At 40.8% G+C, this 52,035-nt stretch overlaps 2 protein-coding genes across 2 annotated transcripts; one reads left to right on the plus strand and one right to left on the minus strand.

Moving 5' to 3' along the window:
- The first annotated feature begins 2,480 nt into the window (after positions 1–2,480).
- Positions 2,481–32,172, plus strand: LOC121858770. The gene is made up of 21 exons (XM_042355397.1): positions 2,481–2,523; positions 3,236–3,310; positions 3,978–4,202; positions 7,056–7,742; positions 7,997–8,086; positions 9,380–9,551; positions 10,032–10,159; positions 10,424–10,618; positions 13,758–13,876; positions 14,475–14,664; positions 15,906–16,004; positions 17,339–17,527; positions 20,808–20,964; positions 22,073–22,245; positions 23,322–23,562; positions 23,954–24,107; positions 25,039–25,597; positions 26,173–26,304; positions 26,851–26,967; positions 29,821–29,917; positions 30,741–32,172. Exons 2-21 carry the CDS (start codon positions 3,236–3,238, stop codon positions 31,529–31,531), a joined length of 4,590 nt encoding a protein of 1,529 aa, XP_042211331.1. The 5' UTR covers positions 2,481–2,523; the 3' UTR covers positions 31,532–32,172.
- Positions 32,173–32,230: 58 nt separating this feature from the next.
- Positions 32,231–42,694, minus strand: LOC121858767 (prolyl 4-hydroxylase subunit alpha-2-like). The gene is made up of 13 exons (XM_042355394.1): positions 42,690–42,694; positions 42,285–42,457; positions 41,879–42,031; positions 41,592–41,702; positions 38,073–38,167; positions 37,515–37,583; positions 37,147–37,281; positions 36,456–36,629; positions 35,500–35,632; positions 34,956–35,068; positions 34,382–34,459; positions 33,733–33,898; positions 32,231–32,578 (listed from the first exon to the last, which is right to left on the minus strand). The coding sequence occupies exons 1-13, from the start codon at positions 42,692–42,694 to the stop codon at positions 32,511–32,513; spliced, it is 1,473 nt and encodes a 490-aa protein (XP_042211328.1). The 3' UTR covers positions 32,231–32,510.
- Positions 42,695–52,035: the final 9,341 nt, after the last annotated feature.

Genomic DNA, 52,035 nt, shown 5'->3' on the forward strand with positions numbered 1-52,035 from the left:
AAGATTAGCTCTCCCATTACCTTACTTCACCAGACAATGCTTCTACAGGAATTAGCTTAGGGTTAGCTTAGAATTTAAACCTAAGCTAATCTTCAGGTGATTCAAACCCCTAATGTTTACAGTACAGTATATATCGTACACTCAGATAAGGATGAAAGTGTATGGCTGTAACACAAGTAATGTACAATAATGACTTAAAATGAAGAGACATAATTCCTACTGCATAACCTTCACCTGAATCACATGCTTTAAGAAATTATTCAAAGGTTAGTTAAGTTGGGTTAGGTTAGTTAGATTAGGTTAAGATGGTTTAGGTTAGGTTAAGATGGTTTAGGTTAGTATATGGATGGTTAAGGATGAAAAAAAGAGCTAGGGGGGCTTATCTTCAGGTGATCCAAATATATTTCACATTAAATACTTTAAGTAATAAACATTGTTAACGAACTTGTATTCATCACTAACTCACTCAACTTAACAGATTTCTAAAGATGCCACAAGTTATAACAAAACATTAGTTAGTTGTTTATACATTTTGGTCATTATTTCCCTCATTAACTTGATTTAATTATTTCTCTGTGGAGGCCATTTAACGCCTTCACTATGGAGACATTAAATATTTTATTTGGCTAATTCTAGATAATTTTATTCAATTCAGAGGGACTCCATACACAAGGGATTAAACACTATATTATTGTATTATTATTATTGTTACTGCTAAACCTTATCTCTCTATCACATAATTTATTCAATATTAATGATAGACAAACTTGAGGTATAGAGTTAATAAATAAGTCATTATAACACTTACCCTTAGGTCAGGTGTTGGTCAGTGACAGTGAACTTGACCTCACGTAGTCTTAGAGGTAACTTCAGATGACCTAGGCTGACAGTCGGCTTAGAATTAACTTTGTTTGATTTCCCAAGTCTATAATACACTTTGATTTGACTCCATAGGCCTACGATGGCTTTACAATTGGCCTTACTCGATTCCTGGTGCTTAGAATTTGGCTCACCTGACCTTTTAGGCCTACAACAACTCAAGTATTTGCCTCACCTGACCTTTTAGGCCTACAAAAACTCAAGTATTTGCCTCACCTGACCTAATAGGCCTACAACAACTCAAGTATTTGCCTCACCTGACCTAATAGGCCTACAACAACGCAGGTAATTGCTCCACTAATTACTCTGCCCCAGGTGTTGCCTCTCGACTGTGCAGCTTTAAAGGGGCCGCCTGAGATACTCGCTCTTATTTCCACCACAAACACTCACTCCTTCACTGACAGCACCACACGAGGCGGAGGTTCATTTATACAAGACACCTAGGGAATGGAAAGGCGACGGGAGGTGATAAAACAGGTTGATAAGTGAGAATACACAGGAGAAATGTCTGCCACACTCCTCCTCACAACACAGCCATGACGCACTGACGGCCAAGGTGACTCATGCTAGAAACTTACCACGAACAAAACAACAGACCTATTCAACATCTATATTTCTCCTTAAAACAATTATAGAATCTTTTTTATAAACTTGAATTAATATATATTGTTATTTTGTGTAAAGTTAAATGTTTAAAATGGTTTAAATTGGCTAATATTGTCTAAAAGTTAAATTTGGTTCATCAACATTACTTGTGATTTTTAACATTAGTATTTTCCCGCTAAATCACCAAACTGACAATTACTATAATAATTATCTAGACACCAATTATTATATAGATAATCACAATGCAAATATAAGATTATACAAAATGGAACATATCAATTCTTGTGGAGATTATTTCAAGAACTTTATATTTAATTCTATAATAATTACTTTTAACAAACTATATTACTTTATGGCTTAATACAGTAATGGGACAGGGCACACGGCGTCTTAATTCGATTAATTGATTTATAATGTTACAATAAGCCATATAATAGATAGTAAGTATATATTATTCTCTTCTATTATTTAAATTTAATTATTTTAATGTGAATAAATATTTACTTCTAGAAAACCTCTCAAATAAAACCACTATTCAGGAGAGAGAACTTCAACAAGTGTGACAATGTTTTAGGAAGTTAAACTAAAATAAAAGAATAAAATTAAATGATTTACACATAACCTTGCTAAAAATTATTTGCGTATTAATTGTACATGTGAATAAAGTTGTACAATAAGGAAATTTAGTAGAATTATATTTTGTTTTTATAGATGGCGCTGCTATAGCTACAGTTTCTGGATATCAACAGGGTAGGGCGCCAAGGCATGTAATGTTAAAATATTTACCACAAACAAGACCAAGATAAAAAAAAATAAAGTTACAATTAATAAGCAAAATTAATCATCAAAATTAAATATGAACTTTTCTTATAATAGATATATTTTATTTGAAATAATAGACTGGATATATATTTAATTTATATTCATTTAAAATATAATGTAGTAAAAAGACGTTCATAGTACTTCGGTTAACATCGGCCATGCTCCCTCAACAGCTGTTCATTGGGGAAAAGTTTAAATGATTCCGAGTATTTCCTGGTGAGTTTTGTCTCTTACATCATATTAATCCACTTAATACTTTTATTGTCACTACTAACTTTAATAACAAACAATTTTCATTAATTTCAAACTAATTTTATTCTCGTAGGACTGAAGGTTTTGTATATATTGTGATTTTTATGTTAGGTGTTGGGAGTCTCATTATAAAACACTAATATATCACACAAGAACAGTTAATAATTATACAGGAACTACAACACAAGTCTTAACCATTAAATGAGAATAAAAGGAAGTTAATTAAAGATATCTGGCAGGTGTTATGGCCTCTCTTATATGGTCTGGTTATTGGTTCATATCTTCTTCTATTGATCTAATTTATGGGTTTTTTATGGTTAGGTTAGGTTCAGGTGACTGGTTTGTTGGTTTATTATTATTATTGTCTTTATTATTCCAGATTATTTCACCCATATTACTAATCTAACTCCCCAGGTAGTAGGGTATTATGGGGGTCCTACTAATCAAATGAAGAAAAAGAATAAATCACTAGTATTCGAGAAGTGATTAGCAGTTCGATTTATTCATCTAGGACCATTATTTGACTTCATTCCGGCTACATTTGGGTAATTAGTCGGACCGTATTATGGTAGTTAATTATAAGGTAATGTTAAGGTAAACCAAGGTATGACACTGTTTTATTACCGTGTGTTTTATTACCGTGTGTTTTATTAACGTGTGTTTGTTGTTTCAGAAGATGATGGCCAACTTGTCCAGAACATTAGAAAAGATCAAGAATGGGAAGTTGGTGGATATACAGGGTGATGTTGAGGTGAGTCAGTCTGGTGATGTTGAGGTGAGTCAGTCTGGTGATGTTGAGGTGAGTCAGTCTGGTGATGTTGAGGTGAGTCAGTCTGGTGATGTTGAGGTGAGTCAGTCTGGTGATGTTGAGGTGAGTCAGTCTGGTGATGTTGAGGTGAGTCAGTCTGGTGATGTTGAGGTGAGTCAGTCTGGTGATGTTGAGGTGAGTCAGTCTGGTGATGTTGAGGTGAGTCAGTCTGGTGCCACCCCCACAGTGAGACCTTATAGCCAACTCCTCTCTCTCCATGTAATCCGTTAGATGGGGGGGGTTTACACCTAACAGACACTCAATATTACGGACTCATCTTTATACGGTAGTTAGTTAGACGGAGGATCACGGTACATTGTTTGAGACACTGTATTACACTGGCTGTTATATTACTGTACTGCCAGGGAACACTCAGTTAAGAGGGGTTTTATTTTTAGGCAGAGCACCACAGTTGATAGGTTAGGTTAAGTTATTTGTGAGGATAACGTCATAGAAGAAAAGTGTTTCAAAAATATCTAAATTTTTTATTGCAAAGAAAAAAATTGTGTTGTCTGAGAGTAAAAATTTACCATATACTGTAGTGTACTGTTGACATGAACTAATACTGTGTGGAGGTTATGGTGTACAGTAGCTGTCTTGATATTGACAGAGGATTGTGGAGTTGGGCGGCAAGGACGGTACCGAGGGTCAACAGATGGTCCGTCGCTGCTCCAGGTACGCGTTCGAGAACCAGAACCTGGAGCGGCCGGTGTTCTCCGCCATGATGGATATTATCGACCTGGTCATTAAACACCAACACGTCCGCCTTGCCACTGAACCCTTGTTCCATCTTAACTCTATCTTTTACATCATTACTCTTGCTGCTCGGAGGAAGGTGAGTTACATGTATTGTGCTTCTTGTTATTATTTCCTTCCAGTTTAGGATAATGAACAAGTGTCTGGATAGTTTGTTGATGTAATCCTCTCCTTCCTCTTGTGTTGTTTTCCTTCAATGGACGAGTTGACGGTTCTGGGCAAACATAAGAAATACGCTCTGCCACTTGTAGAGTGATATGGGGTCTGCCCATATCGTCACCACTATTTTTAACCCATTTCGTCACCACGTTCATTCCCATCATTATATACACGAAAATAACTGTTGCTTGGGATAGAAAATCATAAAAAACACAGATATAAGGGTGGGTTTTTTTTTTTTTTTTTATACAGGGATTATCCCACCCAGGCACAGTTCACTGACCCACATCGGGGCCTGGGGGGCGAAAATGTAATAATAATAATAATAATTCAGATCAGTAAAATTTATAATAAAAATACAAAATTAAAATTTAAATAATAAAATAACAATAATGATGATAATAACAATAAAGAAATACAAAATGAAAAAAAATCGAGAGTTAAAAACAATATACTGTATGTATGTTGTGTTGTCAGAGAAACAATTGAGACCCTACAATTGTGTGTAAATGAGGCAGAAAGTCAGATCATCAACCTGGGACTTGGTCACATATGGCAGCAGGGTCTACCATTAGACTACACATTATGCTTCCAATATCTTCCCAGGTGGTAGTACCTCCCTGTTTGGTAGCTGCCTACTACCTCAAATGGAGGAAACTGCAGCGGGCCTATTGGCCTCAGTTTTCATTAGACACGGGCTTTCCTTGTCTCGTGTCTTCTTCCTTCATCCTCGTTATCACTTCCTTTAATTTCAAGTTTTCTTCTTTGACCTTCACTAACTCGGCCAGTAGTTCGGCCCTCAGAAGGGCACAGCCCTGTTCACAAATAGCACTAGCCATTACCGACAATAATTAATATTCATGTATTATAATAACAATACTTTTTGAGTCGTCTGTGTACATGTGTAATTTCTCTTCGTGTAAAATAATAACTTACAATTTGTCACCAATACCAGCGACTGTTAGTGGTGACGAAACGGATTTGATACTGGTAACGGAATGGGGTTTTGGTGACGAACCGGGTCGGTGACGAAATGGGGTGTATTTGGTATATATAATTTGTAATAAAAATTTAAAGTCCTGCTATAATAGTCGAGATAAGTTTATTTCTCTAGAAACAGGACCGCCATTTGCAATGACGTCACTGGTTTCAAACTCATCGCTGCAGTCGGAGGTCGTAGAAAGGATGGCCTCTTCAGACACCAAATGCCACGTTCAGGTAAGTTTTAAGGGTCATTTTTTATGGTTTAAGTCATGGACATTTCGTAAGTGAAGAAATGTGCCGTGAAGAGCGGCTTCAAACGTAGGGTGGATGGATATATGAGCGATAGGGGTTGAGTGTAAATGCGACTGCCCAGTATGGGCCAATAGGCCCGCTGCAGTTTCCTCCATTCTTATTTTCTTTTAGACATAAAAACTCCCATGTTCACATCAGCTCAGCTGTCATGTACTCTTACCTGGTAGACTTTCTCTTTTTTCAGTGTATTTACAGAGTACATCAGTATTTTCAGTGTATTTACAGAGTACATCAGTACTAGATGGAGATACGAGTCAATTTAGAAGTAATGACATTGTCTGGACTTTGTTTTGATAATGCCTGGTGGTAGTTAACATGACAACATAGTGCTGTTTTTGTTTTGATGATTCACTTATGAACCACCTTGATATATCATCATTTATATTAATTAGTGGGTAAAATTTTACTTGAACCACCACAAGTATTTTGATGTATAGATTCGAGATGGCTTTATTGGGTAAATTTTAAGTTTTGGTCTTCCCTGTACTTAGACATGCAGACTGTTTTTTTTTTGTCTGATCGATTGTGATGTGTTATGAATGATTTAGACCTTCATTTCTATTGGAAATCAATAGTTTTGAGTTACTACCCCCCTCCCTCCCTCCCTTACCCATGTATGTTAAGCTAACCTTATAACTCAACATATCCTAACGGCCTAACCTAACCTATGATCTGTATTTTCTTATGCGATCGAAAAATGTTTTGCGACAGAAATCCTGGAGAGATAATGTGTCTTATTGTTTTAAGTACGTAGTCTCAGTTAGAATCTTAAGGTTCCCCAGATGACCTAAACCAAAACAATACCAATAATGTTTATACTATGAAATTTGTTGTATGGGCAGCTAATATCATCCATTGAATTAGTTTATGTGCCTTGTAATATTTATATACTGTATTCAAAATAGTGTTACTGTGTTGCACAGAAAAGCACAATTAATTATCTAATAATATTTATTTACAGAGCCGAGAAGGTTGGACAACTATAGCTGGCTGCCTCCCACTGGGAAGCTTGCCCCAACCAGTGATGTCAACCAATCACAGAGCTTTTCACAGTCACGTGAATTTTTAGCAACTTTAACCCTTATTTTTGACACTTTTTGGCCCAATTTATTTTAAAATATTATTACCATAGTGAATTTAAGCGTTTTCTTTACCCATTGACCTGCCATCTTAGGAAAAAAATTTGACCGTCAACTCGTCCATTACCAACACGAAATAGAAGAGTAAAGATTGTAAACTGGTACAGCATAGTGATGTTCCTCAGCTTATTTTACCTGAAGATTGATTAATCACACTAATTCTAACCTAACCCCCTCAAGGAGCATTAGGATGGTTAATATTTAAGTGAAATAAGCTGGGGGAGTGACTCTGTAGGTGATTCATGTAGGTCTACCATCTGAGTTTCAAACAAAATAAAATGTTTAGATGTAGAGTATTGTCTGTGTTTATCAGGTTATACATTACTCTGTACTTGCAGGATCTTCACCAGTACCTGACTGGACTGATGGCAGGTTTAGAGCCTTACGTGAGTCAGTGTGACGCCACAAAGGGGGACGTTCAAGACATGCTCAAGGCCTTATCTCAATGTGTGTGGGAGGCTAGTCTGGCCAATGCCTCGCCTCAACAAACTCTCATCTTACAGAGATTTTCACTACAGTACCTCACTGCCGCGGGAACGAGCGTAGTTGATGTTTGCCAAAAAGTAACGAGAGTGCACCAGACTTTTACACGAGCACAAAAGTCAGAAGAAAACCTTGATAAGTTTTATGAGTTTGCCATCAACATGTTAACCACGGGGAGAGTTGAGACAGAGAAGACGTACGATGGAGAGGATGTGTTGGCTGTGTTTGGTCTAGTCATGGAGTATGCCAAGATTGTTGATAAACTGGACAAGTTTGCAAGCTTCAGTAAAATCACTCGACCCTTCGTCACTTTTTTTGAAAGCATTTGTGAAGAACAAATAATATTGGCCCTGAAAGTTGGCCTGAAGCTGGTGGAGGTGGGGATGGCTCTTAAGGCCGGCAAGTGTAAGGAAGAGATGATCGTTAAGTTGGTGATGTCGTGTAGTTTCGTCTCCAACATCTTGGAGCCAAACACAATCGTACTAGTGAGCTTACTGTACACTACAGAACTGTTTGAGTACGAGGGGAACGAAGATGCTTTGGTAAGACCTTTTGTCGTTATTGAAAGATTTTCTTCCTAGTTATAGCATGTGTTAGTACTATACTATTGTGCATTAGGCAGAGTAGCACTGCCATATAAGTACTGTATCACATCACTTGTTACTGCACCTCAATACACCAGGTAGATTGAAAAATTATTAATTTTGTATTTATTTATTTTTTATGTGCAAGCGATACATAACTATATTATTACTTTCTTATGTACCATTTATGATGATTGTGTTTATTTTTTCAGCACTCTCTAAGTAGTGAGACGTTGGCACTCCTGGTTAAGACTCTGCTGGCCAGATGCATCCCACCACTACCAGAGGACATCATCAGGAAGGTGAGTCTTATACTGCCTCTTGTGTTTACTCAAGAACCTAACGTTTACTACTACAGTACAGTGAAACGTCTTTTTATAACGGGCAGTATGAGAGGAAATTCCTTGAGATACCATACTGTACGGGGTCATTTGTTTTGTTTGAGAACCCTACATGGTTACTGCAGTTTTGGATGTGCAATAAACAGGAACTTGGATCATATTGTGAGGAACATAAAATGCTTTCTGCTGGCCTGATGTCGGCGCCAAGCCTGGCTGTTAAGCCGCTACCTCACTACTGCTGCAGATGCACCACGTGGTCAGGGTAGGTCCTGCAGCTCACACAGTGTTGGAGATAGTTCTTGTTCCTCATGTGAAGTAGTTAGGAATTCATAGTTCCTCACCTGGGTGGAGTAGGGAGTCCTCACTTCTCTCCTGGTGTAGTTAGGTGTGTTTCTTGTGTTCTCATCTAGTGTTGGTGGTGGCGAGTGTACCGCGGGCGGGTGTGTCACGTCAAGGGTCAGGTCAACACTGACCACTAAGCACAATTGTCACTAACAGTTGTTTTTTCTTTTGAGTTGAAATTGTCGCTTTTGTATATCACTTGTGGGTTGATGGTCAGTCTTTGCACTGTAGTGTTGGTAAATACAGATTTGAAGCAGGAGATGGGGCAGAGGAGGGCCTGACAGACCGGGCTGGCAGCTGTCTCCATGGTCAAGAGACCACGGGCATGTTAGCGGGCAGCGCCGACTGCACACGTCCTTACACCTATGAAGGCTGAGTGTGTGTGTGTTCATGATGATGATTAAATCTTAACGTAGCAAAGCAACAATCCACATTAGCTCCGGACCTCCCGTGTGTTCATGTATGTATGTGTGTGTGTGTGTGTGTGTTCATGTATGTGTGTGTGTGTGTGTGTCTGCAAGTATGTATGTGTAAGTGTGTGTGTGTGTGTGTGTGTTCACGTATGTCTGTGTGTTCATGTATGTCTGTCTGTATGTGTCTGTGTGTGTGTGTGTGTCTGTGTGTGTCTGTGTGTGTGTGTGTGTGTGTCTGTGTCTGTGTCTGTGTCTGTGTGTGTGTGTCTGTGTCTGTGTGTGTGTGTGATGGTTGTTTTGGCACTTCCCCATTTCATTGTATATTTGTCGTACACATTTTTTCTCCCATACCATTTCCTCCATATGTTTTTTCTTTCTTTTTTTTAAGTTTGTGGGAACGGAGGAAAACTTAAAGATAGATCAATATAACGTTTGGACAAATTAAAGATCTAGACAAGTTAGGTAGATGGGATTAATTGATTGGTGACTCTTCCCTCAGGTGGTCACTGTCCTTCACCTACAGTTGGGTTACTTTGTGGAACAGGTGAGTACTTCTACAGACCAGAACAAGACGTTGACTCAAGCCCTACACTGGGTCACGAAGGCAAATTCTTTCATTGCCACCTACTGCACTGATACAGCACACGCGTTGACCGGTATATACAATGTTGGTGAGTTAATGAGTTCTTGTGCTGTACTTTAGGTCAACACAGGTGATGAAGTATTTGAGAAGGATTGGTTAACTGATAGGCATATTAATTCCTAATTTGTCTTAATGGTTATACAGTCTATATAAAGTTAAGCCAAAATGTCCTGAATTATAGAATATTTATCCCAAACTTCACTAAAATATACAGTACCAAGGGTTATGCTGTGTTGAAGCATCATATACTGTACTTCTCTATTATTTCCCACATTAAGAGCAGCTTCCTGGCTTGTGTACATTTTTGACTGAGGTTCTCATAGTTATGGGTCGTGTCATTAAGACTACTACGGTACCTTGTTTCCCAGAGTTTGTGAACCCACAGTCAAACAGGCTTAGCTATTCCAGGGTACAGTATTGCTGTGACTTGGCTAGCACACACACGACACCACAACAACGTACACACGTAAGGAACATCTTAAAAGAAATGTGTATTTCTCGTCAATAGGCGTAAACTCGGGTAACTTGGGAGTGTTGGCGTTCCGGAACAACAGGTACGACATGGCCGCCAAAATCCTGGAGATGTATGTGGACATGCTGTACAGATATCACACAGCAGCCTCACAGGAGATGAAGGTAATTCTCTTATTTACTGATTTGGACTCCTCATTATTTATAGAATAAGAAATTAAATTGGTTAGATATGCCATATTTTCCCCAATTTTTTTCTCACTTTATATAGGGCAGGTGGAGTCATCAGCAAATACTGTACATATGCTTGAGATATGTTTATTTTGCCACTTTATCTCTCCTCTTGTTCTCAACCTGAGGTCCTCATATATACTGTACTAATGTTTATTGATGTATTCCACCGTGATGTTCCTTTCCTCTCCTCGATAGAACCTCGTAGGTCCGTCAATAAGCAAGAAGATACGGTTGTGGAGCGACTCCCTGAGGTACAACGAGCAGTGCTGGGAGGCTGGTGTGGCTGCTGCTCGGGGACACCTCATGGGCTTCCTGTCTCGGGAGGACCTGTTCACTATGTGGATTAAGTGCAAAAGGGACGTCGTAAAATATAAAAATAAAACATTAAAAGTGAGTCTCCGATGAAGAATCTGTTACCCATATAACACAGCTTGTATTTATAGGTTAATTTATAATGAACATATTAGTGTTTGATTTATTTTAAGAATAATGACGCATTGGGTAAACTTCTCTGAGTTTGATAAGCAATAATTTTCCTTCTAATTTTTTTGGGGGGATGACTGTTTTAGGGGGTGTGTGTGTGTGTGTATTTGTGGCTGTGTGTGTGGTTTACTTCAGATGGAGGGTCCTGGATCTTAGTAAAGTAGTTATTTAGGTTGTACAGTGATCCCTCAGTTAACAAACGCCTCGGTTAACAAAATTTCAGTTAACGAATTACCTTCCATAAGAATCTTCATTTCGGTTAACGAAATTCTTACGAAATCATGTCAACATGTTTTCACTTGCTCACCAGCTGGAATATTAGTCCGCCAATACAGTAATCGGTTCTAGGGCTTAAATTCGTTCCCATTTGAGTAAATATCAAGAAGGTTGTACTATTCAATAATTTTCCAAGTTTTATATTAAAATTTTTAGTCATTTTAACACTTATTTAACATAACTGGAGTACAGGAAACTAGTTTTTGATGCGCAAATCAGCCACTTGACTCGCCCACAAAGGCGTCAGTTTGTATCTCTGGTCAGTGGAGGTAACATCTTGCTTGTGGCTCTCTTGAACACAAACTATTTTTACGTTTTTACAGTACAATTATTCGTCAATCTGAAATTGATTTAACATATTGATAATATATAGCACAGTGCAGTGTTGATTTAAATAAAATAATCTTTATATACAGCAATTAAACTTTAAATTTTAGTGTTGAAATTAAATCCAGCGTGGGTCCAAAGAAATCTAGAAAGGCGATTTCAAGCCAGGTAAAACAGGAAATAATAAAGAAATACGAACAAGGCATTAGAACAAGTGTGCTTAGTAACGACTATGGCATGTCGGTATCAACTGTGACGACAATTCTTGCACAGAAAGACAAGTTCAAGGAAGTGAAAGTGAGAGACAAATCTATCAGAGTGTTTGGAGGTAGATCCTTAATTGCAGAAACAGAGAGGTTACTTCTCATTTGGATTAAGGAAAAGCAAATGAAAGGAGATTCAATTTCGACAGAATTTATTTGTGAAAGACCCAGGGAAATTTACGAACATTTGAAGGAAGAGCAACCTGGTTCTTCTGGCACAGAGTTTGAAGAGTTTAGGGCCAGCAAGGGCTAGTTTGAAAAATTTAAGAAAAGAAGTGACATTTTCAGTGTTATTAGGCATGGTGAGGCTGCTGGTGCAGATAAAGAAGGAGCAGCAAAATTTGTAGTGGATTTTAAGGAACTGGTGGAGGAAGAAAATTATCCTCCACAGCAAGTGTTCAATGTGGACGAAACTGGGCTGTTCTGGAAGAAAATGCCCAAAAGGACATTCATCACCAGAGATGAAGCCTCTTTACCTGGGCATAAACCCATGAAAGACCGTCTCACTCTATTGCTTGGTACCAATGCTTCAGGGGATTTCCGACTGAAGCCTATGCTTGTCTACCACTCTGAGAACCCCAGGGTGTTCAAGCAACAAAAAGTGGGAAGAGGAAAGCTAGGAGTTTATTGGAAGTCCAACCGTAAGGCATGGGTGACAAGACAGCTCTTTAATGAATGGGCTGTTGAGGTGTTTTGCCCTTCTGTGAAGAGCTACCTAACCAATAAACTCCCTTTAAAGGCTCTTCTCCTTATGGATAATACCCCTGGTCATGACCCTGAACTTGCCAGCACTTTGGAGGCTCGATTTGACTTTGTCAAAGTGTTGTTTTTGCCTCCCAACACTACATCAATCATACAGCCAATGGACCAGAATGTAATCAGCAACTTCAAGAAATTGTACATGAAGAAAATGTTCAGAAGGTGTCATCAGGCAACTTCCACTGATCCTGATATATCACTGGCACAGTTCTGGAAGACACACTTTAACATCCTGGAGGCTGTAAAATTGATTGTCTCATCATGGCGAGAAGTCTCCATGAGATCCCTCAATTCTGCATGGAAAGCACTGTGGCCATCAGCAGTCCATGATTTTGAGGGATTTGAGGAAGAAGGAGAGTTGGACAAGGAGATTGTGTCCATTGGTCAGTCAATGGGCCTCGAAGTGGAGGAGGAGGATGTGGAAGAGCTTGTGATGTCTCATGAGCAGGAACTTACTCCTGAAGACTTGCAGCAACTGGATGAGATGTTGGAAGCTGACAGTGGTGAGGAGGAAAGGGAAAGTGATGACTATATGTCTTCTTCAGATTTGAAGGATGTTCACTACTGGGAGAAAGTCAGGAAACTGGCTTCAAGGCATCCAGATGTGGAAACAAGAGAACCTATTTTGTGTAATGTTGAGGACAGAGTGGTCTCCTTCAAAATTCAGTTAATGATGAGGAGGAGAAATGCCCCACAAACAAAAATCGACAGTTTCTTCTCTAAGAGGCAGCAGGAGAAAGATGCTACCCTTCAGCCTTCCACTTCAAAAAGGAGAGAGAATTTTCCTGCTGGAGAATCTGTCAGTCCAGAGGTTCCTGACATTTTTATGGAAGGTGACTCGCCTTCCAAGAAGCAGTAAAATGCTTCTCCACTTCCTTCTCTTCTCCCTTCTCCTCCTCCACCTCCCACTTCAAATTCACATCATCATCATCATCCAGGAGCCTTCTACATACACACCTCAAAGTAAGTGTACTTTACTGCATTTTTTTTTTACTTTATATAATTTTCGGTGAGCTGGAACCAATTACCCAAAACCCCATTGAAACAATGGTTTCGGTTAACAAAATTTTCAGTTAACGAATAACCTTCTGGAATGAATTGTGTTCGTTAACCGAGGGACCACTGTATATTCCTGCAGGAGCCTTATATCTGCTTATGATGTTTAACCAGTTTCCTAGGACCTCTCATGATGGTGTTATGTTGAACTAGCTTAAAGTGTGTGAATGATAGTAAGAATTAGTTGGAGTGACATATTGAGGGTGTTTGTATATTAATTAAAAGTTGTAAATAGTTGTGAGTATTCTCCACACAAAACTTTCAATACTGGTTTGTGTTAGAGGAAATGGCAAATGGAGCATTACTATACTTGGTTATTATTGTTGTTGTTGTGGTTAATATGATGAAATTTGTGTCCTGTGTAGGGTTTAACTGTGTGTGATGTTGTGAGTGAAGCCCAGAAGAAGTACGGTAAGGCAGAGGGAGTCTCGATCAACGAGGATGAACTACTTCTGACAGAAATCAAGTATTATATGAAACAAGAGTAAGTTAACATGTCTCATTTACTCAACAAAACGCCTGACACATTACCTTACACTTCATCACCTTGGGTCAAAATTTACTTCATGTTCAAATTTCATACACAGCTGCTTTATGTACTCCTGAACTTGCTGAGTAAGGATCTAGGATAAAAATTCCAACTTTGAGTCTAGTTAATGTTAATTAATGACCTGTGAAATAATTACAACATATTTAGGATATATTAAAACTACAGTTGTTTATACCTGTACAGTAACTTGAGAATATAGATAGGGAACTAGACTAGGGTGGTGGTGGTGGCTGAGAGTAGAGTTCCTACCACAGTAAAGTATGCAGTTCAGTACTACACTATGTAAACTAATGGTAGAAAATATATTCAGAAATGAGAAGTGATTAAATTATGATCATTTTAATAAGTCAATCATACCGTGCAAAGAACACATTATAATACATGTTGTACTGAACTATACATTGATAATATGCTCACAGTGCTGTGTCTTGTAAGCCTTGAGAGACTGTTTGTAACCAATACTGGTTCATCAGGACCGAGGTTTTGATTTGTATTACCGAATCTGTAAACAAATTTCTCGCGTTTTCCCCAGTAATGACACATTTATGGATAGACTCTCATGTGGGAGGAAACTGGTTGAGTGTGGGAACAGTGTGAAGATAAAGGTGCGAGGCCTTCTGGCAGTGAGTGAGGCACTGTGGCACTGTCCTAAACTCGCTACTCTTCAACAGGAGGCCTTAAACAGTGCTAACACAGCCATTAACATGTTAAAGGAAGCCTCTGTAAGTATATACTGTATCTTGTTTCAGTTCAGTTGTCTGTGTTAGGACACCTGTCAAAACTGTCTCTTTCTCTCTCTCTCCCCCCTCTTCTCTCTCTCTCTTTCTTTACTCTCTTCACTCTCTCTCTGCGTATGGTTTACCACGTAGACTCTTTGTCTGGAGAAACTGTTCATGTTTCACCTTAATACTCTGGCCTTACCTGACCTGATCTAACCTCTAAACAAATACTATATTATCTCTTGGTTCAGTAACTAGGTTACCTCTCTCTGCTCTATTTTCTAAAATTTAGTTCTTCCATCTTTAATGAAGAGGATTTTCTGGTCATGATATTTAAAACCATTTCCACCATGTCATCATTTCACCATATTTTGTAACTGCAACCATGTAATGTGTCTATATATTTAATAGATGCATTCACAGATATTAAACATATTTATAAAGTGTCCAGTTCACCCAAAGATTAAATACCCAAACTTATTTCACCTGAAGATTAACCACCTGAGTGTTGTGCCTGGGAAGCTTAGGATAGGTTAGAGTTAGGGTGGTTAATCTTCAGGTGAGATTAGCTGGGGCGTTTGATCTGAACGTCTTGGTATTGGTTAAGGCTGGTTTGTGTGAGGCAAGAGAGAGAAATCATATAAATATTTTAAGGTCTTGATGTGGAAGGGAACATGATAACAGTAGTGAGTGGAGGAAAAGTCATTGTTTTCTCCTCACTCCAGTCGCCCATCATTTACAACGCAATGTACCGACCAGTAAAAAATAATTAAAATACTGTAGCTGTGATTATAATTTGTTTTGTATTTGGATAATTGATTTTTTTTTCAGGGATTATCCCACCCGGGCACAGGTCACTGACCCACATCGGGGCCTGGGGGGCGAAAGTATAATAATAGTAATAATTAATAAAAATTGATGAAAATTATACCACCAAAATAAAAAAAAAAATAATAATAATAACCAGAAATAAATACACGAATGATAAAATAAATCAAGAGTAAGAAACAATATATGTATGTTGTGTTGTCAATAGTAAGAGAAACAATTGAGACCCTGCAATTGTGTGTAAATGAGACAGAAAGTCAGATCATCAACCTGGGACTTGGTCACACAGGGTCTACCATTAGACAACACATTAAGTTTCCATTATCTTCCCTGTTTGATAGCTGCCTAATACTGTACCTACAGTTATTGAGTGTTAGTTTTATCTTATCTGTTGTTTAATGTTTTCTTTATTTCAGTGTGGTGGTGAATGTGACCCCAGCCTGCAGGAACTGAAGGCTATGGCATACTTCTGGGTCTACCTGTGTCAATTGCAAGAAATGTCAGATATAGTGGCAGTAAGTACAGTACACCAGTTTAAGGTTAAGATTCGTTTTATACACTAGCCAGTATCTCCTAGGACATGGTATCTATTTACAATCTTACCTTATACATGTCCTTAACTAACCTCCAACCCTCCTGGAAAATTATGATTTGATGAAAATTGCATAAAAATAATTTTGGGAAAAAAATTATACTATGTGCCGCGTGCCATTTCATGGCAATTACTTGGTCGCATGATTCTTTGTTACACTCCCATTGGATGCTTTCAAATCATGCACGAGATTCAAAAGACAAAAGGAGGCAGCCAGCCAGTTGCAACATGGCCTGTGAGCAGGCACAGACTCTTTCCTAACTACTGTGAAAAAAAATTTTCAGGATGAGGCGGCAAATGTTAGGTTAGGTTAGGTAAATATATTTTTATGGTGTGTTTTTATATGCTTTCTGCCAAATTTGACCTCTGTCTCCATGGAAAACTGGTAGTTTATTTGGAATTTCAAAACTAATTTTCTTCAAAACTACTACGGTAGTTTCCCAGGGGAAACGAGGGTCGTTTTTTTAAGAAAGCAAATAAAATGCATCAGAAAAATGTTTTTAACTAAAAATAACGTTGGTGCATAAAACGAATCTTTGTCCAGTTTAAAAGGTTCCTCAAGATGATGCCCCTCTACTGAATCTCACTAAAATATTTCTTTTCATTCTCTTGTTACTCCTGCTAGTGGTGGGTCATGTGAGTAGGGCAGTCAGTGTTGTGTGTGTCTGAATGATGAAACAAGGCTGGAAAGACCTATACTAGACTAAAAAAAGAATGCCCTGATTTTCATGTACAGTATAATCATTTAAAAGCTGGACTTTCTTTTTTTGGTGACCTTGTACAGTGTAGCTACCATAACCCTGTCTGTATTTTAGGGGTCAGGTCAAAGGTTACTATCAGGCTCATAGTGTACTTTATGGTTATGTTGTATTAGTGTATGGTATGTGTGGTCTTGTTATTGCATGAAGTACTGTACACACAGGTCTTCTTCTTTCAGGTGGTGCATCCTGTCATGTATAACTGCTCATACCTTCCCTAATGTGGTTTTGACTCTTTCCTTCCTCTTGTCTTACAGTACACTCACATAACTCATCTTTATCAGTCTACCATGAACTATATAGTCTCTGACACTCCATCGCCAAACCAACACAAAGATTTCTCCTTGTGTCACGTTTAGGTATTTCTGCAGTAAACATATTCTCTCTCTCTCCTCTCCTCTCTATCTCTCCCCTTGTACTTGCACACTTACCTTTACACTGTGGACTCTCAGATATGAGGAATTTGTCACATAAAGGAAGGTGTTTTTGTCATTCACAGGAACAGGTTAAAGATTTGGAGAAGCCTGTATCCCTGACTGCTCAAGCTACAGACCTTGGGGAGGAGGTTCAGGAGAATGATGAATGTCATGTTCGTCCTGCAGCCGCTTCTCTCACACTACATGACCAGGACGTCTCCCTCACTCCCCTTCACACTGCACTCAAGATCTGGGAGGAGCTTAGTTCTCAGGTCAGTGTTCTTGTTGCTCCTAGTGTACAGTATAGGGATCTTCATATTAATGTTCAGATGTACAGTCAAGTACTAAAGTCTATTCGCTGCTCCTCCTAAACCACGAACCCCAAGATTTAGTCATGAATCCGAAGCATTTATGGACAGAATAATGTATCAGTCTTTTGCTTCAGGTTCGTGCATCTGAATCTCGGGGTTCGTGGTTCAAGGGGAGAGGCAAACAGACTTTAGTGGTTGACTGTACTGTACTGTAGTGAGAAAGAGAATGTCACTCTCTTTACACTTTCCTGAACAGTTGTGGACAAAAAGAATTCATCAGTGAGGGAGGGACGTGGTGTATGTGAGGTGAGGTGTGGACTTTTTCAGCACAGCCGGTGAAAAGTCTCCTGAAACTTTCAACTATTTACATCATTTTGTGGCTATTTTGGTGCATTGAGTTAAAGACAACATATTGCTAGTACAGTGGTCCCTCGGTTAACGAGCACAATCCGTTCCAGAAGGTTGCTCGTAAACTGAAAAACTCGTAAACCGAAGTCATTGTTTCAATGGGTTTTGGGTAATTGGTTCCAGCTCACCGAAAATTGCCTAAATTCAACAAAAAAGGTTGAAAAGTACACTTACTTTGAGGTGTGTATGTAGAAGGCTCCTGGATGATGATGCTGATGTGAATTTGAAGTGGGAGGTTGAGGCGGAGAAGGGAGAAGAGAAGGAAGTGGAGAAGCATTTTACTGCTTCTTGGAAGGGGAGTCACCTTCCATGAAAATGTCAGGAACCTCTGGACTGACAGATTCTCCACCATGAACATCCTCTCTCCTTGAAGTGGAAGGCTGAGGACTGGCATCTTATTCCCTCTGTCTTTTACTGAAGAAAGTGTCAATTGTGGTCTGTGGGGAATCTCTCCTCCTTATCATTAACTTATGTTTAAAAAAGGAGACCATTGTGTCCTCAACATGACACAAAGTTAGTTCAGATTTTTCCACATCTGGGTGCCTTGAAGCCAGATTCCTGAACTTCTCCCAGTAGTGAACAACATCTTTCAACTCTGAAGTTGACATATGGTCATCATTTTCCTTTTCCTCCTCACCACTGTCAACCTCTAACATCTCATCCAGTTGCTGCAAGTCTTCAGGAGTAAGTTCCTGCTCATGAGACATCACAAGCTCTTCCACATCCTCCTCCTCCACTTCAAGGCCCAATGACTGACCAATGGACACAATATCCTGGTCCAACTCTGTGTCATCCTGAAATCCTTCAAAATCATGGACTACTGATGGCCACAGTGCTTTCCATGAAGAATTGAGGGATCTAGTGGAGATTTCTTGCCATGATGACACAATCAATTTTACAGCATCCAGGATGTTGAATTGTGTCTTCCAGAACTGTTTCAGTGTTAGTTCAGGATCAGTGGAAGTTGCCTGATGACACCTAAAAATTTTTTTCATGTACAACTTCTTGAAGTTGCTGATCACATTCTGGTCCATTGGCTGTATGATTGATGTAGTGTTGGGAGGCAAAAACAACACTTTCACAAAGTCAAATCGAGCCTCCAAAGTGCTGGCAAGTTCAGGGTCATGACCAGGGGCATTATCCATGAGGAGAAGAGCCTTTAAAGGGAGTTCATTGGTCGTTAGGTAGCTTTTCACAGAAGGGCAAAACACCTCAACAGCCCATTCATTAAAGAGCTGTCTTGTCACCCATGCCTTACGGTTGGACTTCCAATAAACTCCAAGCTTTCCTCTTCCCACTTTTTGTTGCTTGAACACCCTGGGGTTCTCAGAGTGGTAGACAAGCATAGGCTTCAGTCAGAAATCCCCTGAAGCATTGGCACCAAGCAATAGAGTGAGACGGTCTTTCATGAGTTTAGGCCCAGTTAAAGAGGCTTCATCTCTGGTGATAAATGTTCTTTTGGGCATCTTTTTCCAAAACAGCCCAGTTTCGTCCACATTGAACACTTGCTGTGGAGGATAATTTTCTTCCTCCACCAGTTCCTTAAACTCCACTAAAAACTTTGCTGCCCCTTCCTTATCAGCACTAGCAGTCTCACTATGCCTAACAACATTAAATATGTCATTTCTTTTCTTAAATTTTTTGAACCACCCTTTGCTGGCCCTAAAATCTTCAAATTCTGTGCCTGAAGAACCAGGTTGGTCTGTCTTCAAATGTTCATAAATCTCCCTGGCTCTTTCACAAATAAATTCAGTGGAAACTGAATCTCCTTTCATCTGTTATTCCCTAATCCAAATGATAAGTAACCTCTCTGTTTCTGCAATTAGGGATCTACCTTTAAACACTCTGGTAGATATATCTCTCACTTTCACTTCTTTAAATTTTTCTTTCTGTGCAAGAATTGTCGACACAGTTGATGTCGACATGCCATATTCTTTGCATAGCGCATTTGTTCTAATGCCTTCTTCATGTTTTTTTATAATTTCCTGCTTAGTTTGGATTGATATGGCTTTTCTTGATCTCTTAGGCCCCATGCTGGATTCAAGCAATCTCAACACGTGATATTTTAAGTTTAAACTTGCTGTAAATAAAGAATATTTTCTTTAAAATAACACTGCACTGCGCTATATGTTGTCAATATGTAAAATAAATTTCAAAATGACCAATAATTTGCTTGGAGACAGAAAAAAAACATTTAGTTGAAGAGAGTCAAGCAAGATGTTACCTCCACTGGAAAGACAGAGAGACTAACGCCTGTTTGGTGTGTTGATAGGCTGGATGGCGCGCATAAAAATAGTTTTCTTACCTTCAGTTGTGTTCAATAATTGTTAAAATGACTAAAAAATTTAATATTATACTTTTAAAATTATTGAATAGTATAAACTTCTTGATATTTACTAAAATAGTCAGGAATTTAAGCCCTAGAACCGATTACTGTATTGGTGGACTAATACTAACAGCTGGTTGACCGCCAAATGCAAGCGAAAATATGTTGAGGTCAGCTCATAAGAAACTCGTTAACCGAAGTTAAGAATCTTATGGAAGGTAACTCGTTAACCGAGGGAGCACTGTATACAGTAAGTTGTGCCTGCCTCATAATTAAACAGAAATATAGAAATAATTCAGTTTGTTGTGTGAAAAGAAAATAGCAGTCTCCACCAAGTCTCCACCTAGCCCCTCCTTCCCTGTTGATTTTTTCCCTTCAACTGTACATAATTACCAAATATGATGAAAGAAATAAACCCCAAGAGAGAGAGACATATAAACAATTAAGGTTCATTTTGTTATATCAATACCCACGTCGTACATTACAAACCCGAGCATTTGCATTTAGGACGTGACCCTCGGAGACGTGGAGATGACGTGCGAGTGTCTGACATCCGCGGGCTATGTATATCAACTGTGTGGTGTGGTCGCTCCCACTGTGAGGGCTTGGGTCTCTCTTGTGTCCATAGCTCGCAGGTATTCTCTTCACACCTTCCTCATTAAAGGTTTGTACTCCCACTTCTCAACACTAGTATAATTATGTACTGTAGTACTGTATTGTATGACCTTGGGGTTAATAATAATTAAGTCCTCCTCAGTAATTGGTTGAGACTTGATAAACCAATTTTGTTAACTTTTTGTTTTAAGCCGGAGCTGCATATTTTTTTATTACTGTACAGGTGCTCCTCTACTTAAGAACGTTCAACTTACAAACTTTCAGAGATACAAACATCATTACAGAGGGGGGTTACCTGCCAGAACAGGTGTTTAATGTGGATGGGACTGGATTATTTTGAAGAAAATTCCAGATAGAACAAACATTACCTAAGAGGAGAAGAGGGAGCCAGGTTTTAAGGCTGTATTAAAGGGTATAGCTGTACTAAGGATCCATAATCTTTTCATTTTTTACAATATGTTTGGCATCTACAAGAGTAAAGTTGGACTTACAGACAAGCCTCAAGAACGTAACTTGTTCGTAAGTAAAGGAGCACCTGTAATACGTATTATTGTTATTATTACTGTATTATTATTATTATTATTGTTATTATTATTACTACTACTACTATTATTATTATTATTATTATTATTATTATTATTATTATTATGTTTAATGAATGGAAATAATATCATAGATCATGAGAGAAGGTTCTAGGCCCCCAACCCAAGATGCTGTACAGTATCCTGGTTTATGAAGGCTTATGCATATGACAGCAGTTGTCTCGGAGACTGTTGGCTGCAGGTCTATTTGTAAACTTTGTCCAGGCAACAGATACAAGAAACATTAACTTTGTGTAAATTTAACTCTTTCGATGTGAATCCCAAGTAGGTAGCTGTACCCTCAGTATGAAGGAAAAGTTAAATATTAAAAAAAAATTAAATAAATTACCTTCCGTTGTTTGCCACATAAGCTACGGCAATCACATCAAAAGGGTTAAAATTTAGGCAAGAATAGGTTAGGATAGCCTTAGTTATGTTATATATTAAGTTTGGAATTTGCTTTGTGTCCCCAACTAACATAATGGACCTGACCCTTACATATGGTCTTGCAGTTTGTTTTCACCTAAGTTTACATGCATGTCATACAAGAATGTATCTCTTATCATCATCCCTTAGGTATAAATGAGCTGCTACTAGTAGTTCCTGAGTTAGTGCCTGTTGAGCTTGTGAAGGAGGTGGAGGCAGCAGTGGCATCCTACCAAGAAGCTAATGCTCAAGATTCTTCTCTTATCTACCTCAACATCACCACCACTGCTGCCATAGCTTACTACCACTTCAAGATGGGACAGGTGTGGTACTGTATATTAAGAGCCAACACATAGTCTCTCTTCCCTTACTGTTGTGATATTTTTCCTTCTAAACCTAACATCATCCAACAGTAGAGTCAGTTCAAGAATCACTTGACTATCCTGTCATTGTGAAGTAGGTGTTCCTGTCTCTCACATTGTTAATTATTTCCACAATGTTGTAATTACTTGTCCACTTTAATTACTTACCGTATTTTTCGGCTTGGAAGACGCTGCATTGTGGAAGACGCACCCTGATTTTGGAAATTCATTTTTTTTTTACGGGGATTAGTCCACCTGGGCACAGGTCACTGACCCACATCGGGGCCTAGGGGGCGAAAATGTAATAATAATAATAATAAAGAACCATAAAGAAATACAAAAATGAAAAAAAATCAAGAGTGAGAAACAATATACTGTATGTATGTTGTGTTGTCAAAGTAAGAGAAACAATTGAGACCCTGCAATTGTGTGTAAATGAGGCAGAAAGTCAGATCAGCAACCTGGGACTTGGTCACAATTTTCATGATGCCATAAGGCAGCAGGGTCTACCAATATCTTCCCAGGCAGTAGTACCTCCCTGTTTGGTAGCTGCCTACTACCGACACCGGTGAAACCGTTGCTTGATAATTATACAGCCCTTTTGGCACAAGTACACACACCTCTTTGAATATCATCACTTAGAACTGCTTATCAATCGTCATTTTCATCAATTTAAAAAAAAAATCTGTTGAAGAAGGTGAAGTCTTTAATACAGCACTCATTTTATACACCAATAGTTTTATAGTACTGTATAGAGAATACTTGTAATTATTAAGTACTGTAACGAGGTAACAGTCTTTGTAAGGGGCTGATTTCAGTTGACCCTAAGAAAACCTCTGCTACAACTATCAACTAACGTCCTGGAAGACGCATGGTAATCTTCAAGATATATTTTTGTCATAAAAAGTGCGTCTTTTAAGCCGAAAAATGCGGGAACCAGTTTATAGTTATGTCCCCATCTCCAGGTGTGATTATGTACAGATTAATGCCATAAAATGTTTCTGAAACATATATTTTTTTTTGGTGGTGTATTGTAGTACAAGGAAGGTGGGGAGTATATAAGTCGAGCCCTGAAGACAAAGGTAATGGAGAAGCAGACCATCGGAGCCACAGAGGTGCAGACCCTGGTGCACCTGGTGGCCTCTCTCTATGCTTCGCTGCCCCCATGGCTGCTGCAGCCTGACCACCGGCCCTCAGAACCCTGTGCATTCTTGGCCTTAATGGCATGCAGGCAGTCCATAGCTCTTATGAAAACAAATACATCGTCTATAAATAATGGTAAATGTTGTTGTCAAGTTGCTAACATAACACAAACAGTATTCTAAAGTTATTGCAATACTGAAACACTTGAGTCATTTGGGGAATATTACCTGTATCAGGTGCCTCTGTCACTACTACCAGTTTTGACTTTGTGCCCAGCCAAGCCCCTATTGTCTAGCCTGAGACCACCAACATTCATCACTTTTTCTTGGTTATCTTTCTGTCTTCTGAAACTACACAAGAAGATAATTTATGCTTCATGAATATGTAAATACAACACCATATTTGAGTTTTCTTTGTTGAATTAAGACCTTCTTGACTATCTTAAGTTATTTTTAAAAAATCCTTCAAAATGCTCTTCTGTTTATTACACAACAGTTTTTTTTATGGTGGTGATGTTTCATAACAGAATTGATATGCTGGAGGCACAAACTAGCTTGGCTGCACATAATAACAACCACCTGGATGGGACATCTGTTCATAAACTCTGTCCAGCCTCGACCAGCAAGAGCCTACCTCAAGGAGTCTTTCAGGATTGCTCAGAAAATGGCACTTCCTCTCAGGTTAGTGCTAGTGTTTGGTAGATCACAATGGGTGTTAAAGAGTTCACCTCACAGTACTTCAGGGGCAAGATGAGGCTATGTGAGGTTGTGAAGTGTTTCTGCTTCTTGTGTCACCGTGCACCATTCTACCCTACCCTGCCATATCTTCCCAGTTACCATGCACCATTCTACCCTACCCTGCCATATCTTCCCAGTTACCATGCACCATTCTACCCTACCCTGCCATATCTTCCCAGTTACCATGCACCATTCTACCCTACCCTGCCATATCTTCCCAGTTACCATGCACCATTCTACCCTACCCTGCCATATGCAGAAGTACGATTGAATGAATGGAGAGAGACGGGGTGGGGGGGTGTATGTGTGTAAGTATATTTGCTCTTGATTCTCCTGTTAATTAAATACTCTAATGCTACCTGGGGGGGGTGGGGGGGGTTATGTTGTTATTGTTAAGGTGGTCATTGTAATAGTTGCCAGCAAACATAACTACAGTGCTGTAATATTTTAGATGGGTCTTGTATACAAGTATTGTAGTCTGTTTAGCATATCTGTATTAACTCTGTGCTGTTCTTTAATTTTGTCTATGCACACTCGCCACAAAAAGTTCTCGGATGCTCTTAGGATCATACAATATGACTAAATGAATGAGAAATCTAATCATTGCTTTCTTGAGGAAGTTTTATTTCAAATTAAATTACTTCCTTTCACCTGTAAATACTATAAAGACAAGCAGCATATAATATTACAATATATTGAGTCACTTCACAACCAGGCATACCAACCATTCTGAGATGACACGAGCCATAGTGCTCATTCTCAAATCTGTCATGCCCAGTTGTTCGAGCACTTTTTGTGGCAATTGTACTGTGTTGTTACATGAATTCATTTGAAGGGTTTTCATTGGTATTTGTGACAAGTTTTTAATTTACAGAACTGCAGAGTTACTGGAGTTGCTGGCATGGGTAGACCTCCAGTGTGACCAGGTTGATGACTGCTTGTTTAAGATTGACATTCTAAAGTCTATCCTTGTGGTTCATTCACCATGTGACCAAACTGTAGCAACCATAGTACCTGAGTTTTCTAAGCTAACCATATCCCACAACAAGTCTAAAAGTAAGAAAGTACGACAACAACCTCATCATCAGAAGACGGGCAGAGTTGTGTTTGAGGAAAGCGAGAAGATGAGGGCAGCGAGTAGGCTGCCAGAATTTAAACTAAGGAAAATAACTGGTAACCCAGCAGTGGTCAAGATTGGATCACAAAATCAACTCGTTCACTTTGGTAATCAAGAGCAGCCCACTTCTCCAATCACGGACCATCTCAAGAAGACGACGGTACTACAGTTTGAACCCTGCCCGAGGAGGACCTCCGAGTGTGATACGTGTGCCACACCTGCTGTTCAGTACCTCTGTATCTCAACAAATGTACTCTTAGGACGAATACATTCTCTTCAGGGACAGAGTGGAGTGGCTCACAAATGCTTCAATATGGTTGGTAACAGGACATACTTTACCACGTTGGTATAATTAACCTGTCAACTAATCTCCTCAACTTTAGCTTCCTGGGAACTGCACTTATTCAAATTTTGTTGTTCATTAAAAGAATATGGAAAGAACATACCTAATTTATATATATATATATATATATATATATATATATATATATATATATATATATATATATATATATATATATATATATATATATATATATATATATATATATATATATATATATATATATATATCTATATATATATATATATATATATATATATATATATATATATATATATATATATATATATATATATATATATATATATATATATATATATATATATATATATATATATTATATATATATATATATCACCTTTATGTAGTTATTATAGAGCACCTGTAATTACTCCCCTCTCCCACCCTGTGTTTATTTTTGGAGGGTTGTAGTGGTGTTAGTAACTCAACAGTAAGACCCTTCATTTTTAATTATCTTTGCCTTGACTTATTTATCTCTCCTTTGTATTCCATAAGTTATTGTAAACTTTGACTTGGTAAATTTTCAGGCTAAGGAGTTGTACAATGACGTACTTGAGAAGGGACCTGAAATATCCAGTCATCTGGCTGCTCTTATAGACAAGAAACAAATAGGAAAACTGACTTCATCCTCCAGCTTTATTCTGTCGAGGCTAAACCTGGTAAGTGTTCTTTTGTCTTGGTCCAATGCTGTTGACCTCGGCATGTCTTGCACTGTACCGCCCTCTCTCTACTCACTCACTGTGGCAGATGAATTGAAATCTGGTAAGTTAGATACTGTAGTATAGTTTGTACAATTACTGTACAGGCAGTCCCCGACTTACGGCGGGGTTAGGGACCCAAATCCAGGTCGTAAGTCGAAAATGCAAAAATAATTCACAAAATTATGTGGAGTCATTTTTTATGATGTTTACCATACTTGTCCTCTGCACCTTTACACGAGTAGCTTGAGTGCTACAGCACATTTGTGCCACAGAAATGCTTCCCATAAGCATTCCTGGAGGTATTGATAGTTTTATTTTGCTTTTATTTGTATATACTGTGTGATAACTCCTCCACTCTGTAGTGTTTATTGCATGTGGAAAGATTTCATGATTTGTAAAGTTTTCATAAGTTACTTTGTTCATCTTGTTTTCAAGAATATTTTTCGACTGGTTTTGTTTAAATTTATTTTCTCCAAATACTATACATTATGCATATTTTTTTAGGTACGTCTTCAGACTTTACATGGTATAGTTGAGTGTCTGGCTCTAAGGAAGGAATATGAAGAAGCACTCAGTGTTAACTTACAAGCACTGCACACTGTGAGCCAATTAGATCGTCGGGTCAGTAAATTGAAGATATCTTTTTATGTTTAACTAAATTATTAACCTGTCCATGACAAATGCATAATTTTTCCTAATTCTAAACATAAATGTAGTGAAAGCTCTTACCTGAGAAAACAATATACCAAGTTGGGGTAAGTGTCTCTCTTCATTATGTATGTGTGTGTGTGCGTGCAATTACCCCAACTTGGTATGTTGTGAATTACACGAAAGCGCTTGGGAACTTTGTGTTTTCTTGTGGTTATCAGCATATATATATGTGTGTGTGTGTGTGTAAAATAATAATAATAAACGGTTTATGATTAGAATTGCAGCCGGTGGCTGAAAATATACAGACTTACATTTGATTTAGACATAATGATATAATATGCATTGAATACATTTACAGGGCTGTACAGTACATAAATCAGGAGTTGTTTATTATTTTAACAATAGATGGGATGGTGCTATTCTTATATCTATCGGTGCGGGCTCTTATGGGCTGAATTTTGTTGTAGTGGCAGACTGCGTGAGGTGGGTGGGGGGCTGCCGGTGGCAGGAGGTGGCGATGACGAGGGTGGTGCATTAGTTGGCTGCCAAACCTTTCCAATGCTTTGTGGTGGAGGTCACTGAGGGATGGCATTTCCAGGGTGGAGAAAGCGTTGGTGTAGCCGGAGTATTCTGCGCCGAGCATGATTCTGCAGGCTCTTTTCTGTACTATCTCTAGCTGACGTTGTTGGGTGGAGTTGAGAGAAGACGACCAGGCTGGTGACACATACGTTAGTTTGAGGAGAATAAAGGCGTTGTAGATGGTCCTCAGCTCTGGCATGGGTGTCCCAAGTGACCTAAGTCGTCGAAGCATGTAGAGACGGTACGAGGCTGCCTTGACTGTGTTATTTACATGGGCCTTCCAGTCAAGTTTGTTGTCTATAGTTACACCCAGGAGTTTGGCAGACTGCACCAGCTGGAGAGGATGGGCTCTCTCTCTCTCTCTCTCTCTCTCTCTCTCTCTCTCTCTCTCTCTCTGTTTGTTTTGTTAATAATAATAAATGGTTTATTGAAAAAGTTCTGCAGCCCGAAGGCTGAAAATATACATTGGACATAAATAACTTATTACATACAATGGTGGTTTAACAAAAGCCTTCATTAGAGAAAGGTGAAGGAACATACAGTGAACATACAGATTAATGTTTACAGTGGAGGTCATGTAGATCATGTGAGCTGAGGTGTTGAACAGCAGACACATAGTGTAGTAACTCCCTCACAGATGGTGTTATGAGGGGCATCACGTGGAGTAGTAGTTCCCTCACAGATGGTGTTATAAGGGGCCTGATGATGTAGTAATTCCCTCACAGGTGGTGTATGAGGGGCCTGATGATGTAGTAATTCCCTCACAGATGGTGTTATGGGGGGCCTGATGTGGTGTAATAATTCCCTCACAGATGGTGTTATGAGGGGCATCACATGGCATAGTAATTCCCTCACGGATGGTGTTATGAGGGGCATCACGATGTGTAGTAATTCCCTCACAGATGGTGTTATGAGGAACTTCACATGATGCTATAGCAACTCATTCACTACGTGGTGTCGTAGCATCATGGGGACACCACGTGGTCTGTTGTCACAGGACCTCACTCACTCAAGTGAGTGAGGTGTGGTCCCAGGCCTCCCCATCATGGAGTCTCAGGGAAATTATCACTGGGTACCTGGGACCTCACTGTGTGAAGGTTAGCATGGGTGAGACTCAACTGTTACTGCCGAGTTGTTTTTCACCACTATTCAACACTGGTTCCATTCTTTTCCCAAATGAAATAGTAACTTCTGGCGAGAACTTGTTGATATTCCGGTGGGGAGGAGGGTTCAAGGGAGGGAGTTGGTATGGGCCAACATAATAGTTGACGTGGCTGCTGCTAGAGCAGCGCCAGGTACGTCTTGACCCGTGTGTGTGTGTGTGTGCTGATAACCACAAGAAAACAAGAAGTTCCCAAGCGCTTTTGTGTAATTCACATCTTCAGGTGTGAGTACAGACTAAGGAATAATACTTGACAAGGCTAATATATACAGTAGAGGAGAGCTTTTCTACCACAACTTAACAACTTAGCCCCCTTGATCAAATTCACCGTGGAATTAGAGAATGACTGCAAATTACCATTCCTAGACTGTCTGATCCACAGATTAGGTAACACCTTTAAGTTCAGTATTTATAGGAAACCTACTAATGTGTGTTCATACATTCATTATTATTCTGCCCACCACAATAGAGTCAAACTGTCAATATTTTCATCAATGTTTTTACGTGCTCTAAAAATGTGCAGTCTGGAATTCATTGACGAGGAATATAAATACAGTATATATATAATATTGGCTTGAACCTTAATATTGGTTTGAACTGTATCTGTCATATCTTCAGAATAATGAGCACTGTTCACCCTTAATCTTGTTCAATAAAAAGTTTCACTATAAATACATGAACGTTTTTAATGTGTTGTGCAGTATTGTGGTGTAAAATAATTAATAAATGAAGATTTCTGTTTACAGTTCTCTCATAGTTCTTAAATAAGTGTAAAAGTAAATGATTAAACCTTTATAACACCAGAATAGTGTGTGTGTCTATTACTTGATGGCAACAACACTGTATACTGTATATTTATATGGGTTTTTTTTAAATAATAAGTTGTAAACGACAATTTAACTGCTGTTGGTTAATATTATTTTTTTATCTTCAAAACATTCATAATGGCTACTAAACATTTAACAGTTTCATCTGTGGAGAAGTATGGGGTTATTACTTGTACTGGGTATTATTGTTGGTTGTACTACAGTGATGTTTTCTACGTACACTATGCCAATAATGTTTTTTCCTTTGTCACTCAGCAAATGTTCGAAAGTCAGCAGTTTATCATCCAACTTATCCTTCAAGGTCAAGCCTTAGAGAGGATACTAAAACAGGTGGATGCTGGTGACAGTAGTGGTGAGTTAATGATGCCCTTCAGTGTGTTGCTAGAGATGGTCCGTGTGTCACACTTACGTTGTACAAATAACAGTGGATTTTAACCAAACCTGTTATGTACAGTAAGTACAGCTTATATCACAAAGGAATCTCATAAGAGTTGGTAATCAATATTTTCTGTCATTATTCTCCAGTTATTATCCTTGACTTTAAATGCAGTGAAAACTGGCCTTCTTAAGTAGCATACACTTTGCCAGCCAGTCACACACACACACACAATTTGAGGAATTTAACTGAGCAAACATATGATGGAGGGATTTGGTCGAGGTAGAATGACTGTATGTGGTGTGTGAGCAAAGGTAACATGGGAGGACAGTGAAAGTGTGAAGTACTAAGAAAGTTTCTATGTGTGTCAGCAGATAGAAATTAAAATTTTTGAGGAGATGGCTTACACATTGTCTTACATACCCTACTTATATTGTACAGAAGTGTGCCCAAGATCAGATCACCCAAGAAGTTGTCTAAAGTAGCACTGTACTTGGTAGTAATTGGGATATACTTTTCAAAAATGGTTGGGTAGTTGGGTTTAAATTCACTTTTCAGCTGGTTCTTTTGATAATTAAATTTCTGCTGAATATAACTGATAAAAATATTTTTCTATTTTTTTTATAAAGAATAACAGTAGGAAGACTTGTATAAAATCATGTGATTCTTGTGCTTCCTGACCACGTACTTTTAAGAGCATGTGATTTACACCATATTCAGATATTTATAATGATACATAGGTGATAGTTTGGATACATAGGTGATAGTTTGGTAGTTTTAATAATTTGTTTTGTTTTAGGTGAAGTATGTGAACAAAGCCCAAACAAACAAGAAGAAAAATATAACAGTGGTTGGGTTACCCCATTAAAGACTAAGGCTGAGGTAGAGACAAGCTCCTGCATTAAATCATCACGGCAATATCTCGGTGTCCCCAAGCCGGGAAGATGTCACGAAAAATCTTTCTGTATTTACAGTGATGATGATTTGCAAGACCAAACCTCGACTAAAAAAATGCCTCCAACACGACCAAAGAAAAAAATACCCATGACATCAATGAAAACGTTGGCTGTTGAGACAAAGGCAACTGGCGCTTCCTCTAGAAAGAAAAAGAATGTGGTGAAGAAAATATCTTGTCTCAATGAGACAGATTCAGATGAATGTACCACAAAACTGGCTCTAAATATGCCAGATTTCAGTCCACTTTCTCCTGCTAACAGAGACACTAATCCATCTATAAAAGAAGCAGAGAGTGTAATTAGTGACAGGTGTTTGTCCCTAACTGGTAAATCAATAACCAAGAAAAAGGTTGGTCATAAAACCAAGGAGCCATCGTGTGTGATGGAGGTGATTGATGTCAGTGACACGGAAAGCTGCCCAAATGATAACTCAAACGGTAGTGATGACATGGAGGTGTGTTATGAATCTGAAAATAAGGTTTTCTTAAACAAAGGAAGGGCTTCAGCCAAAGATGAAAAGCAAACAAAAGAGCCTAAATCCAAAACCAAGACAACTACAGGAGTGAAGCCGACCAGCAGTAGGCAGCCGTCCTCTGCCAGAACAAGAACAACTAGATCTCTAAGATTAATATGATGGACAAAATTCATAGATGATGTTTTTAATTTTGATGACTACATTTCCCCGCTGCCTGTAAATTACACCAATATATTTTTCTACCATACAGTATTTTATATTGAGATGAGTAGTACAGTACAGTACAGTACAGTACTGTACTGTGAGTAGATGAAATTATCCAGTATTAATAGGTAATATCGGTGCAGTAGTACAATTTCCAGGTACTGTACTGGATTTGGTTTGGAAGTAGAATTATTGAACACACACATAATATTTACCTTAATACTGTAGGTGAAGACTACTCTTAATTGCATGTGAATTGCCAAAGAACTGTAAGTATCCAAATGTTAATTTTATGATGCAATAAAAGTTCATAACTTAGAAACACAAAATAGTTGTAAATGTGTAGATGTTACTGCAGACAGTTTTTAGTGGATATTTACATTTTAAGGAATATAATTATATTTTTTATGGAAATATTACAAATGTCTTGACCAGGTTGCATGATTTTTGGTAGAGAAATAGAAATTAAAACTATTGATTGAATGTTTGTACTGTCGTTATTTTCATTGAGTCCGAGATTAACGGTAAATTACATTATTTTTTAAGACTTCAAAATAATATACTGGTATTCATTAATAAAGTCATATTCCACCATCCACTCTGTTTTAAATCATCTCATTTAGTAGTTTAAAAATAATAATATTTAAAAGCCTCTTTGTTCTTTACTTAATGTTTTTATTGAGGTATAAACTTCATGACAAAGGTTCATAATGCCAACTTCCTGTAATTCATGAACTAAGAGCAGTACTGTACAGTACAATACTGGTACAGTATTGAGGTGACTGTGTCACTACACAACTGCACTGTACTTCAAATTTTTTATAATTAAACCAAGAGAAAAATGGTACAGTACAATACTGGTAATTCATCAAGTGTACAAGTTGAACATGATGAAGCACAAACCCAAGGACTGAATTGGTCAACTTGAAGGTAGTTATACAGCAAGAGGTAGACACGGTCTGTGGTACATCTGTGGGTAATGTTTAATCCATTTGTTGCTCACTGAAACACGAGAAAGAAGTCAATATTTTTCATCATATACTGTAAAAGCATCAACAAATATATTAGTGTTTGCTTAAAATTTAAACCATTTTGATAAATATTTTTTTCTAAATCTTAATATTGGTGGTCCTCAACAAGTGTCCGGGGTCAATATTGGTAATCCTCAACAAGGGTCCAGGGTCAATATTGGTGATCCTCGACAAGTGTCCGGGGTCAATATTGGTGATCCTCAAGTGTCCAGGGTCAATATTGGTGGTCCTCAACAAGTGTCCAGGGTCAATATTGGTGATCCTCGACAAGTGTCCGGGGTCAATATTGGTGATCCTCAACAAGTGTCCGGGGTCAATATTGGTGGTCCTCAACAAGTGTCCGGGGTCATCCTCGGTGTCCGGGGTCAATATTGGTGATCCTCGACAAGTGTCCGGGGTCAATATTGGTGGTCCTCAACAAGTGTCCGGGGTCAATATTGGTGATCCTCAACAAGTGTCCGGGGTCAATATTGGTGATCCTCAACAAGTGTACTTGTGTTGAGGTACTGAACCAAATGAAAATTATGAAGACATATTCCAAATGTTTTGTTACAAATCAGTAGCATGTGAAACTTACAAGTGGCTATTACTGGACTGTACACTAGCAGTAAGTACACCTATATTCTGATACACTGCCTCTGTGTTGCTCTGGGAATAATACTGTGCTTTATACTGTATGTGTGTGGTTCAACACCCAGGGTCTTTAAGCACCAACTGCATCATTTGTAACAATACACAACATTTAAAATTGAAAATTTAGTTTGTAAATATGTGGATTATTGTATTTTACATAAGTGCAAGACTTTTAACAATTATGGTTTATATTCTTGTACTTTATGCAGCTTCATACAATACACAACTTAAAAATTAAAGGTAATTAATTCTTGCTAAGTTGTGGGTTAGTTGGTTCTGTTGATCACAGATTCATAGTGATGCTGATGAGAATACACAGTGGTCATTAGTGCACTGAAGTCTGTGTGAGTGTAGCTGTGCCTGAAGTCTTAGATCATAGCCAACCCTAAGGTTTTCTTCCCTCATGGGTCAATGTCTGTATGTGTGTGTGGGTTCATATCCCCTCAACTGTTTATAATCTATGTATCCCTTGAGGCAAGCAATGCGACGTACCCCACTTGGTTCCTCGTAGGACAGGGCAGGCGGCATGAAGCATGCGGAGGTCTCCCTTCCCTGATGGTAGCAAGTTGTACCAGAACACAGCACTGCCCTCACGTGGCTCCACACTCACACCTACACGGGGGAAGGCTGTCCTCCCGCCCTCTTCCACCTTGTTCATCTGAAAAAAAATAAAAAAAACAATAGTAAACCATGAACATAAGTAACTTCATTTGTTTAATCATTTACTAATTCAGTGTATTACATGTACTGTACAATACAGTACTGTACCTGTGTATCTCGTTTACAATTAACAGACAAATTCTGCGTTGCAAGATGTGGTTAATAATATACTGTACTGTAGTTTCTTATAGATTTTCCCTTAACTGGAGGTGAGAACATCTAGCTGGCTCATTAAACCTACAGCACAGAAAGAGGTATTAAAATATCATCGCTTTAACAACGAGGCCGAACCATACCTAGATGTTCTCCTTCATCCCCAATAGAGGATTAATATTAACAAAGTTATTTCACCTGACAACCATCCTGAAGAAGGTGTGTATGTGTGGCTCCTGATGCTGGCAAAAAGAATTTACTTTCATACTAAAATATGCATATAATCTAATTCATTACAGTTAATCAAAGCAAAAATAAACTGACTTACATAGATCATGAAGGTAGCGACGCGGTCACCATTCGGGAACTCTTTCATCAACTTTTCAACGGGGTTGTCACTTTCCCACTGTGAGGGAAAACTGAGTCAAGTCACTACTGCCACTTTAGGTAAGATGTTGCTGTATAATTACTCATTATCACAAACATCTGCCTGACTCCATTATTATGAATTAGTTAAGCAGATTTTATTTTTCTTTATACAGTATCTAGGTTAGTGAGAAGTGTCCAGTCATTACTGAACTTGTACTTTGCACCTAAACTTGTCCCCATGTGCTTCAGGTTCATTCCGTAAGTGATTGTTAATATTCATACTTAAATATTTGAACAAGTATGTGTGGATATTTCTACTTGCCACAATACTGTGACTTTCTACACTTGTCTTGTTAAAAATTCACTTATCTCTCACCTTTCTTGAGTTTTGTGTGTCCCTGGATCCACCCCACACCAAAGAGGCAAAGGAATAAAGATAGAGACATGTTGGATGAGGTTCTACTGTAAATGACAACACTGGGTCTGTAGAGAGTCACAGGATGAGAACAAACTATGGCTGTAGAAGAACTCACCAGTGAGCGGTAGAGAGCGAGGAAGTCCATGTGGGGTATATAGTGGCCGCCAGCACCGTACAAGTTGGTCTGGAGAAGCTCAGCCTCCTCCTTATCCTCATCCATCTCCAGACCTGAATAAACATCATATAAAAGTATGGGTGCACCTCCTGAAGCTTCAGCATTATCTACCTCTTAACTGTTCATTTGTGTTGTACAATAATAGTTTTATAATAACAGATTTTAACAGTACCGTAACAGTAGAGATTTATAACAAGAAATTAACAGTAACAATAGTTTTTATTTCCATAATGAACTAACTCGCCTACAACCTGTTACGCAAAATGCACTAAATTTTCATAACGTCTTAAGTAAACTAAAACTGTCTTGGATATAATCTTATAAAACAATATCATACAAGATAACAACTAACAATTTATTAAATATCTCATGTAATAAACCATTTAAGAATGATGTACTGTATTGTATTAATTGATTTATTGTATAATCTGAAATAAAAACTATCATTACTGTATTTAGGAAAAATGATGAGGGTGAACAGTACCTGTGAGTGCTGCAATCATGTGGTTGACAGCGCGGACGACAGGGTGGGTTGGACCCCTGAGCCAGGCATTGTACGACGACCTGTACATGTACGTTAGGCTCTTGTCTGCTCCCTGTACCCGGGCCTGTTCCAGCTGTACACACACAGATAGTATTAATACTGTACACACACAGGTGTTATAATACCTGTACTGTACACACACACACTCAAAGTAGCTCTCATAAACAGGAAAAATATAGCAACCAAAAAAGTTGAAGAATCGAGTTCTATTTTAAGAGAAGGATTATTAATACAACTCCTCACTCAGGTCACACCTCTTAAACAACCAAAATAGATTTCGTCATTGAGATACATTTATGAATCATGGACCTCTGAGAAAATTTATTATTTTCTAAGGTTAGTTTTCTTATCTTGAGGAAAACTGAAGCAGTCACATCCAGAAGTCAGTAAATGTTCAACCTCTCGGGAATCAAAGGGTTAATTCTGATGGTTCCGTTATTATTGAACTATAGAGTAGGGGCATAATGTACAGTAACATAGATTTTCTGTGTTATCTTTCATTGTCTAAAGCAGCGGTTCCCAACCTCAGGTCGCGGGGTGTCCTCAGTAGGGTCGCGAGGGGCCCCCAGACAATTTTAAAAATATAATACTTATCATAAAGTCATAAACAAATTTTTTATTAACATTCAAGCTATATAATATATTATATGCCTGATGGTCACGACACCGTATTGTTGGGAAATTTAGGGTCGCAGCCAAAAATGGTTGGGAACCACTGGTCTAAAGTAATAACCAACTAGGTAGTGAAAAAGAGCCGCTGACAGACAAGATGGGGACATATGACCAAGAGTCACGACACTACCCTCCAGCTCTAGTCCTCAAGGGGTAAACATGAATCACAATGGGCTGAAGTACTTTTTAAAAACCATAATAAATAGAGAGGTAGAATACAGTACCAGGGGTCTGGACAGTTGACGCAGGACGGCCAGCTGGTGGGGGAGGAACAAGTCGTGGAAGGAGAGAATGGCAGGGTCAAGGCTGTGTTCCTCCACCTTGACAGGCATCAACCTCAACCACGGACTGCCACGACTGCCAACATGGCACTTCAGATGTGATGACTCTGATGCTGTCTGAGTAATAATAATAGTAGTTAAGTCATGGGGCCAGACAGACTTTAACTCACTCATCTTGTGACCTTGACTTTTTACAGTGAGATGTACTCCCGATCAGGTGATGCTTCATGCAACAGTAGAGGGTCATCAAATTCTGTCTCGACTCACTGGTTATGTTGCTCACATTAACATTTTGACCTCTTACCTTCAGCTGTGACCTTAACCCTGCACTTAACATACTGTACTTCGATTGCATTGTGTACTTTGTCTAGTGATGGTACATAGTCCTTGGTTGTGATTAGAGTTTTATGAATACCCAGAAAGATAGACACAGACAGACCCTCTACTCTACATGCCTCGGTTTTCTCACATAAAAACGTAAATCCTGATCCCACAGTAGTCTAGGTAGAGAAGGAATTTGGAACCCTTTTCTGAACCCACCCTGGGACCCCTCAACCCACCCTGGGACCCCTCAACCCACCCTGGGACCCCTCAACCCACCCTGGGACCCCTCAACCCACCCTGGGACACTGACCAGGAGGGTGTGGCCACGACACAGGAGAGATAACACTTGTTTGTCTCTGGGTGTGGAGGAGATGACATCTGAGGTCTCCATCTCCTGGGACTCCAACACCTTGTTCTCCTCTTGTTTCTGTACCTCCAGTGGCACCTGTAACAGTGAGGTGGGTTACTGTTTACTTTAGTGTAATAATAATGATAAAATGATGTTCAGTTTCCAACAAAAAATAACCCATGAACTTAGCTCCTAATTCATTAATAAGTTCTGTTTCTTATTGTAATTCTTAAGTAATCTCTCTATCTCTTACTTTCTCTGTCTCTATCTCTTTTGCTCTCTCTATCTCTCTTTACTTTCTCTATCTCTCTTATATCTCTACATCTTACCTGTGATAAAGGTAGAGGGTAGTTGCCTGGGTGGTTGTCGTGGTTCTCCTTGGTCAGCTGATGGTCGTGCTGTGTGCATGTAAACTCATGTGAACAAAAAGAACTTAAAAATATATTGACATAGTTTCGGTGCACTCTCTACCCCTACTCCTGACTCAATGGAAGTCGTAGCCTTGGCTTCATACCGAACGTCCCCTCCCCCCCTACAACCATCGTTCAGTGGTGCAATGTGGTAGCTCGAAGCTTTGCTGGATTGTACGAATAGCAGTTCATGATGTAATATTTGAGAGAATATATGCACAATACATTTTTTTAGTGACTTCACAACAGTTTATTTACCATCACTATACAAGAGGGACCGTGGGTTTGCAGCCCTGACTATGACTTCCCTCGAGCCAGGAGTAGCTGTAGAGGATGCACCAAAACTGTGGCGCGAGAGTGTACATGACCGTAAGTAAAGGTACATAAATGTTAAAAAAATGTGCGTGAACTTGAAATAAACATACATGAATTTAAGAAAACTTCAATGAACACAATAAGCATTATTATTATACTCACAACAGCAGTGGAGAGATGTAGCAGTATATTAAGCTGTTGTGTTTGTCGGTCTTGTCTGATGCTATTCCACTTGTGTTGTCCATCACCATCACCACCTGCCCTTGGTGAGGAGTGTGATAATGGTGGTGAATGATGATAGTGATGATGGAGATGAATATTGATGATAATGATTAATAATGATGGTTGAAGTAATAGTAATGTTGATAAATAACACTATAATCAGTATATAGTAGGTAGTAGGCAGCTACCAAACAGGGAGGTACTACCACCTGGGAAGATATTGGAAGCATAATGTACAGTATTGTCTGATGGTAGACCCTACTGCCATGTGACCAAGTCCCAGGTTGCTGATCTGACTTTCTGCCTCATTTACACACAACTGCACGGTCTCAATTGTTTCTCTTACTGTCGACAACACAAAACAACATACTGTACAGTAATACCCCGCTTTACGCGGTTCTCGTTTACGCGTTTCTACATTTACGCGGTACCCCGCCAGAACCGGAATTCCCGCTTTAAGCGGCGCATCTACTCATATACGCGGAGAGCGGATGGAAGTCTTCTCGCGCCGCGCCATTTTTGGATTCAAACCTCCTGTCGTGTTGGGTAAGCGGCCCGAGTAGGTTGCGCAGTGTATGTCTTTGTTGCGTTATCGGTGACGTCATATGACGTATCGGACTGTGATTGGGCCACGCATCCTTACCTCCCTCCCCGCTAGCTGTGATTGGTTTAATGTAATATGATGTGCCCTGCCGCGGGAGGGATGAAGCCGCTTGACCTAACCGCGTCAGTTACACCCCTCCCGGCCACACCGTGTATATCAGTATCTATTGTTCCATAAGAATGGCTGCCACCGGACCACCACCGCAGAAAAACCTTGCATTACCTGGACCCAGCCGCCCTAAGCCAAAGAAGATACGATTTGCGCTAAGCTACGAGGTGAAGTACAAGATGATCCAAGAGTTGGAGAAAGGAACAAGACAGGTTGATTTGGCACGCCAGCATGGTGTGAACGAATCTTAAATCCGGACGATAAAGAAGGATGCAGCCAAGATAAAAGAACACATGAACATCACAAAGTCTGCAGGTGCTTCAATGATCAAGTATTGCCACAACAAGGTGCTTCTCAAGACGGAGAATTTACTTGTGAGCTACTTGATTTGTCAGGCAAAACGGAGCATGGCGGTCGACACGCGCTCAGTTCAGGAGTACGCACGTAAACTGTACGCAGCAGTGTCACGTAAGATGGGAATTGCAGAGCCCAAACCCTTGAATGCTTCCTCTGGGTGGTTGCACAGGTTTAAGAAGAGGAACAAGATCACAACATTAACATTGGTGGTGAAGAAGCGAGTGCTGACCGTGTTGCGGCTAGGGATTTTCCTCCGTTCTTACGTGAGATTATGGAGGAAGGACAGTACACCGACGACCAGGTGTTTAACATGGATGAATCCGGTCTGTTTTGGAAAAAGCTACCTTCCAAGACCTTCGTTGTCAAGTCTGCCAGCAAGTGTCGGGGCCGGAAGTTGCAGAAGGAGCGCATCACCGTCCTGTTTACCATCATTGCCTCCGGTTCCTGTAAACTCAAGTTATCGGTGATCCACACAGCCCGCAAGCCACACGCCTTCAGGAACATGGACATAACCAAGCTAAATGTCCACTGGTTGACCGCATGTAAGGTGTGGATGTTCTCTACTCTGTCCCTTTCCTGGTTTGATGACTGTTTCGTTCCCGACGTGAAAAAATTCTGTAAGCAACAGAATGCTCCATTCAAGATTTTGTTGCTGCTTGACAACGCACCAGGACACTCGCGCCTATTGTTAGATTGTCACCCCAACGTAAAAGTGGTCTTCCTTCCTCCCAACACTACATCATTAATCCAGCTCATGGACCAAGAATTAATCTGAAATGTGAAAGCTGCATTCTCTGCAAAGAAGTTTAAGCTCCTGAACGACTATACCAACACCAAGGATGAGTTGCGTAACATAGGTGACACCGCTAGCAAGAGCGACGAGGATGAGGAACAACAGTTGGCAGAGCAAGAAGTTCTTGTGAAACACTTGGAGGAAATTTAAAGTCAAGAAAGCTGTGGAGTTCTTGGTGGAGGCATGGGATCAGCTGTCTGTAGCAACGGTTCGTCACGCATGGAGACATGTGTTGCAAGGTATCCCAGTTGGGAGGCAGAGTCAACCTGTGACTGGTGAGGTTCAGACTGTTGCAGTAGCAGTGGACCTTGCCAGAGAAGCTGCGCAGTGTTACAGCTGCAGGCTTCTCCGAGACCACCAACAACGACATTATGGAGGTGATAAGGGATCCTGATGTGACTGCCGACGAGATGTTAGAAGATCACGTCAGTGAAGAGACAGGCGGTGCGTCATCCTGAGAAGAACACAAGTTATCTCATGGTAATGTAAGGGGTGCCATTGAGTGTGTAGGGAAACTGAAGCTCCTCCTTTCCAACGACCCTGACGATAACCGGTATGAAGTCTTCACTACCCAGCTGTTGCAGACTATGGACCCCCTACATCAAGGTGTATCACGACAACATCAACACTAGCCGTCAACAAAGCATTACCGAGTTCTTTGCCCGCAACCCACCACAGCCAGCCCAAGCCAGTGATAGTGGCAGAGAAAGTGATGATGACTTTGAGGGATTTGTCAGGGAGGCACTAATAAGTGTGGATGACAGTGATGGTGACTCACCTGAGGGCCAGTAGCCTGCCCTCTGCCTCGGAACCAGCCTCCATTCCCGTACGCCGACCCATCTCTTCTACTAACGTAAGTGTTAAACCTAACCTTGATTTTTCCTAACATAACCTAACCTTACGTAAGTGTTAAACCTTGATTTTTCTTAACATAACCTAACCTTAGGTTAGTGTTAAACCTTGAATTTTCTTAACATAACCTAACCTTAGGTTAGTGTTAAACCTTGATTTTTTAAAACATAACCTAACCTTACGTAAGTGTTAAACCTTGATTTTTCTTTTACCTGGTACAGTATATTATTCTCTTATTGATATTTCTCTTCGTTATTATGTGTGTGTGCATACCATCATAGAGTTAAGATGTTATTTTTACTACAACGTACGCATTGTGTAGGCAAAAAGTGGAGTTTGGGGGTCGGTCCAGTCTCTATTTCAATTAATCCCATATGTTCTATTGTTCCATTTACGCCTTTCCCACTTTACGCGGGCCTCCGTGGGTTCAATTGACCCGGTAAAGCGGGGTTATACTGTATATCGTTTCTCACTCTTGATTTATTTTTCGTTTTTGTATTATTTATGGTTATTATTAGTATTATTGTTATTATATTTTTATTTTATTATTATTATTTTTTTTGCTATTAATTTTATTACTTGTTGTAATGATAATAATATTAATAGTTTTTATTATTATGATTATTGTTATTATTATATTTTCGCCACCCAGTCCCTGATGTGGTTCAGTGACCTGTGCCCGGGTGGGCTAATCCCCGTAAAAAAAGAAAGAAAAAATGTATTCAGCAGACGACACTCTCCATACCTTGTCTGTGGGTGTGCTGAAGGGCGGCACTGAGCCACTCTACAGCACGCCCGTACATGCTGTTGTCCAACGCCGCAATGCCTATGCTCACCACGTCTGACACTCGTAGTGCTGTAGTGAGGGTGAAGGTGAGCTGAATACAGTACACACACACACACAATAAGCTACATGAATAATAATGTATCTCAGTAACAGCCTTTAAGATAATATTACAGCAACAAATTGAAGGTCATTTGTGTGTGTGTGTGGGGGAGGGTCTGTGTGTGTGTGTGTGTTACAGTACTCACCTGGGCCGTGGGGTGTAGGATGCACGAGATGGGCGGCGTGGAGGTTGTAGACGTGTTGGAGGCGCATGAGGGCGTGAGTGTGGGCGTCCAGGTCTTCCTCCCTCATCACCACGCCCACCCCCACCTCCGCCCCTGCCGCTCCCTCCACCACATCTGACACGTGCAGGAGTTAATCTCAATCAATAATTGTCTATGTTAGGTCAGGTTAAGTTCAGTCTAATTAGGTTAAGTTTAGTTAGGTTATAATAATCAAACCTGATCTAACTCAACTCAGAAAAAAATAGAATAACTGAAGTATAACATAAGATAGAGATATTGTATAAAGAGAGAGATAGAGGTAGACAGAGAGAGACAGGGAGATAAAGAGAGACAGACCTAGTTAAAGAGAGAGATATATACTGTATACCTAGCCAGTGGTGGAGTACAGGAGCATCTCTGAGTACCGGCCAGTCCTTCGCTAGCCTCCTCGTCGTCACCAGACTTAACACAGGGTCCTCTGCCACCTCCTTCACCACCCCTGCTGTACCTTGACTTGTGTTGAGGTTTGTCCCGTGCCAGGAGTCGTATTCTGACACATACCTGTAAGAGAGGTATTGCAGAAGTGGTAGTATTGTAGCAGTAGTAGTAGTATTGTAGTAGTAGTGTTACAGAGGACCCTGTGTTAAGTTTGCCGAATGACATACAGTCAACAAATTGGAAAGGCAAGTCAGGGGACAATGCGGTGAAATGGGTCAAAGAAGTGCATTCAGAAGTGGTCAGGTGGCCGCCCAAGTGCGCGGCCACCAAAGAAATGATCGGGGAGATGACTTGCCTCATAATCAATTACAATCATGACAGCCCCCTGGCCCCATTATCTCTTCAAATACTGGCCATAATACCCCATCTATTCTGTCAGAGGACACACGGAAGGTCTAAGTGCAAAGAAAACGTGGCAGCAATTAAAAGGAGATTGACAATGTAGCAGAAAGGGGCCTACGCAAAGCAAGAACACTGCAGGAGAGTCTAAAATTCATAGGAGATGGAAGCAAAACACCGAGGATGTTGCCAGAAAATTTGGTAACAAGATGCGTGAGGGAAAAGTGTCCTTGGCGGTAAGATCTCTCACAGAGGAATCCTCCGGTGGGGTTCTGCCAATAAACAAAGAGACATTGCAACAACTGAAGGAAAAACATCCTCCTGCAAGTGAGGAGGAAGGCATCAGGTTGCAGGGAGCCTATATCACCCCTAATGCTGTCCTGTTCAAGAAAATAACAGGATGAATGGTGTAGAAAAAAGCACTGAAAACACAGGGAGGGGCTGGCCCTTCAGGCCTGGATGCAAACGGTTGGAGAGTCATCCTCAGCACTAACAAGTTTGGTGCCGTAGCAAGTGATCTCTGCAATGCCATCGCCGCCTCATTCTCCTGGATAAAAATCCAGGGAGTGGGGGAAGTGCTGAGGCGGATCATTGGAAAATGCATAATGGAGGTGGTAAATGATGATGTCAGGGCAGCTGCAGGAAACCTGCAAGTATGTGCTGGCCACCAGGTTGGAGGGGAAGCTGCCATTCACGCCATGAGAAAGGTAATTGAGCAGCAATACTACTGGTCGACACTTCCAATGCATTCAACATACTCAACCGCAAGGCTACACTGCACGACATCAAGATCAAGTGTCCAAGCTATGCAATGTAAGTTGAAAAAACCTATAGGAACCCATCAGACCTCTTTATAACTAGCTTCAAGGCCCTAAGAGGAGAATGCCACCATACAGTCAACTGGGGGTTTTCTTGCGGGGGACCCTGTCACCCGTGGCAATATAAGCACTGTCTGTCTCTGCTCAACATACAATAAATATATAAAACAACCGAGGTTAAGCAAATTGGCATACCCGATGATCTAACATGAGTGGGAAAGTGGAGAACATCAAAGTGGTGGGACCTGGTAACATCACGAGGTGCTAAATAGTACCATCCAAACGCCCAGCAAGTCCTTCCTCGTGTGGCTTCAGAACATTATGGATAGGCTGATAAAGTGTTCGGCGATGAAGATCAAATAACCAAAAGGATGGCCAAGAACACCTAGGCGCCAGTAATCGGCACGACGGCTTCAAGACCTAATGCACATGCTTGGGAAAGGTTGAATAGGTAGGTTAAGGAAATCCAAGCTCTGTCTGATATTGCTAACACAGAGCCCGTGCAGCTTTGCAGCATTCCTTGGAGTCAACATCGCTGGAATTACCTGATGTCAGACCCTCCTCCACCCTCTGGAGGAAGCTATCAATATTAAGCTTTTATCCGAACACTAGTGAAAAACCCTTACTTAACCTCCAGCAGAAAGGTCACTCCTTGCACTCCCACCGAGACTAGGAGGAATGGGATTGACCTAATCAGTGGAGCTGCTTCGTACAGAACATCAGAACTCTGTCAAGCTCAGGAGCAGTTCTAATGAGCACATAATAGATCAGAATGCAGCAAGTCAGGTGGATACCAACCAAATTAAACAAGATTCGGCGGCCCCATTCGACAGAAGCGGCAGCACACCCAAAGTGATAAACTGCAACTGTTGCAACAAGTGCCAGAAGGCAGTGAAAAGAAAAGTAGCTATAAGCGCTTAGGTGGAGTGCTTCAAACTGGTTAACAATGAAATATTGCGATAAGGGCAAAAGGCTTCATCCTTAATACACAAAAAAAAATTCTGAATGCCATTGCTCTAAGGCAGGTAGGCCAGTAGAAGGTTTGCCCTCCCAAGCGTGTGCGCTCGGCTCTTATGACATCGACCACGCCATGGTGTGCAGAAAGGGCTTCGTATGCATGAGGCACTGACGAGTAAAGGGATCTGGAAACAAATCTACTGAAAACATGCCATGATGTCAGGGTAGAACCGACCCTCCTTCCATTGGGCCGGTGAAATTTCTAACATCGGACTTTAAAACCCATCCAAGCCCGTGTTGACATCAGTGTAGCTCTAAAGTTCTGGACACGGGGACAACCGAGCTTTCTTCGACATCATGATTTTTTTATCCCTTGACCGCATGTCACCGTGGCTTAGCTCTCGATGCTGCAGGGAGGGCAAGAATGACAAGATAAGGGCATGCGGGGGGAGAATTCAGGAGAACGTTGATCAGGGCAGCTTCACTCCTTTTGGTGTTCTGGCCTCTGGTGGGATGGAATGACCAAGGGCAAAAGATGCTTTACGCCAGACTGCTGGAGGATATCCGAACAGAAGCAGCAGCCCAGAAGTTATGTTACAGCCTGGATGAGATGTCGACTGTCCTTCTCTCTCCTTCGGTCGGCTTTGCTCTGCCTGAGGGGAACGAGAGCATCGGCTCCAAAGCTGACAACAGTTGCAGATATTGACTATGAGGCAACAGTCACTGAATGCTGCATAGATCTGCGGCTCAACTAATTCAACACAGCTAGGGTAGCTACTTATGTATTAGGATATTTAATTTTAAGGTAATAAAATGGTGGCGAAGTTGTGGCTATTGGGGGAGGCCGGAGGCCATTAAAAAAAATAGTAGTATTGTAGTAGTGGGGTAGTTACCTTTTTATTAGGATAGTTAGGTAATGAAATGGTGGTGAAGGCAACAAAAGAAGTGAACTCCACTTCACACCTTGAAGTAGGTGAGTTGGAAGCATCCTGGTAAAGTTGTTCCTCAGGTCTACCTCCTGCAGGTGTTGCCTCAGGTAGGTCTTCAGGTGTTCCACAATGATGGTGTCCAGACTGTGGGCGCGGGCCAGGTGCTCCACGCTACCCCAGCCCTCCACCACGCCCACACACACGCCCATCATCAACAGCAGCAGGAAGGGTGGAGGTGTTGAACATGTCCCCATCATCATCACAACTTCTCACTGTCTAGGTGTCTGAAAGAATTTAAGTACCATCATCACCACGCCCATCAACCCCTCACGCCCGTTATCCCCCTCACGCCCGTTACCTCCCCTCTGATTCCCTCACGCCTGCTTACTCCTCACGCCTGTTACCCCTCACGACCATCACCCCACACGCCCATTACCCTGCTCACGCCTGGCTACCCTCACGCCCATTTTCACTCCCCTTACGCCCATATTGGCCCCTCACGCCCATTCCCCGCCCATTACCCCTCACGCCCACATTCTGCTCACGCCCATTACCCCTCACGCCCACCATTACCCCTCACGCCCATTACCCTCGCCGCCCATTACCCCCACGCCTGTTACTCCATCACGCCCATCACCCCCTCATGCTCATCACACGCCCATCACCCCCCTCACGCCCGTTACCTCCCTCACGTCCATCACCACTCACGCCCATCACCACTCACGCCCATCACCCCCTCACGCCCATTAACCCTCCCTCACGCCCATCACCCCCTCACGCCCACCTGGAGAGAAGAGTGCCACACCATTATCGTCATTAACTTGTAGCACCTTCAACTGGACGCTTCAACCTCGACTCCTACTCAACAAACCGAGAAGTGGTCAGTCCTTGATAACGGGGCCAAGGTTTAGGTTGTTCTCAAGATGTAGTGTCTCTCTCTCTCTACACACACACATTCACTCATATTCTAGGGAGATTTCAACGTGTCATAAACAGTTATCCAAAGTGGTGATTTACCAAGAGAACTAGACTGACTGACTGACTGATCGACTGACTGATTGATTGACCGACAGACTGACTGACTGATCGTCTGACTCAAAGAGGTGTGAGATAATTTGTTCTTATAAGTGAGGCTGTCGGAACAAATCTATCAACATAAATGCATTTGTGATGACGCATACATACACTAATACATACATACATACATAGTGTCTGGCGCATACACACACACATACACACACGCGCGTGCTGGGGAGGGTGTGCGTGGGAATGTGGTTATGTGCGTGTCACAGTAGTTACAGCAGGGAGGGATGAGTAACACTCGCGAGTGCGTGCGAGAGAATGAGTGAGTGGGTGAGTGCGAGTGAGTGTGTGTATGAGTGAGTCAACGCTGCAGTACCTCACACTCCTGCCGGAAATACCTAAGTGGCAGCGTGGCCAGGGGTGCATCCTGCGTGGCCCGGGGGAGGTCTTGGTGGAGGGGCAATCGGAGCAGGATACACACACACTACACCCCATACACACACACACACACACACACACACTTAAAAATAAAAACACTTACATAATTATCTGTTCAACAAAATCATCTAACAAGGTCACATGGTTGTCAGTACAGGTAAACAAACAATGGCTGACCCAACACAGGTAACCCGCTATAAAGGTCTACCTCCACCTGGGAACCTGACGAGTGACTTACGCGACACATCGTACTCCCTCACCTGCCTCTCCCCTACACTGCCCCACATCCTACCTACACTGTCATACACTAACCTACACTGTCCTATATTAACCTACACTAACCTACACTGTCATACACTAACCTACACTGTCCTATATTAACCTACACTAACCTACACTGTCATACACTAACCTACACTGTCCTATATTAACCTACACTGTCCTATATTAACCTACACTGCCTCACATTAACCTACACTGTCATACACTAACCTACACTGTCCTATATTAACCTACACTGCCCCACATTAACCTACACTGTCATACACTAACCTACACTGTCCTATATTAACCTACACTGCCCCACATTAACCTACACTGTCATACACTAACCTACACTGTCCTATATTAACCTACACTGTCATACACTAACCTACACTGTCCTATATTAACCTACACTGCCCCACATTAACCTACACTGTCATACACTAACCTACACTGTCCTATATTAACCTACACTGTCATACACTAACCTACACTGTCCTATATTAACCTACACTGTCATACACTAACCTACACTGTCATACACTAACCTACACTGTCATACACTAACCTACACTGTCATACACTAACCTACACTGTCATACACTAACTCATTAATTGTCAAGGTCATTCTCTTTTACTTTTTATTTTTATCCTCTTCGCCACTGATCGGCTTGTTAGCCGCTTGGGCGATCGGTCACGTCTCTTCATTCATATTCTTCACCAAAAGATCGGCTCCCTAGCCGCCCGGGCGATCGGTCACGTCTCTGTCACGCACTGTTGGCAAATACTGGGCATGCACCGGCTCCTGAATGTACCTGAACCCGCTCCAGTGTTGGTCAAGTCTTGTCTTGAAAGAGCTCACACTCGGTGCCGTCACAACACTCTCTGGTAGATTGTTCCAAGAGTTTACAACTCTCACTCCGAAAAGTTGCCCCAACCCTCACTCCGAAAAAGTTTGCCCTCACGGTTTTCCGGACTTGCGGCTTCTTCAATCTTGAGCTGTGACCCCTTGTGGGGCGAGCGTCCGCCAGCTCCAAGTAAGGACACTCAACTGAGTAGTGCCCCCTGAGATGCTTATAAACCTCAACTAGGTCCCCCCTTGCCCGTCTGTAGTATAAGCTAGGCAAGTTCAGGCGCTCCAATCTCGCAGGGCAGCTGAGATGCCGAAGTGCAGGCACCAGCTTGGTGGCCCTCCTTTGAACATTTTCAACCAACTGACAGTCCCTAGCATATCTCGGGGACCAGATGGGGTGACAGTACTCCAGATGGGGAAGCACTTCACTCCTGAAGATCGTCACGAGGGACGGACCGTCTAGATATCTGAACGACCTTCTTATAAGACCCAATAATTTATTTGCCTGATTTACCTTCTTCTCACAATGGCCTGAGAACTTCAGCTCATTGTCAACATACACACCTAGGTCCTTCTCACACACAGTCTCAACTAGTACATTTTCTTCATCCCGTTGGGACATATGGTACGCCTCCTTACCGTTGGTACGCCCCAGGTGCATCCTCTTACACTTCGTGACATTGAATCTCAGCAGCCATTCCTTCGACCATTCCTGGAGCCCACAGAGGTCCTTCTGCAGCTCTTCACAGTCCGCTTGGTTCTTAATTTCCCGAAATAACTTGGCGTCATCGGCAAACATTTGTATGGAGGAGTGTACAACGTCAGGCATATCATTTATGAAACAAACAAACAACAGCGGGCCCAATACACTACCCTGCGGTACCCCACTTGTTACAGGTACAGATGACGATTTCGTGCCATTAATCACCACACATTGCTTGCGGTCATGTAGAAAGTCTTCTATCCACGCTAGGACATTTCCCCGAATTCCGTACCCTTCCAGTTTGATTTTCAGCCTTTCGTGGGGTACACTGTCGAAAGCCTTGGCAAAATCTAGGTAAATATTGTCGATATTACCACCCCGTTCTAGAATATGGGTCCAAATATCCAATACCTTGAGCAATTGTGTCAAGCAAGAGCGCCCCGGCATAAAACCGTGTTGGCAATCTTTTACAAGGTTGTTTCGTAGTAGATGTTCCATCGCTGCATCTCTGATAATACTCTCAAGTACTTTACATATTATGCTGGTCAGGCTCACCGGTCTATAGTTGTTCGTGGAGTGCCTATCGCCCTTCTTGAAGATAGGACTCACATAAGCCACTTTCCATTCACTGGGGACCATTTGTTCATCCAGGCATTTACAAAACAGAATCTTCAGGGGCTCTGCAAGCTCGTTGCACAGCTCCCTTAGCACTCTAGGATGCACCATGTCAGGTCCAGGACTCTTATGGACCTTTAGCCTGGACAGTTTATTTCTAATACCCTCTTCTGTGAACACAATGTGGGTCAGTGCTGTGTCGAACCGTCTGTCCTCAAACGCAGGAAGGTTAGTTGCATCCTCTCTTGTGAACACTGAGGAAAAGAAGCTGTTCAATGCCTCAGCTTTATCCTGGTCAGAATCTGCGTAACTACCATCTTCAAGCCTCAGGTCTGATACTCCTACTCGCGTTTTCAATTTCGACTTTGCATAGCGGTAAAACGCCTTTGGGTTTGACTTGACCTCGCGTGCAACCAGCCTTTGGAACTCCTTTTCAGCCCTCCTACACTCTATCTTTGCTTGGTTTCTGGCTCTTGCATACATCCTCCTGTCTTGCTCATCGTTTGACCCAACCCACGTCTTGAATTTCTGGGTTTTCTTCTTAATTTTGTCGACCGCCGCATGGTTCATGTGTAGGGATCCCCTCGTATTCCTAGAAGCACTGGGTTTGGTCTTGGGTATATATTTATCGATCAAATGGGTCATTTTACTAGTTATGATATTCAGCGTAGTGTCTGCGTTCTTGTACCTTAATAAGTCAGGCCAGTTGATACCCCTCATCTCTTCCCTCATCCCATTGTAATTTCCCTTGTAATATTTGCACCTTGGCCTGGCCTTATCTTGAACTAGGTAACAGTTAAATCTGAATGACAACACTGTATGGTGACTGGTGCCAACTGGGGCAAGGTGTTCCAGTTTGGCCACCATACCCTCCTCGTTTGTTATGATGAGGTCAAGTGGCTTGGGTGTTTGTTCCCCTCTGTAATGTGTCGGGTCTCTCACATGTTGGAACAGAAAATTATCTCTCAGAGTTTCTACAAAAAGAGTAGCAGGATTATTCAAGTCATTCGGGGTTGACTCGTTTCTCCAGTCGATGTCGCCATAGTTAAAGTCCCCCATGATAAGGAGGTGGCTGGGGTTGAGCATCGCCGCATTGTTTATTAAGGTTCTTAAGTTCCTTTGATTTAGTGGGCCACAGTTCGGGGATCTGTAGATACACCCGACGATAAGTAAGTCCCCTCCCTTTAATTTAATTTTACACCACTTGGACTCTTCAAAGACATCCTCTCCCTGTACCCTCGCCTGGCTGGCTCTAAGGTCTTGCCTAGCGTAGATAACCACACCCCTCCTGCAGGATTCTTGAGTTAGGTTCGTAAATGAGTCATATCCAGCAATACTGAACTCACATTCCTCTGGGTCGATTCTCCTGTTCTTGTACAACAGTTCTACAACTCCTACAATATCTGGTTGGTGTACTCTTAGTAGTGTTTCAAACTCCTCCCTCTTATCAAGGAACGTGTCGGTATTAGTGTACATGACATTCAAGCCAGAATTTGTTCTCGGTAACGTCTCTGCTCTTAGTAATAAACCCGCTCCACCCACATTCTCAGAAGCTGCAGCATTTGCTAAGTACACTGTATTTTGCAGGGTGTGGTTAAAAATGTCATTGTTTACACGGCGCTCGTTCCCTCCTGTCCGGTAGGCTGAGCTGGTGCCGCCTCCCGGGTGGGGGGTTGAGTGGGTGGAGGTGCACTAACTACACTGTCCTATAACTACACTATACCTAACCTACACTGTCATACACTAACCTACACTGTCATACACTAACCTACACTGTCCTATACACTTACACCTACACTGTCATACACTAACCTACACTGTCATACACTAACCTACACTGTCATACACTAACCTACACTGTCATACACTAACCTACACTGTCATACACTAACCTACACTGTCCTATATTAACCTACACTGTCATACACTAACCTACACTGTCATACACTAACCTACACTGTCATACACTAACCTACACTGTCCTATATTAACCTACACTGTCATACACTAACCTACACTGTCATACACTAACCTACACTGTCCTACATTACACCACTGTCATACACTAACCTACACTGTCATACACTAACCTACACTGTCAACCTAACCTACACTGTCATACACTAACCTACACTGTCATACACTAACCTACACTGTCATACACTATGTATTTATAGTTCTTTATTTTTATTATTACAGTTACTGTATTATTATCATCATTATTTTATTATTTTATTTTTGTTTGTTTTATCATAAATTTTATTTATTATGAATTATTATTATTATTATTATTATTACATTTTCGCCCCCCAGGCCCCAATGTGGGTCATTGACCTGTGCCTGGGTGGGCTAATACCCGTAAAAAAAAAAAAGTATTACAGACGTACACGGCCCCACATTAACCTACACTGCCCTACATTATCCTACACTGTACCTCACTGACGTACACTGTCCTACATTAACCTGCACCGCCCTACATTAACCTACACTGAAGAATACCGCCCTACATTAACCTACACTGTATTACTCTGACGTACTCCGCCCTACATTAACCTACACTGTATTACACTGACGTACTCCGCCCTACATTAACCTACACTGTATTACACTGACGTACACTCCAGGGGTTTTGCTGCGCCACACCCACCAACAATAAAACAAGCTCGGCCGTGAACCTTGTCTCAGTCACCCAACCAGCCATC

The sequence above is a fragment of the Homarus americanus genome, unplaced genomic scaffold (assembly GCF_018991925.1).
Source record: "Homarus americanus isolate GMGI-L3 unplaced genomic scaffold, GMGI_Hamer_2.0 scaffold39618, whole genome shotgun sequence".
NCBI classification, from domain to species: Eukaryota; Metazoa; Arthropoda; class Malacostraca; order Decapoda; family Nephropidae; genus Homarus; species Homarus americanus.

Excerpts from the sequence above, each read along its gene's own strand:
- LOC121858770 (XM_042355397.1), top strand. The coding sequence starts at position 3,236 with ATGATGGCCAACTTGTCCAGAACATTAGAAAAGATCAAGAATGGGAAG. Across the intron at positions 10,619-13,757 it reads ATAAAAATAAAACATTAAAA|GGTTTAACTGTGTGTGATGT; the intron begins GTGAGTCTCCGA and ends TGTCCTGTGTAG. Across the intron at positions 23,563-23,953 it reads TACATCGTCTATAAATAATG|AATTGATATGCTGGAGGCAC; the intron begins GTAAATGTTGTT and ends GTTTCATAACAG.
- LOC121858767 (XM_042355394.1), bottom strand. Across the intron at positions 41,703-41,878 it reads TCCTACACCCCACGGCCCAG|CACTACGAGTGTCAGACGTG; the intron begins GTGAGTACTGTA and ends CCCTCACTACAG. Across the intron at positions 32,579-33,732 it reads CCTACGAGGAACCAAGTGGG|TGAGCAACAAATGGATTAAA; the intron begins GTACGTCGCATT and ends CTCGTGTTTCAG.